Source organism: Vigna umbellata, chromosome 10, assembly GCF_029865625.1.
Source record: "Vigna umbellata cultivar VRB3 chromosome 10, Vumbellata_1.0, whole genome shotgun sequence".
Classification (NCBI taxonomy): domain Eukaryota; kingdom Viridiplantae; phylum Streptophyta; class Magnoliopsida; order Fabales; family Fabaceae; genus Vigna; species Vigna umbellata.
The window spans coordinates 5,300,071-5,372,159 of NC_142174.1; the positions used below are offsets into that span (position 1 = coordinate 5,300,071).

Consider the following 72,089-nt stretch of genomic DNA (forward strand, 5'->3'; position numbering starts at 1 on the left):
CTTTTGGGAAATGGGTGGAGCATGTGGATTAAAATATGATAGATGTTGGAAATGCACCGTGATGGAAGAAAGAGCACTTCAATTATTTTAAATTTCTTTGCATGCAACACATGAAGTGTCACGGCCAAAGAGGAACACATTTCAGTTGTTTTAATTTTCTTTGAAGGGAACACATGGAAGTGTCACGGCTAAAGAGTATTTTAGAAGCATTTACAATTTTAATTTCTTTTGGTAGATGAATGGGTCACAGTAGAGAAGTTTTATTTTCTTTTATTTCTTTTGCCTTAAAATACTTTATATTATATATTGAAATGATTTTCTTCTTTTTGGTGGTGAATGTGTAGGATAGATGACAATATTGTGCATTTAATGTTTTAGGGTAACCGTTGCATTTTTACAGCTTGAATTGTGTTTGGATATTTATCTGTTGTAGTTTCCATTTTAATGCTTTTATTTATATTCGGTTGTGTTTAATTTTCATTTTTTTTAGTTCAATTGCATTCACAAAAATCATTTTCAAAAGCCCCCCTCTAATGTGTTCGACCTATTACCTGATCCGCAATTGGTCCTTGAGAGACGACCTAAGAGTCACTTCCTAGTTTATACTGCATTCTTTTATGCAATCAACTTTTGTGTGAGGTGCAACCCTCTCAACAAGAACCCACTTAAATTTTGAATGAATGACTCACCTTCTCTAATAAGCTCTTTTATAAGTTCTAAGTTTCTTTCAATTTCTCGCGGCACAAATTTTTTTCTCATACAAGCTTTCAATTCATTCCAATCATGAATGGGATTTTTCTACCTATCTTGACATGATATTGCCTATCATCCCACCACTTTCTTGCATGCTTTTCAAAACTAGAAGTGTAGAGACTAAGAATATAAGATTCATTATCTCTAGAATAGAAGGATTCAAATTTACTTTTTCTAACCATGAATGAATGCATGTCATCAATTTCCTTTTCCCAAGCTAGGTATGTTAATGCACCCATATCATCACCAAAGAATGGAATATTTTCACTAGCTTGTTTATACAAATCATCTTCAATCCTATCAAATTCATAAAATGAACAAGACTTCCTTCTAGTTTTATCATGTTCTCTTTTGATGTCTTTGTAACTAAATTGCTTATCAAAATTGAAATTCCTAGAAGAACTATAATGAAGAACAAGACATCTTAGTTTTTATAAAAGTTTTTCTAGTGTAAAAGATATACAAGATTCACACTTAGACAAGTCCCAGGTAAGAGAGGTGAGTCATGAAGACTGCTTAAGTACCAAGTCTTGCCTTGCCAGAAATGTCTTAGGTTACTACTAGTTACCCTTTAAACTAAAATCACTTTTAAAATCAAAGGACACAACTCACAAACCATCACAACAATTAAACACTAAAAGACGACTCTTCGGACTCTAATGTGACAAGGCTTAGAGTTTAATCCCTTTTAGCCTAAATCACCCCTAAACGTAAGACACAAAAAATTTAAACACAAACAAGAAAAGTTTTGCCAAGAGTTGAAAGAGCACCAAGGAGTCTTCCAAGACACTTGGACTTTGAATGGCCTTTTACAATGAAATTAAAAGAAAGCTAACACAAAAAACCTATTACACATAAAAATGAAGAAAACAATTACAAAAGATTCAAACAGCTGCCACGGTATGGTCCAAACAGTTCATTACTGCATGTCTTTTCTTCAAAGCCTTTATACGCACTTAGACTTATTGCTTCTGGACAACTTTGGGGTCTTCTAGTTCTTGGGTTCAACTCTTTCTTGGGCTTATACACTTGATGCAAAGAAAGGTTTCTATTGACTGCCCATTACAATGTGTTGCACACAGAAAACCTGCACATATATTCATACCAACATCAACAATTCACACATTACAAGTAATTAAAATCCATGACAAGAACAATTTAATCAAAGCAGAAGCCATTTAAGGTAAAAGAAACTCCCTTCAGTTCAAAGCTTCCACATGAAGTGCTTAGGTTGTTGTTTTCTCAATAAACATCTTCTCAAACTAAACTCTCAAACATCAGCTCTACACACATAAATCTCAACAAAATCCAGCAAGTGCAAATGGACATTGAATTAAATTCAGATTGGATGTAATTCAATGCAGAAACTAACCACTTAATTAATTCAACCGCCAAGTTAAAACTAGAAATTAGGTGCTTTAATCACTTCCTAAAACTGGAGGATGCATTGGCAATTAAAAACAAATTGATGCACAATTGATTATGACAAGAACAACCTTTTTAGAAAAAATCAATGAATTACACTGGGCAGAAACAATGGACCAAACTAGTCAAGAACAATGTCCTAAACTAATTCAGAAATCAGTGGACCATGCTAATCAAATAAATGGACAAAGAGTAATGTGAGGCAAATCAGAAATTGGCAGTTTTAAATCAATGTTGTTGCACTTCCAGAAATGCTCATAAAACAATCAGCACATTATTTGCAAATCCTATGCATCTACCAAGTTCCCATAGGTTTTATCAAATCAGAATCAGCATTCAACATGCCCAATTAAACCATGAAATCAACAATTCACTTTCAAAACAATGATTATATCAATGAATTCAGTAAGCAATGTTTTAACTAAAATGAATGCAATGATAGTTTAAAGATTCACAAGCACAAATAGCATCACCAGGAAATCAATAATCAATTAAAACAACAGTGATTGCAGTTGTAGTTGAAACAAATCACAGCTGCTCCAATCTAATTACTCCAATTTCTTTTCTTGCACAATGAACACAATCAACAAAAATGGTTAATTGAAACTGAACTCTCTTGCAAATGCCAAGGAATTTAGGCTAAATTAGCCTTACTAAGCTCACAACACTGAGGTTTCTCTTTAAAAATTTAAAGCACTCAAATGAAAGGTTAAAAAGAGAAATTTTAAGTTTAGGTCAGAGAATCCTATGGATCACCACCACCTAATATACTACCACGCACACTTACCTTCTTTCAAATCCCAAAAACTAGAATGGAATCAGATTTCTCAATTCAGAAAAATGGTTAGGCTAAGACAAAGTGATGGATAAACAGGACAACCACTCAAACAGCAGAGCAGACTCTAACCAAGGAAACTCTAGACCAGATGAAATAAGCAATTAAAAGCTTCAATTAAAGATTGGCAGAATAGATTTCACATGCATTGCAGACAAAACTAGATAACCAACAAAGACAAGCAAGAAACAAAGCTATCAAGAAGGGAAGCACTCAAAAATGAACCTAAGAATTGCTCTAAAGGGAATTAAGAAAGCAAGAAAAACAAGCAAGTTAGAGCAGAAACAGTTAAGAGACTCTAGTATTGAATTGTACAAAAGCGTTTGATAAAATGCCCCAACAAAAATTAGTTCGTAACTGATAATGTTTTCAGTTTCTGATTTGGAGCTTGTCTTAGTTGGATTGCACAAGGTCTGAACGCTTTTTAAACTTGTATAGATATTCTTTTTCACTTGTTTTGATTTCATTCAACAGACCCTAGCACTTACTACAATCCAACTGAATCATAAATGCACAATCAAAATGTCAGTACTGCACTATACTTGCTTCATAAAAAAATTGACTTAAAATGGTGGTTTCAAAAGGTGAAAAACGCACAAAGGCTGATATAACTCAAATTAAACTATCTCAACATGTTTAAAACATCAAAACAAACTTGTTTTGCATTAAAATTGGATGCAGAACATAGTAATTCGAAAATTGAACTTGCAATAGCCAATTATGCAATCAAACAGCTCAACCACACCACCAGTTTTAAGTTTTATTGAGTCAATTGACAAATTATTGATGAAAAAGACTTTAAAACAACAATTTGAAGCTTAAACACGACACGAGGAAGTTAATGCAAGATTTTCAGCAAGATCTATATGCCAGAACATATTTTAAAACAAAAACTAGACTCAAACAAGACAATGCAGATCGGTCAACTGCAACTTTGATATTGTTGGAGTTTTCACAAGATGTCACCAAGCTATTTGCTTCAACAATTGATGGCTTAAGTGGTGTGCACCTAATACAAACTCATTCATGCCTTTTATCATTGAAATAATATGTATTGGCCATGACAATAAACGCAAATCAGAATACACACAACACATTAAATCTGAGATTACGGTCACTTTTGCATGCACCCGAGCTCACAATGACTGTATCATAGCTCATATGGTGTACAACTACTGATCATATAATCCAGAATCTCAGAAAAAAAATCAAATACAGCTTTGAACATAGAATTTATGACATTTTAAGCAATTAAACATAACTGTAAACATGATAGAATATGATTCATCAATGAAAATGACTCAAAGGAACAAATGGACTGATTAAAATGAGGAAAAGACTCAAAGTAAAGCTGGCATACACAAATTGACTCAACCAGAACCTACTGTAAGCAGCAACTGATGTACAGAAACCAAACAATAAACAAGACAAAGTAAAATACTCAAGACATTGCACGAATGATAATCAACAACACGAAAAATTTGAAAACAACCAAACGCACAGAATGAATCTCAACAATAGAGAACAGATCGAGACCGAAAATTTGAGAATCGACGAAGAGTAAAACTCAGATAAGAGAGAAACGAGATACTTAGCTCAAGCAGACGCGCCTAACGTAGGCTCTGAATACCACATGATAGTTGAAGGCTTGAGCTGAATCAAGAGGCGACGTGAAATCTGGACTTGATCGAGCTGAAGAACCAGGAAGCAGCGGAAGAAATAGATTTCCTCAAGAACACTAGGTTTTGGAGTCGAAGAGGAACAGTAATGAACAATCCATAGATTCGAGGATTGTTCGGTTGAAAACATAAGGTTTGATGCGGAAGCGGATTTGAACGATGGAGAGGTGATTTTAATCGGCGAGAAAGGTGAGGTTCTACGATGACAATGTGGCTCGTGGTGTAAGAGCTTTCTCTCGAGAGTGAAGTAGATGAAGACTTCACGAAATGAAAATGTAGTGTTGTACTGAGGGAAACTCGCGAGGAATAAGCTCATGTGGCAGCGATGGCGTAAGCAATCCACGGGGCTGAGGCAGAGTGGAGAACCAAATGGTTACGTGGAGGTAGGAGAGTTTTGAAGTGTAAATGGAAAATGAAAGATGAAGCGTGAATGGAAGATGGCTAGAGGAGATCCTTTGGGATTCTCTAACCTTGACTTTCAAGGGAATTAAATTCTGGAGTTCTCTCTACAGAAAGTTTAATTCATTATTCTCAAAAGTGTCTTATAAGAGGTGATGACATGTCTATATATAGGACTAAAAGTCCCTCCTTTCTAGCACATGCCTAACACCTTTTACACATGTTTTAATAAAAGTAAAAGAAATACTACACTAAACTAATTGGACTTGGACCCCGTCTATCAAAACCATTGCACACACTATCCATTTAACCAAGTACATAACTCACTAAAATCAAAATAAAATAAACAAAGTTCAACATGCATAAAAATAAAGACAAAGACACATCCTGATCGAGCGACATCCATCAGTAAATGCTGGTGTCTCATCATCCTCTGCTATCATCTTCATCCTCATCATCTTCATCTACATCATCCTCATCTGCATTTGTATCCTCATCATCCTCATCCTCATCCATAACTGTAGCTCCGGAAGTGCCACCTTCTCCACTAGCTTGGGCCTTGTCCCCACTCAAAGTTTCACATTTTACATTTGACTTTCAAAATTTTATGCATCATACCACAAACATTCACCCCAACCCAGAACATACCATTGCATACTAGATCACGTTAGACACATCAAAAACAAAACAATAACAAAAATTAAAAAGAAGGGTTTAGAAAACTGGGTTGCCTCCCAGCAAGCGCTTCTTTAAAGTCATTAGCTTGACACCATCATGCTCAATTTGGATTCACTAGTGCAGAAAGAGCTTTAGACGTCCGTTCTTTTGGCCTTTTGACGTCCGACCTTCCCCCGACGTCTTTGTGGGTGACGTTACTCAGACGTCGGGGGGTCTACATCAGACGTGTATATAGACATCTGATGTGTCAGGCCCGACGGCTATCCAGACGTCCGGTGTACACCTTCGGACGTCCATATAGACGTCCCCACGTGGCTGTTTGACGTCCCCAGAGACGTCCGTCTCCTCCCTCCCCCGACGTCTACACAGACGTCCGAGATTTATCCCCTAACGACCACCTGCCTGAATTGTTTTGTGGTAGGGCTGGGGTTGGACGTCCATTTGTGCACTGGCAGACGTCTATAGACATGCATACCTTACAGTCAAAAACATGCATACACAAAAACCAATAACATGCATAAAAAAAACCTTTATCAACGAACAAGCTAACCTGAAAAGTAGATTCCAAATGAAAGGGAGGGAAATCGAGGAGGGCACGACCTAAAACGTAGGCCAAAAACAGTTAAAAAAGCTGTCCAAGAGCACACAACAAACTACATCAAAACGCACCAAAAACGATTTTTAATCGGTTCAAATCAAAGATATTTCATCATAGAGCAATGTAATCGGATTGAAAGTAAATTTAAACGGTCCAAAAGAGAGAAAACGCACCTGGAAATGCAATGCCGCAGAGAGAGTTCGCGGGGAAGATGATGAACAGTGAGCATAACTGCTCGCGGGTTCACGTTTTAGTATAAATACTATTAGACGTCCAGTACTATTGGGCCCCGACGTTTATAATTGGGGATTTAAAATTGATATTCGTGGGGGATTTTAGACGTCCATGGGAGGGGCCCAGATGTCTATAATATTATAGACGTCCGTCCCCTCCCACAACGGACGTCTAAGAGACTGAACAAATAAATGCTTCAACTTCCTTGTGAGCTGATGACAAATTTATGAACACCGAAAAACGGCGCCACAAACTTGTTTTACAATCGGCAAGTGTGACCAAATCGTTTCAAGTAATAAAACTCGGTAAGACCAAGTATCGTTCTCCCAAAGGACTCACGGCCTAGTTTAGTTATGTGATTTGTTGATTATTTAAGACTTAAGAACAAATTGATTCGAGTTTAATATGCAAAAGACAGTAAATAAACATGTATGCATGAATTTGATCAATGGCGAAAACAGAATACAAATACTTCAATGAAATAGATGGATGAGTATGTTGTTGGGGTTATCAATTTCATCTTATCCACTCTCATATACTTTAGGAATTCAACATTCTTTTCATCAGTTGTTAATGCCACTCTCTAAATCACCTTGCAAGAAGGCCTATCCTTAATTACGAGTTCATACAATTCCTATCATTCCTAGTAATTAGTTCTTAAGTGCAGGAGCTTAACGGCAACCAATATACTATTGGGAGAAATTCCCCGGATCTAGATTTCCCCGTACGTTCCCGTATCGACAAAATCAATAATCATGGCAATGAATGAGTTAAACAAAGCAAGCATTAAGCAAAGAGGAAAAACCCTAACTAATGATGAAAGAAAGCATAAGTCTTAAAAGTATGATGTTAAAACAAATTCCATATATGAGAGTTTCACAAGACTACATTGATTCCCAAACAACAATACAAGGTTTAGTTCACTATATTCATCGTGAAACTAGATGAATAATAATGGAAGAATGAAAGATAAAACCCTAAAAAGTGAAGAGGTAGCCTAAGCATCTAAGATCCTCCTTCAAAGGGGTGGAAAAGAGAGTATTTGCTTAGTCTCTGCCAAAAATACAAACCCTAGGATGTCCTAAAGCTTATATACTATTCTAAAAATACAGAAAAATTAGGCCCAAGCCCATAAAAGTGCCGCTCAACGGTAAACTGCCGCTCAGCGGTAAGTGCGTGAGTTGGTTTCTTCCCCCAACGGCCATTTTGCCCCTCAGCGGATCAAACGTGACCTCATGAGTGCCGCTCAGCGGTAAACTGCCGCTGAGCGGTACTTGCGGCTTCTCTTTTTGCACTTTTTGATGTCTTTTCTGATTCCATTTCTCTCCTTCTTCACTTCTTTCACCAAATTCACCTTCAAACCTGCACAAAAACACTGAAATCAAGCATAAACCTGTCCAGCTCTCTTATTTCTGAAAACATGACCAAAAGCATGATTTCAAGCTAGTTTCTAAGTGTTAAAGGTTGCTTTTAGTATCAATTTTAAGCATGAAAATAACAGTTTTTCAACTATTATCATCAACCCCCTTACACGTCCATTGTGGGGAGGGGGGGGGACGGACGTCTATAATATTATAGACATCTGGGCCCTTCAGAAAGACTCCCACGCATGGGTGTGACGAATTAGAAGTAGTCCTAATCTTCCTTGGAGGTCTTGTTTCACAATCCAAGATTATGCTTGATGCCTCAGCTGGAGGAAATATCAAATGGAAAACTCCAGAGGAAGCTACATAAATAATTGAAATTATGGCTACTAATGATAATGAGCTGAACAATGAAAGAGGAGCTCTTATTCAACTAAAAGGAGTTCTACAGTTGCAATCCAATGATGCCTTGCTAGCTTAGAACAAGATACTAACTCAACAATTGGAGAATCTCACAAAGGCACTTGCACAACTGCCAAAAGAGTTAAAGACTGTTGCACAAGTTCAATCTCAGATGTGTGAATTATTTGGTGTGACCATATCAATGGTCAATGGGCCTTTCCAATGGAAGTTTTAGAGGATGCTAATTTCATGGCCAATCAATTTCCATACCGCCAGGGGAACTTCAACCAAGAGTGGAAACCACACCCAAGTATTGGTTAAGGACAAAATGGGCAAGCTGGACAATCATGGCAATTTCACAAGCGACAACACCAACCAACCTTATGGCAACAAATAGCTACAATTAATGAAAGATTAATAAGGACGGAAGAAACTCTTCAACAATTCATACAGGCAACTGCATCCACTCAAAAGAGCACTGAAGCTGTTATTACGAACTTGGAGATGCAAATGGGTCAAATTACTAAGCTGTTGGAAGAAAGGCCTGAAAGAAATTTTGGGGCTAATACTGAGGTTAACCCCAGGGAAGAATGTAAAGTGCTAGTGAATGTAAATGTTGAAAAAGTTGAGTTGGAAAAAGAAGAGAAAAAAGAGAGAGAAGAGAAAGAAGAAGAGAAAATTTGTCTGAAGATTGAGAAAGTGAGTAAAAAAAGAAAAGAAAAAAAGAAAGTGAGAAAAAAGAGAAAGAGGACGAGAGGAAGAGAGAGAGAATCATATGAAAAACCCTTTCGTCATCCAAAGAAGTATCATAGGAAGGAAAAGAAATTTAAGTGCTTAATGGAAATCTTCAAGAAATTGGAGATTAAAGTTCCTATGATTGAGACATTGCAACAGGTTCCTGGTTTGATCAAATTTCTGAAGAAGTTCAGTAGAAAGAAAAAAGAAGAAGATGGAACATGAGCTTTATTGGGTCAAGCAAGTGACGTTAAAAGAGCGCTTGCTGGGAGGCAATGATGAAGTTGCTCCAGCAAGAGTGACAGATTGGATGCAACGGGAAGGAGAATCCAGAGATGGCAGCGGAGATGCAGAGTGAAAAAAGGAAGTAGCGTAAGTGATGGTTGAGGACCTGTTTGGAAGGTGGAGAACTAGCTCAGGTGGCCTTCCACTAGAAGGAAGCTAGATGGAGAAGGGAAGCTCATTGGGATGACTTTTGGGCAGAGTTTTAGGTGCTGGAAAATGCATCAGCAGAATCAAAACTCATTAATCATCAAAAGTGTTTTTACAAAGTTGGCTGCCATTATTTTATAGGCTAATCATGGAGCTGCAGCAAGGAAGTAATGTACAGAGAATGATGGATCAGCTGCCATGTGGTGACCCATGTGTAAAATATGAAGGCCTTCTAGAAAGGCTTATTAAAAATGTGTTAAAAACCAAATCAGCACGTGGTCTATGGGTGTTGATGTTGCTATGGTCTGCTTAGCAAAGCGTGGTGGTGCAGCTAGCAACTTGGACATTCATATGGACAGATTTGCCCCTTCTCTTGGTATCTCCCAAATTCCACTTAAAATGAAGGAAGAGAACTTGCCCTGTTGTATCCATATCTTCAAGCTCTTCTTGGATTCTTCTAGCCATACTTCTAGTAATGGGTCCCTGCCTTAAGTCATCAGGCAACCCAGTTATTTAAGAACTTTTAATTTTTGGTTTGGTGATGTAATTTTGAACTTTTGGGTATTTTTGTTTTTGTTATAAGTTTGTTACAGGGTTTACATCTACTGATGGATGTTAGGCGGAAGAGTATCTACTGAAGGATACTATGTTTGTATACACCTACTGATGGGTATTGGTAAGAAAGATTTGCATCTACTGAAGGGTGCTGGAGGATTTTGGGTCAGGCTCATGACGTTAAACAAGCACTACCTGGGAGGCAACCTAGTTGATTGATTATATTTTTGTTTGTTCTGCTTTAGTTGCATGATAGGAATTTGCATGAGTGATCTGAGAATTTAATTGCAGGGAACAAGTGAGGGGCATGAGTAGGAGGCACCTAGGTTAAGCTAGGAAGAAGACCACTTCCCGAAAGTGCCGCTGAGCGGTAGTGTCGCAGAATGGACATAGATTGCCCCTTAGCGGAACCCGAGCCCATTGGGGTATTTGTATACCCTAAGTCGCGCTTTGGCTTCTATTTTCAGATTCTTCTTTGCACACACACTCCTAAACAATTTTCTAAAGGTTCTCTACATTTTTCCTTTGATTCCTCTTTAGAAAATCTCTCTTCCACTCACTTTCTCATTAGTGGCTAACCTGAAAAGTAGCTAACCTGAAAAGTAGATAACCTGAAAAGTAGATTTTTAACGAATGTCTCAAAGCCCTGTGAATATCAATTTTAAATTCCTAAAGACGTCATATTAGTGATGGGCCGTACGTCTATAATATTATAGACGTCGGGCCCAAGCGTACCGGACGTCTAATAGTATTAAAATGGGGAACGCGAACCCGCGAGCAGTTACGCTCACTGTTCATCGTCTTCCCCGCGAACGCTGCTGCTGCGCCATTGATTTTCGAGGTTCATTTTCTCTGTTTTGGACCGTTTAAATTTACTTTTAATCCGCTTACATTGCACTGTGATGAAATATCTTTGATTTGAACCGATTAAAAATCGTTTTCGGTCCGTTTTTGTGTAGTGTCTTGCGTGTTCTTGGACGGTGATGAGTCGTTATTTCTTGAATTATATTTAGTTTATTGCACTTAAATAAACCAGGGAATTGTGTTTAATTGTTTGTTATTTCCCCGTTTTCCGAATTCTGCTTAATTTGGTCGGAAATTTGTAATTGTGCTAATTTGGATTTTCTGAGCTGATTAAGTGCATTTTTGAAGTGCAGGAAAATTTCGGAAATACATTTTGGGACATCAGGAAGAATGCCAAATAAATTCAAGACTCTCCACACAGAAATTTTAGAATTAATTAAATTGTAATTCAGTAGTTTAGAATTTCTGTATCAACTCTTATATTTTGGGTCAATTTTTGGTAAATTAGAGTAGACCCAAAAATTAGAAGTTAGTGACTTGGACCTAGGGTTTTATTGTGTGGACCCCATCCCTATTAAAGGGAGGACACACGTCCGTAGAGGGTGCCAGCCGCCACACATTTTGGAAATGTTTATTTCTCTCGGGTTTTGGTTTTGGGGAAATTTTTCTTTGGCTGAAAACACTGTTGCGAAGGAAGCTTTTATGAAATTTAATTTTCTTGCTTTGACTTGTGCATGAGTTTCGTTTTCAGTTTGCCATTTAATTTCATTTTGGCTCATGAACTAGAGTGAAGTTTAGGTCCAGTAGTGCTTCATTATTAAACTGTATGGTGGGCTTTATTTTGGAAGAGGATACGCTGATTCCAGGACTTGTGAAGTGCATTCGGTGAATCATTTTCATCTTGGCTGGTGAGTAGAATTCTACTTTCTTTGTGCGAGAGTTGCTGTACGGTTTGGTTGGTGGAAGAAGCACACTATTGCCACGGCTGCAAGCAGGGTTGAGAGTTAAATGATGTCACTGCTGGAAGCAAACGGTGCTAGAGGTGCTAGGAGCCAGCCGCAGGGGAGTGCACGGGGATGAGTAGCTGAACGTGAAGCACGAGATTCAAAGAATGGCATGGTGTGTGTAGAACGCTGGAACGCGTGTTGAGCTGTGCACGGGGATTGGATGCAAGAAGAATGAAATGGAGGTGTGTTGTGCTAGAAGAGCAGCACGGTGATGCAAGTAGGAGCTGGCACTGGTTGGTGTAGGCGTGTTGCGCTAGAAGAAGAGCAGAAGCTCATTTCTTTTCTAACTGGGAGAGAATGGTGTGTACGAGAATGGTAGAGTACAATTAAAAGCCTTTTCATTTAGTAAAGAGGATTTGTCCAGCCGTGACTTTGGTTTTTCTTTGAGCATTTTTATTAAATGAAAAAGAAGGAAACACATGGAAAAGGGGCCTGCTTACGTGCAATGGGAATTTTAAATTGATGTTTGGTTGATGAAGCTCTAGGAGGTCACGGTTTGATGAAGAGGTGATGGGAGTAGGTAGGAGCTGTTGCTGCCACATTGTAGGGGCCATGCTGGAAGAAAAGAGAATGGCTTTTAATTTATGCAATGAAGAAGTAGATTAGGTAGAAGAGTGATTCACGTGAATGTGGACCATAGTGTGCACGGTGATGGAGTACTTTCAAGAGGCTAGAAAGTTTTATTCTCTATAGTTTAATCATTGAAGGAAGATGGTGCAGAGGTGTGGAATTTTTATTTGGGAAAAGAAGTAGGATACGTTGGAGATGTGGTGACACGGTTAAGGAGGTAGTTCTTTATAAGCATTTGCAATGTTTAATTTCTTTTGGTAGATGAATGGGTCATAAGTTTTATTTTCTTTCATTTCCTTTGCTTTAAAATATTTTATATCATATTTTGAACTCATTTTCTGTATTTTAGATGTTTCGAATTGATTTTACTATTTCCAGTTGCTACAATTTCATTTTAATGTATCAGTTCCGTTTTTACTGTCTTAATATAGTTTTACTATTTTGAATTTTATTTAAAACGCTTTTTTATTTATTCGCAACCAAACCATCAAACCCCCCCTGCGTGTTTGACCTAAGACTTGAACCAAATTTGGTCCTTGAGAGACGACCTAGGAGTCACTTCCTAGCTTATACTGCATTAATTTTATGCACAACTTTTGTGAGAGGTGCGACCCTCTCATCAAAATGGCGCCGTTGCCGGGGACCAACGGTTCAGTTTTAGGTCTTTTGTGTTGATAATGTGTTGTTTGTGTGTTGTGTTTTGTCTTGTATGTTTGAGTGTGTGTGATTTGTTTGTTTAGGTTGTTTTGTGTGTTCAAAATTTTTGTGATATCGTTTCATGATTTTAGGGTGTTGTGACTTAGTGCATGACTAGGGGAAATCCTGGGCCTATACCACCCTTTGATCCTGAGATTGATAGAACTTTTCATAGGTTAGCTAGGCATTCTAGAAATTTATCTTTAGAGTCTATTTTTGAGTCTGTTCCATTGGATACTGTGCATCCCACTGCTGAGTACTTTGTGCATACTGCATCTACTGCATCGGTTGCATCTGCACGTGATTCTGATTCTGATTCTGTTGTTTTTCACACTGAGAACAATATGGCACAACCTCCACCTCGTGAGAGGACTTTTTGGGAGATGGTTGCACCTGATTTCGATATCTAAAGCTTGTGCATCCAATATCTTGATGAGGACGTTCCATTTGTTCTCAAGACTGGACTGATCCATTTGTTGCCCAAGTTTCATGGTCTTGCAGGTGAGAGTCCTCATAAGCATTTGAAGGAATTCCACATTGTCTGTTATAGTATGAAACCACATGATGTTCCTGAAGAGCACATCTTCTTGAAGGCATTCCCTCATTCATTGGAAAATGTTGCTAAGGATTGGTTGTATGGTTTGGCGCCTAGATCCGTCACTAGCTGGGATGATCTGAAGAGGCTGTTCTTAGATAAATTTTTTCCAGCAGCCCGGACCACAGCTATCAGAAAAGACATAACTGGGATTAGGCAGCTTGGTGGAGAGAACTTATATGAGTATTGGGAGAGATTCAAGACACTTTGTGCTAGTTGTCCCCACCATCAGATACCTGAGCATCTCCTTGTCCAGTATTTCTATGAGGGTTTGAACAACATGGACCGTGGTATGATTGATGCTGCCAGTGGTGGAGCTCTTGGAGACACCACACCTGCTGAGGCCAGGCAATTGATTGAGAAGATGGCCTCCAACTCCCAGCAGTTTAGCACCAGGAATGATGCCATTGTGGTGAGGGGCGTACATGATGTTGTTGCCCAGTCTTTATCAGCTGTTGAAAGCAAGTTGGAAGGAAAGATTGACTCTCTTACGAAGTTGGTGACACAGTTGACTACCAACCAGAGATCTGCAGCTCCATCTGCATCTGTTGCACGACTATGTGCTATTTGTCCTTCCAGTGACCACTATACAGATGCTTGTCCTTCTTTGCAGCACTCTGCTGCCTCTGATGCGCCTCAGGCTTATGCTACGAACATCTACAACAACAGGCAACAACAACAGCAAAATCATGACTTATCCAGCAACAGGTACAACCCAGGGTGGAGGAATCACCCCAATCTGAGATGGAACAATGCGCCACAGCATCAACAGCAGGTGATGAGAGGGTCGCACCTCCCACAAAATTTGTGCATAAAAGAATGCAGTATAAACTAGGAAGTGACTCCTAGGTCGTCTCACAAGGACCAATATTGCGGTTCAGTCTCAGATCACACACGGAAAAAAAAAGGGGGGGGTTTGTGATTTTGTTTGCGGATAAAAATTACATACAACTGAATATAATTGAAAGCATTAAAGTGCATGAAAACTTTTAAAGAAAACAATACAATAGATAAATATTCAAACACAATTCACCATCAAGAAGAAGAAAATCAATTCAACATATAACGTAAACCATTCTCAGGCAAAGGAATGAAAGAAATTAAATTTTTTTCCTACCACTAACCGTGACCCATGTGCATCCCTTAAGTCAAAGGTAAATTGGAATTGCATCTACAATGCAATCCGTGCTTCCATGTGGGTGTCACATGTGCATGCTACAATGAAATAAGAATTAAAGAAAGGCATTCTCTTTCTTCCAGTAACCAATACGGTGCTTTCCAAAGCAATCACAAAACTTCATCTATTTTCCTCACACGTTCACGCGCACACCACACAGCTCCTAGAAATGCTTGCTTGAGTGCTTCCAGCTTGTGACACCTCTGCTTCCACCACGTTCCAGCCAAGCCGTGAAGTCTAAAATGAAATAAAGAAATCTCCACTTTCCGTGACCATGCTGCTTTCTTCCAGAAATCCTTGGCACCTTTTCTTATGTTTTTTTTTAACACAAACAAATGATCATTCATGACCACTCCCTGCACCGGACAGCAGTAGCAGTAACTCGGTGGCACCTCTCCATCCAATCTTAATTCATGCAAACTCTCTCTTTGTTTCTACCCCTGCACATCCCACACGTCATGCTTCCAGCTCATCCTAATTTCAGTTTGGGATGTATTCTCCCTTGGTGCAGTAAAGAAAATAAAAAGGGCTCCACTTCCGTGCACACCTACTCTTCACCTCTCAATCTCCATTTCATTCTCCCTGCTTCAGCTCCTTCCGTGCATCAACTTCAACAAAATCAATCCTCTCTTCCAAGATGGAATCCGCTCCTGTCCCGCAAGGAAAATTAATTCCAGCACCGTATGAGCTAGACCAATTCACTTGTGCGCTTCTTTTACTGGACGTGGCAGCACGCATGCTTGCTTCATTCTCCAATTAAAAAAAACAAATTCAAATCAATGTAACAGTAGCTGAATGCACACCAACGCTGGAATCAAACTTAAATTAAAGATTCGATGCCAAAAAGGATGCGAGCCGAAAACGGTGTGCTTCCCATTCAATTCATCCCATACAGTGTTTTCAGTTCCCAGGGAAAATTCAAAACAAAAACCTCCAAAAACTCCAAGACCGAGAGAAGAGAAAACTAAAAACAGTGCCAAAAACAAAGTGCCGAAAAAGTGGTCCCTCTCAAGTGGCGGCTAGGGCTTTTCAAGAGCTGTGGGTCACCTTTAATAAGGGTGGGGTCCACACAAAAGAAAAACCTAGGTCTAAATCACTAACTTCTAATTTTTGGGTCTACTCTAATTTACCAAAAATTGACCCATAATGTAAGAGTTGATACAGAAATTCTAAACTACTGAATTACAATTTAATTAATTCAAAAATGTCTGTGTGGAGAGTCTTGAATTTATTCGGCATTCTTCCTGATGTCCCAAAATGTATTTCCGAAATTTTCCTGCACTTCAAAAATGCACTTAATCAGCTCAGAAAACCCAAATTAGCACAATTACAAATTTCCGACCAAATTGAGCAGAATTCGGAAAACAGGGAAATAACAAACAATTAAACACAATTCCCTGGTTTATTTAAGTGCAATAAACTAAATATAATTCCAGAATTAACGACTCATCAAAATAGACCACACTTAGTCTTTTGCACTCCTGGGCAAAACCAAGACGAAAACCAGGGAACTACTCAAACATCAGGGAGCTGACACAGACTCGAAAGACAGACAACAAAGACTCCAAAATAGAAACACAGTTGCACAATTCTCACAAAATTCTGGACGGTAAAAGGTATAGGCAGAATCCAACACAGAGTCAACAAAAGCACATACTCAAAGAATCATCCAAACAATTCAGTACAAGGAAAGCAGTCAATCAGTTCAAGAGATGAATCAACAGCAACAGAGCCTCACAGATGCACACAATCAGTGTTTCTCTCAAGTGTTTAAGGTAAATCAATGTCACTCAATGCACTCAAGAAAGCAAACAACAACAGACTTGGCAAGCCTCTTGATGGACGAACGCCCGAGAAGCTGACGACCGAAGCTATGCGAGCTCGATGCGGACTCCTCGAAGCTTCTCCGACGAGTGAAGACGCAGCGGAATGGACAAAAACTCGAAGAAGAACAAGAACAGAAGGTTAAACTCGAAGAGAAAACCCTAAAATCATGAACGAACCCTAGAAAAGAGGGAAAACTCAAAATGAACCGATTAATCGGTTCAAACATAAGATTGGAGGAAAACAATCGGTGAAAAGTCTGGATCGAAGGTGAAACAAGGTTTTAATCGGTGGAAATCAAAAGAAATGGTGGAAGAAGATGGAGCTGTGAGGAAAAAGAGGATTACCGTGATGGAAGCAATGGCTCATGAAGAGGAGAGCACTCGAGAGAAAGTGAAATGCTCTGTGATGTGCAAAGGATGTGCGAGGATGAAATGAGATGCACAGTTCTGCGAGAGTGAAGGAACGAGAAAGAGAATGTGGATGTGCGTATCTGATGCGTGAGGGAAAAAGAGGACGCGTGCGCTGATGTGGCTTGGAGTGGACGTGTGCCAGATGTGGCAGTGGAGGAGAGGCAGCACCGTGGAAAATGGAAAATGAAAGATAGAAAGGGTGCTTGGAAGGTGGCTAGAGGAAGTCTTTGGACTCTCTAGCCTATGACTTTCAAGAGAGAATAGTTTCTGATTCAGAAAATTCAATTCTCATTATTCTCAAAAGTGACAATACAATAAAGGAGCTGGGTATTTATAGTAACCCATGCTCCTTAAGAGCTAAACTATAAAAAGTAAAAATACAAAAGGAGGACTACGTCAAGTACGATTCCATCATACCCTCCCTCTTAAAAAAAAGATTTGTCCTCAAATCTGACAATCGCCTTATGAAGAAACTCCACACAATCTTTGGGAGCATGGCCATCTTCGAGTGGCCTTATTCTTTTAGATCTAGTTTTCTTCCTCCTGGATCAAACACGAATCTGCAATACACATCAAATATATCTTCGATTAATATCAATCCAAGAAATAATTTTTCTTTAAGAGAATAAGAACTTCTAATGCTTTGATTAGTAATCTTTGAGAATTTTAGAAGTCCAAATTCTATTTTATCTTGAGTTAATAGTTTTCTTAAAGATAAGAATAACTCAAGATTTGAATTGTCATATTTTGAAAATGTTTCCATGACAATTGGTTTGAAAGAGAAGTCAAAAATTGAAAAATAGGTTTTGCCATAAGGAAAAGAAGTAAAGATTTGGAAACCTTCCCTTTTAAGTTCTATGGTCTTTGGAAGAATAGGTTTTGCCATAAGGAACAATTTCTCCTTTTCCTCCTTCTCTCTTTCTTGCTTTTCTCTCTTTTCTTCTTCTCTTCTTTCTTCTTCTCTTCTTAATTCCTCTCTTCTTCTCTCTTCTCTTTTCTCTATTTCTTCTCTCTCTTTCTTCTCTTCCTTTTCTTTTCTCTCAATCTCTCTTTCTCTTTTCTTATTCTTGATCTCTTTAAGTCTTGCCCTAAATTCTAATTCTCTACGAAGAAACCCATGATCCTTTAAACTCTCAAGAAATGATTTTCCATCTTCAATGCAATCCCTAATTAGTTCTAGGTTTCTTTTAATGCTTGAAGGCACAAACTTTCTTCTCATGCAAGCTTTTAAATCATGCCAATTACGTATGGAAGACTTTCTACCTTTCCTAACATGATATTGTCTTTCATCCCACCACTCACTTGCATGCACTTCTAACTTAGAGAGATATATACTAAGAACATAATATTCACTCTCTTCACAAAACCAAGGATTTATTTTATCAATTTCTTTTTCCCAAACTAGGTATGTTAATGCACCTATGTCTTTACCAAAGGATGGAAGATTCCTAGCTTGTTTAAACATTTCATCAACTTTATCTAACCTAGAAGACCTATATGAACCATAAGAAGACATCTTTGTTTTTAAAAGTTGTTTCTAGTGTAAAGGTATACAAGATTCACACTTAGACAAGTCCCAGGTAAGAGAGGTGAGTCATGAAGACTGCTTAAGTACCAAGTCTTGCCTTGCCAGAAATGTCTTAGGTTACTACTAGTTACCCCTTTAAACTAAAATCACTTTTAAAATCAAAGGACACAACTCACAAACAAACACATACAATTAAGCACAATTAAAAGACTAGACTCTCGGACTCTAATGTGTGAAAAGGCTTAGAGTTTAATCCCTTTTAGCCTAATCACCCTAAACGTGAAACATAAAGCAAATCAATATTTAAATTCTACTCCTATGGTGAAGCTTGTAGCTTTGGCTAACAAGACACATTCACCTGTCTAGCTATGCTAAAAATAAAAGCAAATAAAGTTGCCAAGGGTTTGAAAGAGCACCAAGGACTCTTCCTAAACACTTGGACTTTATAAAAGGCCCTTTTACAAAACAAAAACTAAAGCTAACAGTGGGCAAACACAAACCCAGTACAAATACAAACAAAAATTGAAATCCTATGCTACGGTGCTCTTGGTGCCCACATTCACGTGATCCACTTTGCTTCGTGTCAATCTCAGTCCTGTCCCATTAGAGATGTTGCTGCTGCCACGATCTGACCCAAACACCTTGTTCAAATGAAAATCCACGTGCTCAACTTAGTACTGCTGCTATCAAATCTTCTTGATTTCTATTGATCAAGTTCTACAAACACATATGCACAAACTGATGTGAGGATTCACTTAATTAAAACAAATGGCAGACAAAGATATAGGGTAGTAAACTTCCCTTTCTCTCGGTACAGTTGATCCTGGCAGCTAATAAAATTGTTTTTGCTCTCAAGTGACAAACTGCAATCAAATATTCACACTCAATTCAGCAGAGCAACCATCAATGCTATCAATTTCCAGCTAAGACAGAAACAATTAAGCAATCCAGAGGCAACAAAATTAAACAACTCCCCTAATTAAATGGTTGGTCTATCTTGCTGTAAGCTCTACTGATATTCTGCTGCTGCTTAAAATTCTTGACTCCAAATGTTTATCAACTCTGCACACAACACTCCTAGTCTGCACTTTATCCCTGCACTGATTTAGTTCAAATCTGCACACTGAAATTATATCAATTCCAACAAAATACACCTAAACATGGATATTAAACCAGCTGCAAATGGGTGTAATTCAAGGCTGAAACCAAACTGATTAAACAATAATTCCAAATTAATCAAACCTGATCAAACCAATGGACAAAGAGTGATATGATGTAATGCAGAAAATTCAGCTAACATTAAACAATGAATTTAAACAGAATGGAAATCTGCACAAATAAATCTCAGCTGTTTAAGCTCTCAAATTATTTCATTGAAATTCTGATATGCACACATAGGTCAATGTACTCAATTTTCATCAGATTCAAATATATGAAGTTCAAACCTTAGTCCAACTAATTAGACAACCACCAGACTAATCAAAACAATGGAGAAAGATTAACATGATGCAATACAAAAATTGGCAGTTAAAACAATGTTGATGCACTTCCAGAAACGCTCATAGAACAATTAGCACATTATTTGAAAATCCTATGCCTCTACCAAGTTCCCATAGGTATTATCAAATCAGAATCAACATTCAACATGCCCAATTAAACCATGAAATCACAATTCATTTTCAAAACAGTGAATACATCATGAATTCAGCAAGCAATGTTTTAACTGAAATGAATGCAATGACAGTTTATAAATTCACAAGCACAAATAACAGTTCCAGGAAATCAATAATCAATTAAAACAACAGTGATTGCAGTTCCAGTTGCAACAAATCACAGTTGCTCTAGTTTACTCACTAAACTCCTTTTCCCTGCACAATGAACAATTACAAACAGTTAGATTAACAATGAATTCTCTATTTCAAAGTGCCAAGGAATTAGGCCAAATTAGCCTCACGAAACTCACTACACTCAGGCTTCACTTTGAAAACTTAAAGCACTCAAAATGGAAAGGTTTGGAAGGGAGATTCTCCCTTGGCAGTACACAGCTGGAGAATCTTCCAGACCACCACCACCTAAGATGCTACCAAGCACACAAACCTTCTTTCAAATTCCAGAAACCAAAGTATAAAAGCTTCTCATTTCAGAAAAGGCTAGGCTAAGATCAAAGTAATGGACAGACAGGTAAAACAGAACAGGACAGCCACTAAAGCAAAGGAATTGACAGCACAACAGAGAAACTGACTCAAGATCAACTCTAGACCAGATTACAAAAGCAAACAAAAAAAACTTCAATTAGGAACAGCAGATCAGAATTCACACGTGCACTGAGACAAAACCAGAACATTCAACAATGACAAGCAAGAAACAAAGTAATGAATAAGGTGAGCACACAAACAGAACCTAACAAGGGATCTAGAACAGATTAAGAAAGCAAATAAAAAAAATACAGTAATGAATTGCAGAACTTGTTGGTGAACACAGGTTTCAGATGCAAAATTGAACTTGTCCCATATCCTATTTTTAGCAATTTCAATTCTGGACACAATTGCACACTGAAATCCATTCGAACAAGTTTAAGGATGCTTGTTTTGATCATTCAAGGCCAGTTTACACAATTTCATAGGCTTTTACTCAAATTCACATGTTCAGTTCCTTGTTTTTCTTTTCAGAATTTGCCTCTTTTGAACTGATTTATTCAACTCATGCCTTTATTTCATTTTGGAACAAAACAGTGATTAACAAGCATTGAAACAACTTAGTTCTGCAGTTTAGAAAGTTTAAAAACGGTTTGCAAAGACTCTAGGATTAAATATACAGAATTCCAGCAATGATCTACTACTGAAATGAACAAAAACAAAGCAAAAGACTCAAGCAATGAAATATGCAGTTCGGCCTACTGCTTGCAAGTAATTTCTGCTGTGACTTTCACACTAACAACCAAGCTAATGCTGAGCATATCACGGCTTTTCTGGTTGACACTTTGTTACTAGTCATCTCAGCATTCCAACTCAATTTTAAAAGTGCAGAATAGCTTCAATATTCAAATTCAACAGCTTATTAAAACAAGAAGTTCACAACAGCAAATTCAAATCAGATCTGCTGCTCATTTCATGCATCCGAGCTCTCAGTATTGAATGTCATAGCTCATACGGTATGCACATTGAACATATAATCAGATCACCACAAACACAACTCAAATAAGAAATACAACTTGAAGTTATGAACAAGAAAAACCAACTAACATGACTATGACAAAACAGAATTCGATTTAGAAATTAAAAGACTCAAACAAATTGGATTCACCGAATAAAATGATAAAAACAGTGACTCAAAGCACAGATTAGACTCAACACAAAATTGAAACCTAAACGAATATGAAGAGATTGAATCAAAGCAAGACAGTTAAACGCATGTGTTGAACAACGCGGAAGAAGAAGAAAATTCAACATAGACGCGAAACAGTGAGAACAAAATCGAAACAACACAAACAATGAATAAAATAGGGAGGCGAAACAAACTTAACTCAGAAATTGAAGGAAACTCAGAACAGAAACAATGAACGAAACATAAACGCTAAAATGAAAGAAGTTAAACGCACAGCGTTAAACCAGAACACAAAGACAAACACAGATTACAACAAATCAACACAAAATACTCAGAATCAAGACAAAGCGAAAAGACGCAAGGAAAGTGATACTTATCTTCGAAGCGTGTTCGACCTTGCTCTGAATACCACTTGATGGACGAACGCCCGAGAAGCTGACGACCGAAGCTATGCGAGCTCGATGCGGACTCCTCGAAGCTTCTCCGACGAGTGAAGACGCAGCGGAATGGACAAAAACTCGAAGAAGAACAAGAACAGAAGGTTAAACTCGAAGAGAAAACCCTAAAATCATGAACGAACCCTAGAAAAGAGGGAAAACTCAAAATGAACCGATTAATCGGTTCAAACATAAGATTGGAGGAAAACAATCGGTGAAAAGTCTGGATCGAAGGTGAAACAAGGTTTTAATCGGTGGAAATCAAAAGAAATGGTGGAAGAAGATGGAGCTGTGAGGAAAAAGAGGATTACCGTGATGGAAGCAATGGCTCATGAAGAGGAGAGCACTCGAGAGAAAGTGAAATGCTCTGTGATGTGCAAAGGATGTGCGAGGATGAAATGAGATGCACAGTTCTGCGAGAGTGAAGGAACGAGAAAGAGAATGTGGATGTGCGTATCTGATGCGTGAGGGAAAAAGAGGACGCGTGCGCTGATGTGGCTTGGAGTGGACGTGTGCCAGATGTGGCAGTGGAGGAGAGGCAGCACCGTGGAAAATGGAAAATGAAAGATAGAAAGGGTGCTTGGAAGGTGGCTAGAGGAAGTCTTTGGACTCTCTAGCCTATGACTTTCAAGAGAGAATAGTTTCTGATTCAGAAAATTCAATTCTCATTATTCTCAAAAGTGACAATACAATAAAGGAGCTGGGTATTTATAGTAACCCATGCTCCTTAAGAGCTAAACTATAAAAAGTAAAAATACAAAAGGAGGACTACGTCAAGTACGATTCCATCACCTCTAATATCAACACTCGAACACATATGCATGTTCAAATCAAAAGGTCTTTTCATGGTTGTAATGGGGCCAAGGACAAGGGAGGATATATCTGGATAAGAAGCTACAAACCATAAGGAACAGAGGAGCAATGGGGAACAAGTGTAAACACATTCAAACACACCCACAACCTCTAATTCCATCCTCTTCTTGACTCCATTATTCACAATTATTCACATTTTTTTTTATATTTTTCTGCTCTCTTTTTTTTCATCCTGTCTCTTTTCTTTTCTCTATTCAGCACACAATTTCAAGAGACAAGATACACCACATATTTACAAAAACAAAACAAGAAGAGGAACTAACTAGCCAACTCATCAGAATCCCCAAGGAGACCACACTTGTTCCCAAAACACTTCCAAAGCTCCAAAATTCCCTAAGGTTAAGGTAATCATGGTTTTTCACTTAGGGCTAGTGTATGAGCATTCAAAACAAAGAAATGGGGGAAAGTATAGGCTCAAAAAGGGTTTTCAAAGGATTAGAACAAGGTAAGCTTATTTGGCTAGAGAGGCTCAAAAACAAAGCTGCCTTTATCACTTCCAAACATGCATATCAATCAAGAGTTATCAACAAGAGTCAAACCAAGGCATATGTGCAAGCAATCAAGAGACATATCACACACAAGAAAGAACATCAAGTGGCTCAAATTCTCACACAGGGCATTTGTGTCACAATCAATTCAACTCTCAAACATCATGATCATCTTCCAAGCAAAGAAAAGCAAGGAATCCAAAATCTCAGAGTATCAATGAAGTGAAGGAAAACTGACAACCTAACCACAATCCAGAATTTACGAAAAGTATGCAAAACTGTACACAAGACACAACAAACTACATAAAAACCGAAACATGAACAAAGAAACAACCTCCCCGAATAGACCACACTTAAACGACACAATGTCCTCAGTGTGTCACAATCAGTAGATCGAACAATCAGAACAATCATCAGATATCGACAAAGTGCACTAAAAGTGAGGAGGGAAGGAGAAAAGAAACTCCCTGAGTCAGAAGGGAGGATAGGTGGGGTGGACCAAAGACGTCTCCTCCACCACTACATCCACTAAAGAAGGGTTGCTGAGGAAAGGCTTCAGTCTATGCCCGTTCACCTTGAAGCTTTTAGCTGTAGATGGACCTTGGATCTCTACTGCACCATAAGGGTAAACATTAGTCACAACAAAAGGTCCAGTCCATTTTGATCTCAACTTACCACCCATGAGGCCGAGTCTAGAGTTATACAACAAAACCTGCTGGCCAACCTCGAAGTCCTTTCTAACAATAGAACTATCATGGAACTTCTTTGTCCTTTCCTTGTAGAACTTCGAGTTCTCATAAGCCTCCAATCGGATCTCATCCAATTCATTTAGTTGCAACTTTCTTTCCTCTCCAGCTTGGTCCATGGAGAAGTTGCAAATCTTCACAGCCCAATATGCCCGATGCTCAATCTCGACCGGTAGGTGACATGCTTTTCCGAAGACAACCCGGTAGGGAGACATCCCTATCGGTGCTTTGTAAGCTGTCCTGTGAGCCCAAAGAGCATCGTCCAATCTATTGCTCCAATCTTTCCTGTTGGGCTGGACAATCTTCTCCAAAATCCTCTTAATCTCCCTGTTGGAGATCTCAGCCTGCCCATTTGTTTGGGGGTGGTATGGTGTAGAAACTCTGTGCGTCACCCCATATTTCTTGAGCAAAGCTTGCATGGATCTGTTGCAAAAATGGGTTCCTTGATCACTAACAATTGCTCTAGGCACTCCAAACCTGCAAAAGAGGTGAGATCTAACAAAATCTACAACAACCCGAGCATCATTAGTCCTGGTGGCTCTAGCTTCCACCCATTTTGAAACATAATCCACAGCAAGGAGAATATAACATAAACCAAAAGAAACAGGAAAAGGACCCATGAAATCTATACCCCATACATCAAACACCTCACAGAACAACATAGGTTGTTGAGGCATCTCTTGTCTCTGTGAAATTGATCCTCCTGCTCTCTGACAAGGCTCACAAGTGCTGCAGATCTTCTCCGCATCTTTGAAGATGGAAGGCCAATAAAAACCACAGTCCAGCACCCTGCGAGCTGTTCTCTGTATCCCCAGATGACCACCAGGTGAGGAGGCATGACAAAACTGCAGGACCGAGTCAATCTCATGGTCCGGAATGCATCTCCTAGTAACCTGGTCACTACACAACTTCCACAGATATGGGTCATCCCAAACATAATACTTAGCATCACTCTTAATTTTATCAATCTGAGCACGTGATGCTAAGGGAGGAAAAACAGAAGCAACCAAATAATTTACAATGTGTGCAAACCAAGGAGTGGGGTGAGAGTAAGAAATCATCAACAAACTCTCGTCAGGAAAGGTATCCTGTATGGGCAACACATCAGCTTCATCATCAGCTTTTTCAATCCGGCTTAGGTGGTCTGCAACCAAATTTCGTGCTCCACTCCGGTCTTCAATTTGCAAGTCAAACTCTTGGAGCAGTAGCATCCACCTGATCAATCTAGGCTTTGACTCCGCCTTTTTCAACAGAAACTTTAGAGCTGCATGGTCAGTATACACAATAACAGGTGATCCAAGCAAATATGACCTAAACTTATCAAGGGCAAAAACAATTGCCAACAACTCTTTTTCAGTGGTGGTATAATTTGCCTGGGCAACATCCAAAGTGCGTGAAGCATAGTAGATCACTCTCGGCAGCTTGTCAATTTTCTGTGTCAAGACAGCTCCTAATGCATAATTAGACGCATCGCACATGAGCTCAAATGGGGCTGTCCAATCTGGTGCCTGAATGATAGGGGCGGTGGTCAAAGCTTCCTTCAGGCAATCAAACGCCTGCTTGCATCTGTCATCAAAAGAGAAGTCAATATCTTTCTGCAGCAGTCTGGACAAAGGAAGCGCCTTCTTGCTGAAATCTTTGATGAAGCGCCTGTAGAAACCTGCATGTCCAAGAAAAGATCGCACCTCTCGCACGCAAGAGGGGTAAGGCAACTGCGAAATCACAGATATCTTAGCGGGGTCTACCTCTATTCCTTTTTCAGAAATGATATGCCCTAGAACCAAACCTTGTCCAACCATGAAGTGACATTTCTCAAAATTGAGAACAAGGTTTGTTTCTATGCATCTTTTCAAAACTTTTTCCAGACTGACTAAACATGCATCAAAGGAGGATCCATACACAGTAAAATCATCCATAAACACCTCTATGCAATTCTCAAGAAAGTCGCTAAAAATGCTAAGCATGCACCGCTGGAAGGTACCAGGGGCGTTGCATAGACCAAAGGGCATCCTCCTATAGGCAAAAGTGCCAAAAGGGCAGGTGAATGTGGTTTTTTCTTGATCCTCAGGAGCAATATTTATTTGAAAGTAACCAGAAAAACCATCAAGAAAACAATAATGAGATTTACCTGCCAGGCGCTCCAGCATCTGATCAATGAATGGCAGGGGGAAATGATCTTTCCTGGTTGCTTGGTTGAGCCTCCTATAGTCAATGCAGACTCTCCAACTGTTCTGCACTCTAGTTGGGATAAGCTCATCCCTCTCATTCTTCACCACAGTGAGGCCAGTTTTCTTGGGCACAACATGGATGGGGCTAACCCATTGACTGTCTGAAATAGGGTAGATGATCCCAGCTTGCAAAAGCTTGGTCACCTCCTTCTTGATTACGTCCATGATCACGGGGTTTTGCCTTCTTTGTGGCTGTCTCACTGGCCTTGCCCCATCTTCCAAAAGAATTCTATGCATGCATGTGGATGGGCTAATACCAGGTATGTCAGCCAAACTCCAACCAATGGCCTTCTTGTGCTTCCTCAGCACACCAAGCAACTTCTCCTCTTGAACAGAATCAAGGGAAGTGGAAATGATCACCGGTTTCTTCTCATCATCCTCCAAGTACACGTACTTGAGGTTATCTGGGAGCTGTTTCAACTCAAGAGTAGGTGCCTGCAAGTCAGATTCATTTGTACTTCCTACAAGGTGGTTAGTGCATTCTGACTCCAAAGAATTCACAGGTAAAGGCGTAACACCTATCTCATCACGCTCCAAATCCATATCCATGACAATTACATTATCAACATCATCCATATCAAAAACATCATCAACATCATGGATATCAAAATTCTCTTCAAAATCAACCTCATTCTCAAATTCAGATTCAATGCATGTATGTAGAGAAGATAGAAAAGAATGCTCTTTCTTATGCAAAGAATCAAAATCATCAACAACATATCTATCAATAATGTCATCCAACGCATCGATTCTAAACAGAGAATGGTCCTCAGCTGGAAATTTCATTGCATCAAGGATATTAAAATGAACAACAATATCAGCAAATTCCATAGACAAAGTTCCAGCATACACATCAATCTTAGTTCGGGCAGTTTTCAAGAATGGCCTGCCTAAGATAATGGGAGCGGATCCATGAGAGAATCCCTCCTCCATTTCCAAAACATAAAAGTCAGCAGGAAAAATCAATTCACCAACCCTAACCAAGACATCCTCTATGAAACCTGCTGGGTGGGTAACACTCCTATTAGCCAACTGAATGACCACACCCGTGGTTTGCAAAGGACCCAGAGACAAAGATGCATATATAGATAAAGGCATGACATTAACAGAAGCACCCAAATCAAGCATGGCATTTTCAAATTTATTGTTTCCAATCACACAAGGAATGCAAAATATACTTGGGTCCTTGCACTTTTCAGGGATGTGCGGGACCGACTTACCAATAAGCGCAGATACAATCCTTCCCATGCTAATTCTCTCATTTCCCTTCATCTTCCTCTTGTGTGTGCACAGCTCCTTCAAGAATTTGGCATACTTCGGTATCTGCTTGATGGCATCAAGTAGAGGTATGTTCACCTCTACCTTCCTGAAGGTCTCCAGAATTTCCTTATCCACATCTTCCATCTTTTTGCTAGGAAGTGCCCGTGAAGGGAATGGTAGAGGGATAGGTCGGTCAACCAATGGAGAAGGTGCGGCAGCGGTGGTGGTGGAAGAGGGAGAAGATCCACCTGAAGAAGAACCACCGGCTGGAGAAGAAGATTCACCCACCTCAAATGCCTTGCTCGGACCGTCATGGTCGTTCTTTCTAGGACAAGTAGCAGGCACGGGTGTAGGTGTAGAAGCGGGCTCTGAAGGCACAACAATCTGCTTCCCTGATCTGAGGGTTATGACACTCACATTCCTTGGGTTCTGCACAGTCTGGGATGGTAACTTATCCGAATTCTGAGACTGCGCCTGGTTTATCTGAGTAGCCATCTGACCCATCTGGTTAGTGAGACTCTGTATGGAAGCTCTAGTCTCTTGCTGAAACTGCAGGTTTTGCATAGTCATCTGTCTCACTAACTCTTCCAATGAAGGTTCAGACGAAGTGGAAGGTTGGGCAATTGGCTGGGTAGGTGCCTCTTGTTGCTGCTGTTGTTGTTGCCTCTGGTGTTGTTGCATTGGTGGAGGCACATATCTGTTAGGTGCTCCAGCATTCTGGAAAGGTGGTGCCTGCTGTTGATGTTGTGGCGCATTGTTCCATCTCAGATTGGGGTGATTCCTCCACCCTGGGTTGTACCTGTTGCTGGATAAGTCATGATTTTGCTGTTGTTGCTGCCTATTGTTGTAGATGTTCGTAGCATAAGCCTGAGGCACATCAGAGGCAGCAGATTGCTGCAAAGAAGGACAAGCATCTGTATAGTGGTCACTAGAAGGACAAATAGCACACAGCCGTGCAACAGATGCAGATGGAGCTGCAGATCTCTGGTTGGTAGTCAACTGTGTCACCAACTTCGTGAGAGAGTCAATCTTTCCTTCCAACTTGCTTTCAACAGCTGATAAAGACTGGGCAACAACATCATGTACGCCCCTCACCACAATGGTATCATTCCTGGTGCTAAACTGCTAGGAGTTGGAGGCAATCTTCTCAATCAATTGCCTGGCCTCAGCAGGTGTGGTGTCTCCAATAGCTCCACCACTGGCGGCATCAATCATACCACGGTCCATGTTGTTCAAACCCTCATAGAAATACTGGACAAGGAGATGCTCAGGTATCTGATGGTGGGGACAACTAGCACAAAGTGTCTTGAATCTCTCCCAATACTCATATAAGTTCTCTCCACCAAGCTGCCTAATCCCAGTTATGTCTTTTCTGATAGCTGTGGTCCGGGCTGCTGGAAAAAATTTATCTAAGAACAGCCTCTTCAGATCATCCCAGCTAGTGACGGATCTAGGCGCCAAACCATACAACCAATCCTTAGCAACATTTTCCAATGAATGAGGGAATGCCTTCAAGAAGAGGTGCTCTTCAGGAACATCATGTGGTTTCATACTAGAACAGACAATGTGGAATTCCTTCAAATGCTTATGAGGACTCTCACCTGCAAGACCGTGAAACTTGGGCAACAAATGGATCAGTCCAGTCTTGAGAACAAATGGAACGTCCTCATCAGGATATTGGATGCACAAGCTTTCGATATCGAAATCAGGTGCAGCCATCTCCCTAAAGGTCCTCCCACGAGGTGGAGGTTGTGCCATATTGTTCTCAGTGTGAAAAACAACAGAATCAGAATCAGAATCACGTGCAGATGCAACAGATGCAGTAGATGCAGTATGCACAAAGTACTCAGCAGTGGGATGCACAGTATCCAATGGAACAGACTCAAAAACAGACTCTAAAGATAAATTTCTAGAATGCCTAGCTAACCTATGAAAAGTTCTATCAATCTCAGGATCAAAGGGTGGTATAGGCCCAGGATTTCCCCTAGTCATGCACTAAGTCACAACACCCTAAAATCATGAAACGATATCACAAAAATTTTGAACACACAAAACAACCTAAACAAACAAATCACACACACTCAAACATACAAGACAAAACACAACACACAAACAACACATTATCAACACAAAAGACCTAAAACTGAACCGTTGGTCCCCGGCAGCGGCGCCATTTTGATGAGAGGGTCGCACCTCCCACAAAATTTGTGCATAAAAGAATGCAGTATAAACTAGGAAGTGACTCCTAGGTCGTCTCACAAGGACCAATATTGCGGTTCAGTCTCAGATCACACACGGAAAAAAAAAGGGGGGGGTTTGTGATTTTGTTTGCGGATAAAAATTACATACAACTGAATATAATTGAAAGCATTAAAGTGCATGAAAACTTTTAAAGAAAACAATACAATAGATAAATATTCAAACACAATTCACCATCAAGAAGAAGAAAATCAATTCAACATATAACGTAAACCATTCTCAGGCAAAGGAATGAAAGAAATTAAATTTTTTTCCTACCACTAACCGTGACCCATGTGCATCCCTTAAGTCAAAGGTAAATTGGAATTGCATCTACAATGCAATCCGTGCTTCCATGTGGGTGTCACATGTGCATGCTACAATGAAATAAGAATTAAAGAAAGGCATTCTCTTTCTTCCAGTAACCAATACGGTGCTTTCCAAAGCAATCACAAAACTTCATCTATTTTCCTCACACGTTCACGCACACACCACACAGCTCCTAGAAATGCTTGCTTGAGTGCTTCCAGCTTGTGACACCTCTGCTTCCACCACGTTCCAGCCAAGCCGTGAAGTCTAAAATGAAATAAAGAAATCTCCACTTTCCGTGACCATGCTGCTTTCTTCCAGAAATCCTTGGCACCTTTTCTTATGTTTTTTTTTAACACAAACAAATGATCATTCATGACCACTCCCTGCACCGGACAGCAGTAGCAGTAACTCGGTGGCACCTCTCCATCCAATCTTAATTCATGCAAACTCTCTCTTTGTTTCTACCCCTGCACATCCCACACGTCATGCTTCCAGCTCATCCTAATTTCAGTTTGGGATGTATTCTCCCTTGGTGCAGTAAAGAAAATAAAAAGGGCTCCACTTCCGTGCACACCTACTCTTCACCTCTCAATCTCCATTTCATTCTCCCTGCTTCAGCTCCTTCCGTGCATCAACTTCAACAAAATCAATCCTCTCTTCCAAGATGGAATCCGCTCCTGTCCCGCAAGGAAATTTAATTCCAGCACCGTATGAGCTAGACCAATTCACTTGTGCGCTTCTTTTACTGGACGTGGCAGCACGCATGCTTGCTTCATTCTCCAATTAAAAAAAACAAATTCAAATCAATGTAACAGTAGCTGAATGCACACCAACGCTGGAATCAAACTTAAATTAAAGATTCGATGCCAAAAAGGATGCGAGCCGAAAACGGTGTGCTTCTGATAACAGTTGAAAAACTGTTATTTTCATGCTTAAAAGTGATACTAAAAGCAACCTTTAGACTTAGAAACTAGCTTGAAATCATGCATTTTGTTTATATTTTCAGAAATAAGAGAGCTGGACAGGTTTATGCTTGATTTGAGTGTTTTTGTGCAGGTTTTGAGGTGAATTTGGTGAAAGAAGTGAAGAATGAGAGAGAGGACATTAGAAAAGACAAGAAAGAGTGCAAAAAGAGAAGTCGAAGGCACCGCTCAGCGGCAAACTACCGCTGAGCGGCACTCAAGAGGTGGCGTTGGAACCGCTGAGGGGCAAATGGCCGCTGAGGGGAAGAAAGAAGACGCGTAACCACCGCTGAGCGGTAAATGGCGCTGAGCGGCACTTTTTGGGCTTGGGCTTTTGTAATCTTTTGTAACTCTAGATTAGTATATAAGGGCTTGCACGTCCTTTAGTTAGAGATCTTTGGCAGAAACGAGGCAAACACTCTCTCTTCCACCCCTTTGAAGGAGGATCTTGGATGCTCAGGCTACCTCTTCACCTTTATTGGGTTTATTCTTTCATACTTTCATTGTTATTCATCTAGGTTCACCATGAATATGGTGAACTAAACCTTGTATGTTTGTTGGGGAATCAATGTAATCTCTTGAAGCTCTCATATATGGATTTGTTGAATACATCTTTGAATTAAGACATATGCTTTCTTTTCATCATTAGTTAGGGTTTTTCCTCTTTGCTCAATGCTTGCATTGTTTAACTCATTCTAATGCATGATTATTGGTTTTGTTGATACGGACACGTACGGGGAAATCTAGATCCGGGGAATTTCTCCCAATATTTTACTGACAATATTATATTGGTTGCCTTAAGCTCCTGAGGTAATGAACTAATCATTAGGAATGCTAGGAATTGTATGAACTATTTGATTAGGGAGAAGCCATCTAGAATGGTACATTAGTGAGTGGCATTAACAATGATGATTTGAATGTTGAATTCCTAAAATGTATGAGAGTGGATGAGATGAAATTGACCCCCAACAACATATTCATTCATATATTCCATTGAAAGTGTTTATCTTATGTCTTTGCCATTGATCAATTCATGCATACATGTTTATTTTCGTCTTGCATATTAAAATTTCAATCATTGTTTTCTTAAGTCTTAGCTAATCAAGAAATCACATAACTAAACTAGGCCGTGAGTCCTTTGGGAAGAACGATACTTGGTCTTACCAAGTTTTATTACTTGAACGATTCGGTCATACTTGCCGATTGTGAAACAAGTTTGTGACATCATATTTTGGTGCTTACAAATTTGTCCATCAAGTTTTTGGCGCCGTTGCCGGGGACTCGTGGTTTAACTGGTTAATTTGTGTGATTATTGATTACCTTTGACTTTAATTTTGAATTTCTGTTTTTATTTTTTTCTGTTTTTATTTTTTATCTTTTTAAATTTGATTTTTATCTTTTAGGTTAGATTTTATTTTTATCTTTTTAGATTAGATTTTATTTTATTTTATTTTCGAATTTTCATTTTATTTTTCTGTTTTCTGTTTTTCTGTTTTCTGTTTTTTTATTTTTAGGTTAGATTTTATTAGATTTTATTTTTATCTTTTAGGTTAGATTTTATTTTTATCTTTTTAGGTTAGATTTTATTTTATTCTTATTCTATCTTTTAGGTTAGGTTAGATTTTATTTTATTTTATCTTTTAGATTAGATTTTATTTTTTAGATTAGGTTTTATTTTATTTGATTCTATCTTCTAAATCTTTTATCTTCTTATATCTTTTCAATCTTTATTTTCTTCTATATCTTTTTGTGCTAACAAATCTTTTCTAGGGTTTTGTTTTCTTGTGCATGTAGAAGGCAATTCGAACTAGAAGTAAGAAAACAACAGAACCACTACTTGAAGGACTAGACGAGAGTAGAAGGAGGAGAAGAATCAGAACGTCCAGAGAACTTTTCCCTTCTCCTGAAACTCTCCTACAATCATCACCACAAGGTTCTGTTCACAGCACAGGGAGTATGGAGAACAATAATAATGCTAGAAGAACTCTTGCAGATTACACTAATCTTGCTGGACCTCAGCACTTCAATAGCATAGCTCGGCCTAGAGTCAATGCAGCCAACATGGAGGTCAAACCAGCATTAATTCAACTGGTAAAGAGTAATCAATTTAATGGGTTATCACATGAAAGCCCATATGAGCACCTTACAACATTTAATGAGATCTGCAACACGGTCAAGATCAATGGCGTGCCAGACGAAGCTATCAAACTTAGCTTGTTTCCTTTCTCATTGGGAGGCAATGCTAAGCTTTGGTTGAACTCTTTTCCAGAAGAAAGTTTCACGGAGTGGGAAGCAGTGGTTACAAAGTTTCTAAGCAAATACTTCCCACAATCTAAAGTGACTAAAGGAAAGCAAGAGATATCTTCATTCAAGCAGGGCATGGAGGAATCACTGGGACATGCATGGGACAGGTATAAAAGCTTGTTACGTAAAACTCCCACGCATGGCTTTGAAGATCAAGAAGTAGTCCTAACTTTCCTTGGAGGGCTTGGTTCACAAACCAAGATGATGTTGGATGCCTCAGCTGGAGGCAATATCAAATGGAAGACTCCAGAGGAAGCAACTGAAATTATTGAAAATATGGCTACAAGTGATAATGAGCTTCACAATGAAAGAGGCGCCCCTATGCAACAGAAAGGGGTTCTTCAATTACAAACCCATGATGCTCTGCTAGCACAGAATAAGATTCTAACTCAACAGCTGGAAACTCTGACCAAAACTCTTGCTTCACTACCTAAAGAGTTAAAATCTGCTGCACAGGTACAAACCCAGTTGTGCGAACTATGTGGAGGTGATCACATCAATGGCCAGTGTGCTTTTCCAGTAGAGGCCTTGGAGGATGTTAACTTCATGGCTAATCAGTTTCCATACCGTCAAGGGAATTATAATCAGGGTTGGAAACCACATCCAAGCATTGGCCAAGGACAAACTGGGCAGGCTAATCAGTTTAATAAGCAGCAGCAGCAACCAACTTTGTGGCAACAATTATCTATGCTTAATGACAGATCAACAAAGTTGGAAGAAACTCTTCAGCAATTCATCCAAAAAACTGAATCTTCTCAAAAGAGCACTGAAGCTGCTATAAAGAATCTGGAGATTCAGATGGGTCAGATCACCAAGCAATTGGAAGAAAGACCCAACAGAAACTTTGGGGCTAATACTGAGGTTAACCCCAGAGAAGAGTGCAAAGTGGTCAAGAGTGTAAATGAAGAGATCATTGAGTTGGAAGAAGAAGAAGAAACAGAAGAAAGAAGAGAAATAGAGAGTGAAAGTAATTTTCCTTTTCCAATAAATCAGGAGAAACAAATGGATTTCACAGAATTATTTAATATGTTGGATAATGAAGCACCTTGGGAGCAGATTCTACAGAAAATCACAGTTTACACAAAATCTGATGAGAACATCTCTATAAAGAAAAGACGTAGAGATGAGGAAGCAAAGAAGTGTATAGCTGTTAAAAAAGAGCCATTCCCTCCTAAAGCATCTGATCCAGGCAGCTTTTCTATCCCTTGTTCTATAGGGAAGAAAAAGGTAAAGAAAGCTCTCCTTGATTTAGGTTCAAGTGTTAACTTGATGCCTTATTCTTTACTGGAGCAAATTGGCAAGGTTAAAATGAAACCTGCAAAGGTTAGAATAGTAATGGCCGATGGATCTTCAAAGGAGTCAAGTGGAATTGTAGAGGACATTATAGTTTGTGTTGGCAAACTTCAGTTCTTGGCAGACTTTGTGGTGATGAAGATGGAGACCGAGAAGATACCTATCATACTTGGAAGACCGTTTATGAAAACGGCCAGGGCTATCATTGATGTGAATGAAGGTATAGTGGTTCTCCAAGACAGAGAGGAGAGAGTGGTGGTGGATGTGTTCAAAGATGAGATACAAGCAAAGGAGGAAGAAGCCAGTTATAAAGCTGCATTTCGAGATGCACCCATAACGAGAGGTAAAAATAAAAAATCTTAAGGTTTCTGATAACCATTGTTTGTATTTTCAGGCACCCAAGGTAGAAGAGATTGGAAAAGGAGAAGAAGTTCCTAGAGACTGGAAAAAATTAAGACTCCAACTTGGCACACCTGTAAGACTCAAGAACAAGTTGTGGGTTATTAAAGGCTTTAAAGAGAAGGAGATGATAGAGATAGAGTCTCCATATTCTAGAGAGTTCAAAACAGTCCAAAGGAAGCAGTTGAAAGGTTGGTGGAAGGACTACATCAATTATAAAGAAGATGGAATGTGAGCTTTAACAGGGTCAAGCTAGTGACGTTAAAGAAGCGCTTGCTGGGAGGCAACCCAGTGGATTTACAAACTTTTGATTTGGTTTTGTAATTTATAATTTGTGAATATTATTCTGTAATTATTTTTTTTGTTTGATCTAGCATCTACTGAAGGATGCTAGGTGGTTAAGTATCTACTGAAGGATACTAAGTTTGTAAAACCTACTGATGGGTGTTGGTGAGAAGATTTTGCACCTACTGATGGGTGCTGGTAAGTTTGAAACACCTACTGATGGGTGTTGGTGGATTTTGGGTCAGGCTCGTGACGTTAAACAAGCGCTACCTGGGAGGCAACCCAGTTGATTGATTGTTTTTGTTTGTTTATTTTTAGTTAGGATTTGCATAAGCATTTTTAACATTGAATTGCAGGGAACCTATGAGAGACATGTAGGGAAGGCACGTAGGTCAAGAAAAGAAGGAGGGGAGCACTTCACGAAAGTGCCGCTGAGCGGCAATTACCGCTGAGCGGTACTATCGCAGAGGGGCTTAAGTTCCCCTTAGCGGGACCCGAGCCCATTAGGGTATTTTTATACCCCAAGCTGCGTTTTAGGGTTTATTTCCAGACTTCTCTCTGCACAAACACTTCCACACACCTTCTCCTAGGTTTTCCACATCTTTTCACTCTTCCCTCTTAAGAAAATCTCTTCTATTCACTTTTTCACTAGTGTGCCATCAAAGTTTGGGGTTGGAAGAGAGCATTCTAGTTTGAAGGCATTCTCATTGCATCTAGTATCTCCACCCAAGTAAGTAAAATGCATTTTGTTCATTCTAGGGTTCTTGAATTTGAATGTGATTGTCAAAGCATGAATATTTAGGGGTTTTGATTTCTATGCATGATTTGATGATATATTTGATGTTTGAACCGATTAAACTGCATGATTATGAACTGGAAAACTGAAAATTGCATTTGGGTGGAGTTAGGGAAGCTTTAAAACTGATTTTTCAAAAATCTGCAGAGTTACCGCTGAGGGGTAAATTACCGCTGAGCGGCACTCTGCCAGATTTGGTTTTTTCTGATTTTTGCGTGTTGGAATGTGGCGCTGGTGGCGCTGAGGGGAAATTCTGGCCCTCAGCGGTGGTTTAGCTTCAAAAGGAGTTTTGTTTTGTGTTTACTAATGATTAACATCATGTTCTGTGGTTTTGGATTTATGTTTGAATGCAGGAATGGCATCCTCTTCAGGAAAGAGATTGAAAACCATGGCAACCAAGAGAAAGGAAAAGGAACCAGAGCAGGCCCATAATGGCAGGTTCCTCTCTAGGAAACATGAGAAGCACTTTAGGGTGGTTCAGGACAGGAGACTTCTAATGGAGAGAAAGGTTGGAATGATACCTAACTTTGCTCCTCAATTTGGAGAGCAAGTGTTAGGGAATGATTGGGGGAAGCTAGCCACTTATCCATCACCTGCCAACATAGCTGTGGTGAAAGAATTCTATACCAATGCAAAGAAGATTGGTGATTATCCAGCTGAGAATTATTTGGGCTATGTTAGAGGCCATGCTATCAGGTATGATCCTGACTCCATAAATAACTTTCTGGATACTGTGTGGGCTGGTGAGCAATGCCAGTTTGCTCTTAGCATGGAGGAAGGTGCTGATTATGAGGATGTGGAGAGAGTATTGTGTATACCTGGAGGACACTTCCAAAGGAATAGATCTGGCTCAGTGGTTAACATTAGGAGGACAGATTTGACTCCTCTTGCAAAGTATTGGATGGCATTTTCTCATGCCAACATTCAGCCATGTTCACATGTGTCAGATATTACTCTCAGCAGGGCACTCTTCATCTACTGTGTTATCAGAAACTTGAATGTTAATATTGGACAGGTGATAGCTGATGAGATTAGTGTGTGTGCTAACACCTCAAACAACAAAGCACCACTGGGACATCCTTCTTTGATCACTCACCTTTGCAAGCTAGCTGGGGTGGACACTTCTGTTCCACCATTTGAGAGGCCAAGAAAAGCTATAGATGAGGCCTATTACAGACAGTACTGTGGAGGAGAGGAGGCAGCCCAGCCAGTTCCACCACGCCAGGCTCGTAGAGAGAGAAGGCCAGCACAGGGCAGGACTTCTGCTGATACTCATGAGGCAGAACCATTCCAGATGAGGGACATGTATATGTCTCTTATAGGTGCTCAGTTGCAGTCCATCCACAGAGGGCAGGTGGCCACGGCTGAGATGATAGTGGGGATGTATGATACCCCTCCAGCACACAGGTGGACTATGGATGAATTCCATAATGTGGTAGCTTGGCCAGAAGAACCAGTATATGGAGGAGCTGGAGCAGCTGAAGCTTCAGCCAGAGATATGGATGAAGATGAAGCAGAGGAGGAGGATGCATTTGATGAAGATGATGATGAAGAGGAAGAGGAAGATACAGAGAGCTCGGACTGATGAGGAGCTGAGATAGCATTTACTGATGAATGCTATCATATGATTATGCTTTTATGGTTTAAGTTTTCTGAACTTATTTGTTTTTGTTTTTAGATTAGGGTTTGATGTACTCTATTGAACACCTGGTTTGTTATGATGGTTTGCTATTAACTGTGATTGTGTGATAAGTAATGCTTGATGATGCTTATTGATTGAGTGATGTTGAGATGATGTGCACATTAAAATGCTTATACAGGTGATTCACAAGCTTTGTGAACAAATGCATAATATCATGATTGTGATTGTGAAATTAAGCAGGATGTGCATGTCAAATGTGAATGAGCTTATATGTGAGGTTTTGAGCTCCAGAGTTGTTATTGTTGAATGCTATTACTTTGAAAGCATGAATGACTTTGCCCAGGTTTTCTATGATTGAATAAATTGCTTGTTTTGCATCATATGATCAAAGGCCGTGTTTTTGAAACCCTTTTTATTGGCCAAATTCATAAAGTTAGCCTTCTAAAAGAGAACACGTTGTGTTCTATCCTTTGAACCCTTAGCCTTAAATATACACTGAACACCCTTGATTGAAAATCTTTACCTTGAGTTAAGTAGAAGATCTTGTGTGGTATTGTTAAATGTTCAAGTTTGGGGTTATTGGGGAAACATGAAAAAGGAAAAAAGCATTGAGCTAACAGCTAAAAAGTAAGAATATGCAAAAGAAAAGAAAAGAAAAAGAAGCAAAGCTCAATGCAAATGCAAAAGCAAAGGCAAAAGAAAGTTGGGAATGAATAAGAAGATTGTGTTGTTATGATTCTCTTAACTCAAGGATTTTGTGATCCAGAAAAACCAATTTTCTTGTTAGCCCAGCCACATTATAAGCCATTGAAAAGTCCTTGTGATGATGCATGCTTGTGAATGTATTTGATTGTGGTTAAATGAAAGGCAAAGTTGATTCATGTGACATTGTGATAGTGGAGTGAATGAGTGAAACACTTTACCTCTTATACACTTGTGTGTTGAGTGAAACACTTTACCTAGTGAGGAAAGATTCCATGAGCACATGAACATCCATGCTTAATTGATTGATCATTCATGAAAAATAGCATTTGTTGGAACTTAAATGACTTTGTGAACACTAAAGCATGTGCACATCTTGAATTAACTCGTGGTCATAAGTTTGAGTGAAGTTATTACTTATCTTGAAAAGAGGATTTTGAATGAGTGAACCATCATATGAATTGGTTGGAGATGGAGTTACATTTTGTTTGCTTGAGGACAAGCAAAGTTCTAAGTTTGGGGTTGTGATAACAGTTGAAAAACTGTTATTTTCATGCTTAAAAGTGATACTAAAAGCAACCTTTAGACTTAGAAACTAGCTTGAAATCATGCATTTTGTTTATATTTTCAGAAATAAGAGAGCTGGACAGGTTTATGCTTGATTTGAGTGTTTTTGTGCAGGTTTTGAGGTGAATTTGGTGAAAGAAGTGAAGAATGAGAGAGAGGACATTAGAAAAGACAAGAAAGAGTGCAAAAAGAGAAGTCGAAGGCACCGCTCAGCGGCAAACTACCGCTGAGCGGCACTCAAGAGGTGGCGTTGGAACCGCTGAGGGGCAAATGGCCGCTGAGGGGAAGAAAGAAGACGCGTAACCACCGCTGAGCGGTAAATGGCGCTGAGCGGCACTTTTTGGGCTTGGGCTTTTGTAATCTTTTGTAACTCTAGATTAGTATATAAGGGCTTGCACGTCCTTTAGTTAGAGATCTTTGGCAGAAACGAGGCAAACACTCTCTCTTCCACCCCTTTGAAGGAGGATCTTGGATGCTCAGGCTACCTCTTCACCTTTATTGGGTTTATTCTTTCATACTTTCATTGTTATTCATCTAGGTTCACCATGAATATGGTGAACTAAACCTTGTATGTTTGTTGGGGAATCAATGTAATCTCTTGAAGCTCTCATATATGGATTTGTTGAATACATCTTTGAATTAAGACATATGCTTTCTTTTCATCATTAGTTAGGGTTTTTCCTCTTTGCTCAATGCTTGCATTGTTTAACTCATTCTAATGCATGATTATTGGTTTTGTTGATACGGACACGTACGGGGAAATCTAGATCCGGGGAATTTCTCCCAATATTTTACTGACAATATTATATTGGTTGCCTTAAGCTCCTGAGGTAATGAACTAATCATTAGGAATGCTAGGAATTGTATGAACTATTTGATTAGGGAGAAGCCATCTAGAATGGTACATTAGTGAGTGGCATTAACAATGATGATTTGAATGTTGAATTCCTAAAATGTATGAGAGTGGATGAGATGAAATTGACCCCCAACAACATATTCATTCATATATTCCATTGAAAGTGTTTATCTTATGTCTTTGCCATTGATCAATTCATGCATACATGTTTATTTTCGTCTTGCATATTAAAATTTCAATCATTGTTTTCTTAAGTCTTAGCTAATCAAGAAATCACATAACTAAACTAGGCCGTGAGTCCTTTGGGAAGAACGATACTTGGTCTTACCAAGTTTTATTACTTGAACGATTCGGTCATACTTGCCGATTGTGAAACAAGTTTGTGACATCATATTTTGGTGCTTACAAATTTGTCCATCAGCTTCCCATTCAATTCATCCCATACAGTGTTTTCAGTTCCCAGGGAAAATTCAAAACAAAAACCTCCAAAAACTCCAAGACCGAGAGAAGAGAAAACTAAAAACAGTGCCAAAAACAAAGTGCCGAAAAAGTGGTCCCTCTCAAGTGGCGGCTAGGGCTTTTCAAGAGCTGTGGGTCACCTTTAATAAGGGTGGGGTCCACACAAAAGAAAAACCTAGGTCTAAATCACTAACTTCTAATTTTTGGGTCTACTCTAATTTACCAAAAATTGACCCATAATGTAAGAGTTGATACAGAAATTCTAAACTATTGAATTACAATTTAATTAATTCAAAAATGTCTGTGTGGAGAGTCTTGAATTTATTCGGCATTCTTCCTGATGTCCCAAAATGTATTTCCGAAATTTTCCTGCACTTCAAAAATGCACTTAATCAGCTCAGAAAACCCAAATTAGCACAATTACAAATTTCCGACCAAATTGAGCAGAATTCGGAAAACAGGGAAATAACAAACAATTAAACACAATTCCCTGGTTTATTTAAGTGCAATAAACTAAATATAATTCCAGAATTAACGACTCATCAGCAGGCACCACCTTTCCAGAATGCTGGAGCACCTAACAGATATGTGCCTCCACCTATGCAACAACACCAGAGGCAACAACAACAGCAGCAACAAGAGGCACCTGCCCAACCAGTTGCCCAACCTTCCACTTCGTCTGAACCTTCATTGGAAGAGTTAGTGAGACAGATGACTATGCAAAACCTGCAGTTTCAGCAGGAGACTAGAGCTTCCATACAGAGTCTCACTAACCAGATGGGTCAGATGGCTACTCAGATAAACCAGGCGCAGTCTCAGAATTCGGATAAGTTACCATCCCAGACTGTGCAGAACCCAAGGAATGTGAGTGTCATAACCCTTAGATCAGGGAAGCAGATTTTTGTGCCTTCAGAGCCCGCTTCTACACCTACACCCATGCCTGCTACTTGTCCTAGAAAGAATGACCATGACGGTCCGAGCAAGGCATTTGAGGTGGGTGAATCTTCTTCTCCAGCCGGTGGTTCTTCTTCAAGTGGATCTTCTCCCTCTTCCACCACCACCGCTGCCGCACCTTCTCCATTGGTTGACCGGCCTATCCCTCTACCATTCCCTTCACGGGCACTTCCTAGCAAAAAGATGGAAGATGTGGATAGGGAAATTCTGGAGACCTTCAGGAAGGTAGAGGTGAACATACCTCTACTTGATGCCATCAAGCAGATACCGAAGTATGCCAAATTCTTGAAGGAGCTGTGCACACACAAGAGGAAGATGAAGGGAAATGAGAGGATTAGCATGGGAAGGAATGTATCTGCGCTGATTGGTAAGTCGGTCCCGCACATCCCTGAAAAGTGCAAGGACCCAGGTATATTTTGCATTCCTTGTGTGATTGGAAACAATAAATTTGAAAATGCCATGCTTGATTTGGGTGCTTCTGTTAATGTCATGCCTTTGTCTATATATGCATCTTTGTCTCTTAGTCCTTTGCAAACCACGGGTGTGGTCATTCAGTTGGCCAATAGGAGTGTTACCCACCCAGCAGGTTTCATAGAGGATGTCTTGGTTAGGGTTGGTGAATTGATTTTTCCTGCTGACTTTTATGTTTTGGAAATGGAGGAGGGATTCTCTCATGGATCCGCTCCCATTATCTTAGGCAGGCCATTCTTGAAAACTGCCCGAACTAAGATTGATGTGTATGCTGGAACTTTGTGATGAGTCGTTATTTCTTGAATTATATTTAGTTTATTGCACTTAAATAAACCAGGGAATTGTGTTTAATTGTTTGTTATTTCCCCGTTTTCCGAATTCTGCTTAATTTGGTCGGAAATTTGTAATTGTGCTAATTTGGGTTTTCTGAGCTGATTAAGTGCATTTTTGAAGTGCAGGAAAATTTCGGAAATACATTTTAAAACATCAGGAAGAATGCCAAATAAATTCAAGACTCTCCACACAAACATTTTTGAATTAATTAAATTGTAATTCAGTAGTTTAGAATTTTTGTATCAACTTTTATATTTTGGGTCAATTTTTGGTAAATTAGATTAGACCCAAAATTAAAAGTTAATGACTTGGCACCCTAGGGTTTTATTGTGTGGACCCTACCCTAAAACAAAGTGACACACGGCCTTAAAGAAATTGAGTGCAGCCGCCACACAGGCCAAACCCACACACTCTCGGTCTCGGTTCTCTTTGGGGGCTCTCGGTTTGACATTTTTTTTAGCGTTGGTGTGCAAGCGTTTTTCAGCTACTGTTACTTGGAGTTTAATTTTTCAATTGGAGAGGATGCTTCCTTTTAGTTACAACACTTTTGATTGAATGTTATTTTCTTCTTTTGATCCCTACACGTTGATGGCTTGATGATGATATGATGGGAGAAGCACTTTCGTTTTCTGAGAAAAAGAGCAAGATAATTTTCTTTCTTTATACATAAGCGGTGATTACTTGGAGGTGTCACGGTTGATTCCAGGAGCTGGCATGGCTTGGAAGGTGCTGCGCGGAGAGAAGAGAGCTGGATGTGTTGAAACAGCCACTTATTTGGAGTTGAAGAAGTGCAGCACGGTGAGCTGGAAGCATAGAAGCAGCTCACGGGATGGCTGGAAGGAGAGGTAAAGTGCATTTAATTTGGTTTTGGAAGCAGCAACGATGATGGATTTCGATTTGAATGAGAGATCCAAAGGCAACACGTCCCGCGGAGAGCACCTTGCAGTTTTTTTATTTAGTATTAGGGTGGTTGATTTCATTTGCAACGCTGCACCAATATCCTTTGAGAATGAAGAGGTGATGGGAGTATAGTGTGCACGGAAGTGGAGCAGAGGCAGGACACGGTGATTCAATATTAGAAAACGTGTGACGCTTTGGATGAGGCACGGGTCCCGTTGATGAAGAAAAGACAAGCATTGAGATGTGGTGATTCATAGTGAAGAGGTGCTGGCACGGTCATAGAGAATGGTTGGACGGGAATGTGGTGCTGGAAAGCATGTCCAGCTTGGAACGGTGTGTATGGATAGTAATTTTATTTAGAAACGCTGACTCATTTTGCTTTGGAGAAAAAGAGAAATGGTGAAGGAGCTGGAAGCAGGGAGCATACGGAATGAAATTTGGAAGCATTGAAGGAGTAGGTGTGTGTCACGGCATGGAGAATGAAATGTTGGTGTGCACGTCATGTCAAGACAAAAGGAGAGCAGCTCGGTCATGGGAGAATAATTAAAAGTGCAGGATTCAAAGAAGGGCAGTAGAGTTACGTATTGGAGTCCAGCACCAGCACGCACAAAGGGATCCGCCAACCTCATGAAAAAAAAGTGAAGTGCTGATTTAATTTTGAGAAGTGGTGATTCTTGGCACATGAGAGGCATTACTTCATTTTCAGGAAAAAGCATGATGATTTACTTTTGGAGGAGGGCACATGGGTGTCACATCCAGAAGGGTACACATGATGTTTTCCAGCCACATTGCATTTTATTCATTAGCTAAAGAGTTGCGTTTTCTTATCCCAGTGCATCGTGATTAAATTGCTGATACATTGTCTTCCAATTATTATCTTGAATGTTGCATTTTTTTAATTCCGCTACAATGATAATTTTTCTAATTTAGCAGTTTCATTTTCATTTAGCGATTTCATGTCTAACTTATGCGATTTATGATTTAGCAATTTCAAGTGGATCACACATTTAGTTTTCACGCCAAATTTAATTATCTCGCTGGTGTGCAATGTTTGGTTTAGGACTGTTCGGTTTACTATTTTCATGCACTTTAATGCTTTCACTTATATTCGGTTGTGTTTAATTTTCATTTTTTAATTTCTTCATTTGCATTCACAAACCTTTCACAAAACCCCCCACAAAGTGTTCGACCTATTACCTGAACCACATTTGGTCCTTGAGAGACGACCTAGGAGTCACTTCCTAGTACTATACTGCATTCTTTTATGCACAACTTTTGTGGGAGGTGCGACCCTCTCATCACTTTGTCTATGGAATTTGCTGATATTGTTGTTCATTTTAATATCCTTGATGCAATGAAATTTCCAACTGAGGACCATTCTCTGTTTAGGATCGATGCATTGGATGACATTATTGATAAATATGTTGTTGATGATTTTGATTCTTTGCATAAGAAAGAGCATTCTTTTCTATCTTCTCTACATACATGCATTGAATCTGAATTTGAGAATGATGTTGATTTTGAAGAGAAGTTTGATATCCATGATGTTGATGATGTTTTTGATATGGATGATGTTGATAATGTAATTGTCATGGATATGGATTTGGAGCTTGATGAGATAGGTGTTCCGCCTTTACCTGTGCATTCTTTGGAGTCAGAATGCACTAACCACTTTGTAGGAAGTACAAATGAATCTGACTTGCAGGCACCTACTCTTGAGTTGAAACAGCTCCCAGATAACCTCAAGTACGTGTACTTGGAGGATGATGAGAAGAAACCGGTGATCATTTCCACCTCCCTTGATTCTATTCAAGAGGAGAAGTTGCTTGGTGTGCTGAGGAAGCACAAGAAGGCCATTGGTTGGAGTTTGGCTGACATACCTGGTATTAGCCCATCCACATGCATGCATAGAATTCTTTTGGAAGATGGGGCAAGGCCAGTGAGACAGCCACAAAGAAGGCAAAACCCCGTGATCATGGACGTCATCAAGAAGGAGGTGACCAAGCTTTTGCAAGCTGGGATCATCTACCCTATTTCAGACAGTCAGTGGGTTAGCCCCATCCATGTTGTGCCCAAGAAAATTGGCCTCACTGTGGTGAAGAATGAGAGGGATGAGCTTATCCCAGCTAGAGTGCAGAACAGTTGGAGAGTCTGCATTGACTATAGGAGGCTCAACCAAGCAACCAGGAAAGATCATTTCCCCCTTCCATTCATTGATCAGATGCTGGAGCGCCTGGCAGGTAAATCTCATTATTGTTTTCTTGATGGTTTTTTTGGTTACTTTCAAATAAATATTGCGCCTGAGGATCAAGAAAAAACCACATTCACCTGCCCCTTTGGCACTTTTGCCTATAGGACGATGCCCTTTGGTCTATGCAACGCCCCTGGTACCTTTCAGCTGTGTATGCTTAGCATTTTTAGCGACTTTCTTGAGAATTGCATAGAGGTGTTTATGGATGATTTTACTGTGTATGGATCCTCCTTTGATGCATGTTTAGACAGTCTGGAAAAAGTTTTGAAAAGATGCATAGAAACAAACCTTGTTCTCAATTTTGAGAAATGTCATTTCATGGTTGGACAAGGTTTGGTTCTAGGGCATTTCATTTCTGAAAAGGGAATAGAGGTAGACCCTGCTAAGATATCTGTGATTTCGCAGTTGCCTTACCCCTCTTGCGTGCGAGAGGTGCGATCTTTTCTTGGACATGCAGGTTTCTACAGGCGCTTCATCAAAGATTTCAGCAAGAAGGCGCTTCCCTTGTCTAGACTGCTGCAAAAAGATATTGACTTTTCTTTTGATGAAAGATGCAAGCAGGCGTTTGATTGCCTGAAGGAAGCTTTGACTACCGCCCCTATCATTCAGGCACCGGATTGGACAGCCCCATTTGAGCTCATGTGTGATGCGTCTAATTATGCATTAGGGGCTGTCTTGACACAGAAAATTGACAAGTGATGGACAATTTTGTAAGCACCAAAATATGATGTCACAAACTTGTTTCACAATCGGCAAGTATGACCGAATCGTTTCAAGTAATAAACTTGGTAAGACCAAGTATCGTTCTCCCAAAGGACTCACGGCCTAGTTTAGTTATGTGATTTGTTGATTAGCTAAGACTTAAGAACACAATAATTGAAGTTTAATATGCAAAGACGAAAATTAAATATGTATGCATGAATTGATCAATGACAAAGACAAAAGATAAACACTTTCAAGGAAATATATGAATGAATATGTTGTTGGGGGTCAATTTCATCTCATCCACTCTCATATATTTTAGGAATTCAACATTCAAATCATCATTGTTAATGCCACTCTCTAATGTACCATTCTAGATGGCTTCTCCCTAATCAAATAGTTCATACAATTCCTAGCATTCCTAATGATTAGTTCATGAGTGCAGGAGCTTAAAGGCAACCAATATAATATTGTCAGTATAATATTGGGAGAAATTCCCCGGATCTAGATTTCCCCGTACGTGTCCGTATCAACAAAACCAATAATCATGCATTAGAATGAGTTAAACAATGCAAGCATTGAGCAAAGAGGAAAAACCCTAACTAATGATGAAAGAAAGCATATGTCTTAATTCAAAGATGTACTCAACAAATCCATATATGAGAGCTTCAAGAGATTACTTTGATTCCCCAACAAACATACAAGGTTTAGTTCACCATATTCATGGTGAACCTAGATGAATTACAATGAAAGTATGAAAGAATAAACCCAATAAAGGTGAAGAGGTAGCCTGAGCATCCAAGATCCTCCTTCAAAGGGGTGAAAGAGAGAGTGTTTGCCTCGTTTCTGCCAAAGATACCTAACTATAGGACGTGCAAGCCCTTATATACTAATCTAGAGTTACAAAAGATTACAAAAGTCCAAGCCCAAAAAGTGCCGCTCAGCGCCATTTACCGCTCAGCGGTGGTTACGCGTCTTCTTTCTTCCCCTCAGCGGCCATTTGCCCCTCAGCGGTTCCAATGCCACCTCTTGAGTGCCGCTCAGCGGTAGTTTGCCGCTGAGCGGTGCCTTCGACTTCTCTTTTTGCACTCTTTCTTGTCTTTTCTAATGTCCTCTCTCTCATTCTTCACTTCTTTCACCAAATTCACCTCAAAACCTGCACAAAAACACTCAAATCAAGCATAAACCTGTCCAGCTCTCTTATTTCTGAAAATATAAACAAAATGCATGATTTCAAGCTAGTTTCTAAGTCTAAAGGTTGCTTTTAGTATCACTTTTAAGCATGAAAATAACAGTTTTTCAACTGTTATCACAACCCCAAACTTAGAACTTTGCTTGTCCTCAAGCAAACAAAATGTAACTCCATCTCCAACCAATTCATATGATGGTTCACTCATTCAAAATCCTCTTTTCAAGATAAGTAATAACTTCACTCAAACTTATGACCAAGAGTTAATTCAAGATGTGCACATGCTTTAGTGTTCACAAAGTCATTTAAATTCCAACAAATGCTATTTTTCATGAATGATCAATCAATTAAGCATGGATGTTCATGTGCTTATGGAATATTTCCTCACTAGGTAAAGTGTTTCACTCAACACACAAGTGTATAAGAGGTAAAGTGTTTCACTCATTCACTCCACTATCACAATGTCACATGAATCAACTTTGCCTTTCATTTAACCACAATCAAATACATTCACAAGCATGCATCATCACAAGGACTTTTCAATGGCTTATAATGTGGCTGGGCTAACAAGAAAATTGGTTTTTCTGGATCACAAAATCCTTGAGTTAAGAGAATCATAACAACACAATCTTCTTATTCATTCCCAACTTTCTTTTGCCTTTGCTTTTGCATTTGCATTGAGCTTTGCTTCTTTTTCTTTTCTTTTCTTTGCATATTCTTACTTTTTAGCTGTTAGCTCAATGCTTTTTCCTTTTTCATGTTTCCCCAATAACCCCAAACTTGAACATTTAACAATACCACACAAGATCTTCTACTTAACTCAAGGTAAAGATTTTCAATCAAGGGTGTTCAGTGTATATTTAAGGCTAAGGGTTCAAAGGATAGAACACAACGTGTTCTCTTTTAGAAGGCTAACTTTATGAATTTGGCCAATAAAAAGGGTTTCAAAAACACGGCCTTTGATCATATGATGCAAAACAAGCAATTGATTCAATCATAGAAAACCTGGGCAAAGTCATTCATGCTTTCAAAGTAATAACATTCACCAATAACCACTCTGGAGCTCAAAACCTCACATATAAGCTCATTCACATTTGACATGCACATCCTGCTTAATTTCACAATCACAATCATGATATTATGCATTTGTTCACAAAGCTTGTGAATCACCTGTATAAGCATTTTAATGTGCACATCATCTCAACATCAATCAATCAATAAGCATCATCAAGCATTACTTATCACACAATCACAGTTAATAGCAGACCATCATAACAAACCAGGTGTTCAATAGAGTACATCAAACCCTAATCTAAAAACAAAAACAAATAAGTTCAGAAAACTTAAACCACAAAAGCATAATCATATGATAGCATTCATCAGTAAATGCTATCTCAGCTCCTCATCAGTCCGAGCTCTCTGTATCTTCCTCTTCCTCTTCATCATCATCTTCATCAAATGCATCCTCCTCCTCAGCTTCATCTTCATCCATGTCTCGGGCTGAAGCTTCAGCTGCTTCAGCTCCTCCATGCCATGGTTCTTCTGGCCAAGCTACCACATTATGGAATTCATCCATAGTCCACCTGTGTGCTGGAGGGGTATCATACATCCCCACTATCATCTCAGCCGTGGCCACCTGCCCTCTGTGGATGGACTGCAACTGAGCACCTATAAGAGACATATACATGTCCCTCATCTGGAATGGTTCTGCCTCATGAGTATCAGCAGAAGTCCTGCTCTGTGCTGGCCTTCTCTCTCTACGAGCCTGGCGTGGTGGCACTGGCTGGGCTGCCTCCTCACCTCCACAGTACTGTCTGTAATAGGCCTCATCTATAGCTTTTCTTGGCCTCTCAAATGGTGGAACAGAAGTGTCCACCCCAGCTAGCTTGCAAAGGTGAGTGATCAAAGAAGGATGTCCCAGTGGTGCTTTGTTGTTTGAGGTGTTAGCACACACACTAATCTCATCAGCTATCACCTGCCCAATATTAACATTCAAGTTTCTGATAGCACAGTAGATGAAGAGTGCCCTGCTGAGAGTAATATCTGACACATGTGAACATGGCTGAATGTTGGCATGAGAAAATGCCATCCAATACTTTGCAAGAGGAGTCAAATCTGTCCTCCTAATATTAACCACTGAGCCAGATCTATTCCTTTGGAAGTGTCCTCCAGGTATGCACAATACTCTCTCAACATCCTCAAAGTCGGCACCTTCCTCCATGCTAAGAGCAAACTGGCATTGCTCACCAGCCCACACAGTATCCAGAAAGTTATTGATGGAGTCAGGATCATACCTGATAGCATGGCCTCTAACATAGCCCAAATAATTCTCAGCTGGATAATCACCAATCTTCTTTGCATTGGTGTAGAATTCTTTCACCACAGCTATGTTGGCAGGTGATGGATAAGTGGCTAGCTTTCCCCAATCATTCCCTAACACTTGCTCTCCAAATTGAGGAGCAAAGTTAGGTATCATTCCAACCTTTCTCTCCATTAGAAGTCTCCTGTCCTGAACCACCCTAAAGTGCTTCTCATGTTTCCTAGAGAGGAACCTGCCATTATGGGGCTGCTCTGGTTCCTTTTCCTTCCTCTTGGTTGCCATGGTTTTCAATCTCTTTCCTGAAGAGGATGCCATTCCTGCATTCAAACACAAATCCAAAACCACAGAACATGATGTTAATCATTAGTAAACACAGAACACAACTCCTTTCGAAGCTAAACCACCGCTGAGGGCCAGAATTTCCCCTCAGCGCCACCAGTGCCACATTCAAACACGCAACAAACCAGAAAAAAAACAAATCTGGCAGAGTGCCGCTCAGCGGTAAATGCCGCTCAGCGGTGATCTGCAGATTTTTGCAAATCTCTTTTTAAAACTGTCCTAACTCCACCCTAATGCAATTTTTAGTTTTCCAGTTCATAATCAAGCAGTTTAATCGGTTCAAACATCAAATATATCATCAAATCATGCATAGAAACTAAAACCCCTAAATATTCATGCTTTGACAATCACATTCAAATTCAAGAACCCTAGAATGAACAAAATGCATTTTACTTACTTGGGTGGAGATGCTAGATGATATGAGAATGCTTCCAAACTAGAATGCTCTCTTCCAACCCCAAACTTTGATAGCACACTAGTGTAAAAGTGAGTGGAAGAGAAATTTTCTAAAGAGGGAAGAGTGAAAAGATATGGAAAACCTAGGAGAAGGTGTGTGGAAGTGTTTGTGCAGAGAGAAGTCTGGAAATAACCCTAAAACGCAGCTTGGGGTATAACAATACCCTAATGGGCTCGGGTCCCGCTAAGGGGAACTAAAGCCCAGTCTGCGAGAGTACCGCTCAGCGGTAAAATACCGCTCAGCGGCACTGTCGTGATGTGCTCCTCTCCTTCTTTTCTTGACCTACGTGCCTTCCCTACATGTCCCTCATAGGTTCCCTGCAATTCAATGTTAAAAATGCTTATGCAAACCCTAACTAAAATAAACAAACAAAAACAATCAATCAACTGGGTTGCCTCCCAGGTAGCGCTTGTTTAACGTCACGAGCCTGACCCAAATTCCACCAGCACCCATCAGTAGATGCAAAATTTTCTTACCAACACCCATCAGCAGGTGTTACAAACCTAGCATCCTTCAGTAGATGCTTAACCACCTAGCATCCTTCAGTAGATGCTAGATCCAACAAAAATAATTACAGAATAATATCCACAATTTAAAAGTTACAAAACCAAATCAAAAGTTTTTAAATCCACTGGGTTGCCTCCCAGCAAGCGCTCTTTTAACGTCATTAGCTTGACCCAGTAAAAGCTCACGTTCCATCTTCTTTATAGTTGACGTAGTCCTTCCACCAACCTTTCAACTGCTTCCTTTGGACTGTCTTAAATTCTCTAGAATATGGAGACTCTATCTCTATCATCTCCTTCGCTTTAAAGCCTTTAATAACCCACAACTTGTTCTTGAGTCTTACAGGTGTGCCAAGTTGGAGTCTTAATTTTTTCCAGTCTCTAGGAACTTCTTCTCCTTTTCCAATCTCTTCTACCTTGGGTGCCTGAAAATACAAACAATGGTTATCAGAAACCTTAAGATTTTTATTTTTACCTCTAGTTATGGGTGCATCTCGAAATGCAGCTTTATAACTGGCTTCTTCCTCCTTTGCTTGTATCTCATCTTTGAACACATCCACCACCACTCTCTCCTCTCTGTCTTGGAGAACCACTATACCTTCATTCACATCAATGATAGCCCTAGCCGTTTTCATAAACGGCCTTCCAAGTATGAAAGGTATTTTCTCAGTTTCCATCTTCATCACCACAAAGTCTGCCAAGAACTGAAGTTTGCCAACACAAACTACAATGTCTTCTGCAATCCCACATGGCTCCTTTGAAGATCCATCAGCCATTACAAGATTAACCTTTACAGGTTTTATTTCAACATGGCCAATTTGCTCCAATAGAGAATAAGGCATCAAGTTAACACTTGAGCCTAAATCAAGGAGAGCTTTCTTTACCTTTTTCTTCCCTATAATGCAAGGGATAGAAAAACTGCCTGGATCTGCTGCTTTTGGTGGGAATGATTCTTTCTTAACAGTTATACACTTTTCTTCCTCATCCTCTCTACGTCTTCTTTTTGTAGAGGTTCCTTCATCTGATTTGGTGTAAACTGCTATTTTCTGTAGAATTTGTTCCCAAGGAGCTTCATTATCAACCATTTTGAATAAATCTGTGAAATCCATTGGTTTCTCCTGATTTGTTAGAAAAGGAAAAGTGTCCTTTCTTTCTTCTTCTCTTCTCTCTTCTGTTTCATCTTCTTCCAACTCAATGATCTCTTCATTTACACTCTTGACCACTTTGCACTCTTCTCTGGGGTTAACCTCAGTATTAGCCCCAAAGTTTCTGTTGGGTCTTTCTTCCAATTGCTTGGTGATCTGACCCATTTGAATCTCCAGATTCTTTATAGCAGCTTCAGTGCTCTTTTGAGAAGATTCAGTTTTCTGGATGAATTGCTGAAGAGTTTCTTCCAACTTTGTTGATCTGTCATTAAGCATAGATAATTGTTGCCACAAGGTTGGTTGCTGCTGCTGCTTATTATACTGATTAGCCTGCCCAGTTTGTCCTTGGCCACTGCTTGGATGTGGTTTCCAACCTTGATTATAATTCCCTTGACGGTATGGAAACTGATTAGCCATGAAGTTAACATCCTCCAAGGCCTCCACTGGAAAAGCACACTGGCCATTTATGTGATCACCTCCACATAGTTCGCACAACTGGGTTTGTATCTGGGCAGCAGACTTCAACTCTTTAGGTAATTGAGCCAAAGTTTTTGTCAGAGTCTCTAGCTGTTGAGTTAGAATTTTATTCTGTGCTAGCAGAGCATCATGCGTTTGTAATTGTAGAACCCCTTTCTGTGGCATAGGAGCTCCTCTTTCATTGTGCAGCTCATTATCACTTGTAGCCATATTTTCAATGATTTCAGTTGCTTCCTCTGGAGTCTTCCATTTGATATTGCCTCCAGCTGAGGCATCTAGCATCATCTTGGTTTGTGAACCAAGCCCTCCAAGGAAAGTTAGGACTACTTCTTGATCTTCAAAGCCATGCGTGGGAGTTTTACGTAACAAGCTTTTATACCTATCCCATGCATGTCCAAGTGATTCTTCCATGCCCTGCTTGAATGAAGATATCTCTTGCTTTCCCTTAGTCACTTTAGATTGTGGGAAGTATTTATTCAAAAACTTTGCAACCACTGCTTCCCATTCCGTGAAACTTTCTTCTGGAAAAGAGTTCAACCAAAGCTCAGCATTGCCTCCCAATGAGAAAGGAAACAAGCTAAGTTTGATAGCTTCGTCTGGCACCCCATTAATCTTGACCGTGTTACAGATCTCATTAAATGTTGTAAGGTGCCCATATGGGCTTTCATGTGATAACCCATTAAATTGATTACTCTTTACCAGTTGAATTAATGCTGGTTTGACCTCCATGTTGGCTGCATTGACTCTAGGCCGAGCTATGCTATTGAAGTGCTGAGGTCCAGCAAGATTAGTGTAATCTGCAAGAGTTCTTCTAGCATTATTATTGTTCTCCATACTCCCTGTGCTATGAACAGAACCTTGTGGTGATGATTGTAGGAGAGTTTCAGGAGAAGGGAAAAGTTCTCTGGACGTTCTGATTCTTCTCCTCCTTCTACTCTCGTCTAGCCCTTCAAGTAGTGGTTCTGTTGTTTTCTTACTTCTAGTTCGAATTGCCTTCTGCATGCACAAGAAAACAAAACCCTAGAACAGATTTGTTAGCACAAAAAGATATAGAAGAAAATAAAGATTGAAAAGATATAAGAAGATAAAAGATTTAGAAGATAGAATCAAATAAAATAGAATAAAACCTAATCTAAAAAATAAAATCTAATCTAAAAGATAAAATAAAATAAAATCTAACCTAACCTAAAAGATAGAATAAGAATAAAATAAAATCTAACCTAAAAAGATAAAAAAAAATAAAATCTAATAAAATAAAATAAAATCTAATCTAAAAAGATAAAATAAAATCAAATAAAAACCGAAAAATAAAAAACAGAAAACAGAAAAACAGAAAACAGAAAAATAAAAATTCGAAATTAAAATAAAATCTAATCTAAAAAGATAAAAATAAAATCTAACCTAAAAGATAAAAATCAAATCTAAAAAGATAAAAAAATAAAAACAGAAAAAATAAAAACAGAAATTCAAAATTAAAGTCAAAGGTAATCAATAATCACACAAATTAACCAGTTAAACCACGAGTCCCCGGCAACGGCGCCAAAAACTTGATGGACAATTTTGTAAGCACCAAAATATGATGTCACAAACTTGTTTCACAATCGGCAAGTATGACCGAATCGTTTCAAGTAATAAACTTGGTAAGACCAAGTATCGTTCTCCCAAAGGACTCACGGCCTAGTTTAGTTATGTGATTTGTTGATTAGCTAAGACTTAAGAACACAATAATTGAAGTTTAATATGCAAAGACGAAAATTAAATATGTATGCATGAATTGATCAATGACAAAGACAAAAGATAAACACTTTCAAGGAAATATATGAATGAATATGTTGTTGGGGGTCAATTTCATCTCATCCACTCTCATATATTTTAGGAATTCAACATTCAAATCATCATTGTTAATGCCACTCTCTAATGTACCATTCTAGATGGCTTCTCCCTAATCAAATAGTTCATACAATTCCTAGCATTCCTAATGATTAGTTCATGAGTGCAGGAGCTTAAAGGCAACCAATATAATATTGTCAGTATAATATTGGGAGAAATTCCCCGGATCTAGATTTCCCCGTACGTGTCCGTATCAACAAAACCAATAATCATGCATTAGAATGAGTTAAACAATGCAAGCATTGAGCAAAGAGGAAAAACCCTAACTAATGATGAAAGAAAGCATATGTCTTAATTCAAAGATGTACTCAACAAATCCATATATGAGAGCTTCAAGAGATTACTTTGATTCCCCAACAAACATACAAGGTTTAGTTCACCATATTCATGGTGAACCTAGATGAATTACAATGAAAGTATGAAAGAATAAACCCAATAAAGGTGAAGAGGTAGCCTGAGCATCCAAGATCCTCCTTCAAAGGGGTGAAAGAGAGAGTGTTTGCCTCGTTTCTGCCAAAGATACCTAACTATAGGACGTGCAAGCCCTTATATACTAATCTAGAGTTACAAAAGATTACAAAAGTCCAAGCCCAAAAAGTGCCGCTCAGCGCCATTTACCGCTCAGCGGTGGTTACGCGTCTTCTTTCTTCCCCTCAGCGGCCATTTGCCCCTCAGCGGTTCCAACGCCACCTCTTGAGTGCCGCTCAGCGGTAGTTTGCCGCTGAGCGGTGCCTTCGACTTCTCTTTTTGCACTCTTTCTTGTCTTTTCTAATGTCCTCTCTCTCATTCTTCACTTCTTTCACCAAATTCACCTCAAAACCTGCACAAAAACACTCAAATCAAGCATAAACCTGTCCAGCTCTCTTATTTCTGAAAATATAAACAAAATGCATGATTTCAAGCTAGTTTCTAAGTCTAAAGGTTGCTTTTAGTATCACTTTTAAGCATGAAAATAACAGTTTTTCAACTGTTATCAACAAGCTGCCGAGAGTGATCTACTATGCTTCACGCACTTTGGATGTTGCCCAGGCAAATTATACCACCACTGAAAAAGAGTTGTTGGCAATTGTTTTTGCCCTTGATAAGTTTAGGTCATATTTGCTTGGATCACCTGTTATTGTGTATACTGACCATGTAGCTCTAAAGTTTCTGTTGAAAAAGGCGGAGTCAAAGCCTAGATTGATCAGGTGGATGCTACTGCTCTAGGAGTTTGACATGCAAATTGAAGACCGGAGTGGAGCACGAAATTTGGTTGCAGACCACCTAAGCCGGATTGAAAAAGCTGGGAATGAAGCTGATGTGTTGCCCATACAGGATACCTTTCCTGACGAGAGTTTGTTGATGATTTCTTACTCTCACCCCACTCCTTGGTTTTCACACATTGTAAATTATTTGGTTGCTTCTGTTTTTCCTCCCTTAGCATCACGTGCTCAGATTGCTAAAATTAAGAGTGATGCTAAGTATTATGTTTGGGATGATCCATATCTGTGGAAGTTGTGCAGTGACCAGGTTACTAGGAGATGCATTCCGGACCATGAGATTTACTCGGTCCTGCAGTTTTGTCATGCCTCCTCACCTGGTGGTCATCTGGGGATACAGAGAACAGCTCGCAGGGTGCTTGACTGTGGTTTCTATTGGCCTTCCATCTTCAAAGATGCGGAGAAGATTTGCAGCACTTGTGAACCTTGTCAAAGAGCAGGAGGATCAATTTCACAGAGACAAGAGATGCCTCAACAACCTATGTTGTTCTGTGAGGTGTTTGATGTATGGGGTATAGATTTCATGGGTCCTTTTCCTGTTTCTTTTGGTTTCTGTTATATTCTCCTTGCTGTGGATTATGTTTCAAAATGGGTGGAAGCTAGAGCCACCAGGACTAATGATGCTCGAGTTGTTGTAGATTTTGTTAGATCTCACCTCTTTTGCAGGTTTGGAGTGCCTAGAGCAATTGTTAGTGATCAAGGAACCCATTTTTGCAACAGATCCATGCAAGCTTTGCTCAAGAAATATGGGGTGACGCACAGAGTTTCTACACCTTACCACCCCCAAACAAATGGGCAGGCTGAGATCTCCAACAGGGAGATTAAGAGGATTTTGGAGAAGATTGTCCAGCCCAACAGGAAAGATTGGAGCAATAGGTTGGACGATACTCTTTGGGCTCACAGGACAGCTTACAAAGCACCGATAGGGATGTCCCCCTACCGGGTTGTCTTCGGAAAAGCATGTCACCTACCGGTCGAGATTGAGCATCGGGCATATTGGGCTGTGAAGATTTGCAACTTCTCCATGGACCAAGCTAGAGAGGAAAGAAAGTTGCAATTGAATGAATTGGATGAGATCCGATTGGAGGCATATGAGAACTCGAAGTTCTACAAGGAAAGGACAAGGAAGTTCCATGATAGTTCTATTGTTAGAAAGGACTTCGAGGTTGGCCAACAGGTTTTGTTGTATAACTCTAGACTCGGCCTCATGGGTGGTAAGTTGAGATCAAAATGGACTGGACCTTTTGTTGTGACTAATGTTTATCCTTATGGTGCATTAGAGATCCAAGGTCCATCTACAGCTAAAAGCTTCAAGGTGAACGGGCATAGACTGAAGCCTTTCCTCAGCAACCCTTCTTTAATGGATGTAGTGGTGGAGGAGACGTCTTTGGTCCACCCCACCTATCCTCCCATCTGACTCAGGGAGTTTCTTTTCTCCTTCCCTCCTCACTTTTATTGCACTTTGTCGATATCTGATGATTGTTCTGATTGTTTGATCTACTGATTGTGACACACTGAGGACATTGTGTCGTTTAAGTGTGGTCTATTAGGGGAGGTTGTTTCTTTGTTCATGTTTCAGTTTTTATGTAGTTTGTTGTGTCTTGTGTACAATTTTGCATGCTTTTCATAAATTCTGGATTGTGGTTAGGTTGTCAGTTTTCCTTCACTTCATTGATACTTTGAGATGTGGATTCCTTGCTTTTCTTTGCTTGGAAGATGATCATGATGTTTGAGAGTTGAATTGATTGTGACACAAATGCTCTGTGTGAGAATTTGAGCCACTTTATGTTCTTTCTTGTGTGTGATATGTCTCTTGATTGCTTGCACATATGCCTTGGCTTGACTCTTGTTGATAGTTCTTGATTGATATGCATGTTTGGAAGTGATAAAGGCAATTTTGTTCTTGAGCCTCTCTAGCCAAATAAGCTTACCTTGTTTTAATTCTTTGATAACCCATTTTGAGCCTATACTTTCCACCATTTCCTTGTTTTGAAGCTCATACACTAGCCCTCAGTGAAAAACAATGATTACCTTAACCTTAGGGAATTTTGGAGCTTTGGAAGTGTTTTGGGAACAAGTGTGGTCTCTTGGGGGTTTCTGATGGGTTGGCTAGTTGGTTCCTCTCTTGTTTTGTTTTGGTAAATATATGTGTATCTTGTCTTTTACAATTTTTTTTTGAAAAGAGAGAAAAGAAAAGAGACAGGATGGAAAAAAAAAAGAGAGCAGAAAAATAGTGAAGAAAAAAAAATGTGAATAATTGTGAATAATGGAGTCAAGAAGAGGATGGAATTAGAGGTTGTGGGTGTGTTTGAATGTGTTTACACTTGTTCCCCATTGCTCCTCTGTTCCTTATGGTTTGTAGCTTCTTATCCAGATATATCCTCCCTTGTCCTTGGCCCCATTACAACCATGAAAAGACCTTTTGATTTGAACATGCGTATGTGTTTAAGTGTTGATATTAGAGGCTTGCCAAGTCTATTTGTGATTGCTTTCTTGAGTGCATTGAGTGACATTGATTTACCTTAAACACTTGAGAGAAACACTGATTGTGTGCATCTGTGAGGCTCTGTTGCTTTTGATTCATCTCTTGAACTGAGTGAATGTTTTCCTTGTACTGAACTGTTTGGATGATTCTTTGAGTATTTGCTTTCATTGACTCTGTGTGGGATTCTGCCTATACCTTTTACCGTCCAGATTTTGTGAGAATTGTGCAACTGTGTTTCTGTTTTGGAGTCTTTGTTGTCTGTATGTTGAGTCTGTATCAGCTCCTTGATGTTTGAGTGTTCCCTGGTTTTCGTTTTGGTTTTGCCCAGGAGTGCAAAAGACTAAGTGTGGTCTATTTTGATGAGTCGTTATTTCTTGAATTATATTTAGTTTATTGCACTTAAATAAACCAGGGAATTGTGTTTAATTGTTTGTTATTTCCCCGTTTTCCGAATTCTGCTTAATTTGGTCGGAAATTTGTAATTGTGCTAATTTGGATTTTCTGAGCTGATTAAGTGCATTTTTGAAGTGCAGGAAAATTTCGGAAATACATTTTGGGACATCAGGAAGAATGCCAAATAAATTCAAGACTCTCCACACAGACATTTTAGAATTAATTAAATTGTAATTCAGTAGTTTAGAATTTCTGTATCAACTCTTATATTTTGGGTCAATTTTTGGTAAATTAGAGTAGACCCAAAAATTAGAAGTTAGTGACTTGGACCTAGGGTTTTATTGTGTGGACTCCATCCCTATTAAAGGGAGGACACACGTCCGTAGAGGGTGCCAGCCGCCACACATTTTGGAAATTTTTATTTCTCTCGGGTTTTGGTTTTGGGGGAATTTTTCTTTGGCTGAAAACACTGTTGCGAAGAAAGCTTTTATGAAATTTAATTTTCTTGCTTTGACTTGTGCATGAGTTTCGTTTTCAGTTTGCCATTTAATTTCATTTTGGCTCATGAACTGGAGTGAAGTTTAGGTCCAGTAGTGCTTCATTATTAAACTGTATGGTGGGCTTTATTTTGGAAGAGGATGCGCTGATTCCAGGACTTGTGAAGTGCATTCGGTGAATCATTTTCATCTTGGCTGGTGAGTAGAATTCTACTTTCTTTGTGCGAGAGTTGCTGTACGGTTTGGTTGGTGGATGAAGCACACTACTGCCACGGCTGCAAGCAGCGTTGAGAGTTAAATGATGTCACTGCTGGAAGCAAACGGTGCTAGAGGTGCTAGGAGCCAGCCGTAGGGGAGTGCACGGGGATGAGTAGCTGAGCGTGAAGCACGAGATTCAAAGAATGGCATGGTGTGTGTAGAACGCTGGAACGCGTGTTGAGCTGTGCATGGGGATTGGATGCAAGAAGAATGAAATGGAGGTGTGTTGTGCTAGAAGAGTAGCACGGTGATGCAAGTAGGAGCTGGCACGGGTTGGTGTAGGCGTGTTGCGCTGGAAGAAGAGCAGAAGCTCATTTCTTTTCTAACTGGGAGAGAATGGTGTGTACGAGAATGGTAGAGCACAATTAAAAGCCTTTTCATTTAGTAAGGAGGATTTGTCCAGCCGTGACTTTGGTTTTTCTTTGAGCATTTTTATTAAATGAAAAAGAAGGAAACACATGGAAAAGGGGGCTGCTTACGTGCAATGGGAATTTTAAATTGATGTTTGGTTGATGAAGCTCCAGGAGGTCACGGTTTGATGAAGAGGTGATGGGAGTAGGTAGGAGCTGTTGCTGCCACATTGTAGGGGCCATGCTGGAAGAAAAGAGAATGGCTTTTAATTTATGCAATGAAGAAGTAGATTAGGTAGAAGAGTGATTCACGTGAATGTGGACCATAGTGTGCACGGTGATGGAGTACTTTCAAGAGGCTAGAAAGTTTTATTCTCTTTAGTTAATCATTGAAGGAAGATGGTGCAGAGGTGTGGAATTTTTATTTGGGAAAAGAAGTAGGATACGTTGGAGATGTGGTGACACGGTTAAGGAGGTAGTTCTTTATAAGCATTTGCAATGTTTAATTTCTTTTGGTAGATGAATGGGTCATAAGTTTTATTTTCTTTCATTTCCTTTGCTTTAAAATATTTTATATCATATTTTGAACTCATTTTCTGTATTTTAGATGTTTCGGATTGATTTTACTATTTCAAGTTGCTACAATTTCATTTTAATGTATCAGTTTCGTTTTTACTGTCTTAATCTAGTTTTACTATTTTGAATTTTATTTAAAACGCTTTTTTATTTATTCGCAACCAAACCATCAAACCCCCCCTGCGTGTTTGACCTGAGACTTGAACCAAATTTGGTCCTTGAGAGACGACCTAGGAGTCACTTCCTAGCTTATACTGCATTAATTTTATGCACAACTTTTGTGAGAGGTGCGACCCTCTCATCAGACGGCTACTTTTGACTGTTTTGGGCTATGTTTTAGGCCATTCCCTCCTCGATTTCCCTCCCTTTCATTTCGAATCTACTTTTCAGGTTAGCTTGTTGGTTGATAAATTTTTGTATGCATGTAATTGGGTTTTGTGTATGCATGTTTTTTACTCTAAAGTGTGCATGTGTTATTGGCTTTTGAATATGCATGTATTAGTTGTGTTATTAGAAGTATCAAATCATTGAGTGACCCTTAGTTCCCGTTTGAAATTTAACACAAACGATTAATCTTTTAATCGTTTGTGTTAAATTTTGAATTGTCCGATTGGACAGTTTGAGAAAATTAATTTTCATAATTTGCAATAACATGTGAATCGGAGTTTATGGATAAGATTGATAAATTTTCGGTTCAATATTTGTGTTGTTCTCCGAATGCATAATTGATTGTGGTCATCGTTGACTACTCTCATTTCGTGTATTTCGGAGACCAATGCGAAATGCTGCCGAAATCTTATCAATTTTATGATGTAGACTTCAATGCACGTGTCTGAGAAAATTATGAAAATTAATTTTTTTGAATGGGTAGGGCCTAAGCTTGTGAGAGTTAAAAAACTTGAACTGATGATTTTACGAACATAGTATGGATCGAAGCTGGATGAACGAACGTCGCATCAGTGAAGAATATGATAAGGGTGTTTCGAAGTTCTTGCAATACGTTGAATAAAATGCTAAGTCTGTCAACGGGACATATTTTTGTCCTTGTGTTCGTTGTCTTAATCAAATGCGGCAAGACTTAGGCAATCTGCGTGACCATCTATTCATGTATGGCATAACGAGGACTTATACCGTTTGGACTTGGCATGGAGAAGTACTAGACCAGCCTACCACGTCACGAGGAACGGATTATGTGGAAGAATGGATGAGTGACCATTTAGAGGACATGATACGTGATGTCGATGAAGATAATTTTGGAAGGGCTAATTTGTATGATTCTCTTATTAATGATTCAGAGCAACCGTTGTTCCCAGGATGCTCGAACTTTACACGTCTGTCTTCAACTTTAAAGTTGTTTAGTTTAAAAGCGAGGAATGGATGGACCGATAAAAGTTTCACCGAGTTGTTGGAGTTGTTGAAGGAGATGCTTCCAGAAAATAATACTCTACCTATTCGTAATTACGAGGCCAAAAATTTTTTATGTCCAATGGGTCTTGAATATCAAAAGATACATGTTTGTCCTAATCATTATGTTTTGTACACAAAGGAGTTTGCTTCGTTAAAGTATTGTCCAACATGTGGTTTATCCCGTTTTAAAAAGAAATATGATAGAGTCACTAGTAATGAAGGTAATGATGGTGCACCTGCTAAGGTGATGTGGTATTTGCCTATAATACCTAGGTTCAAACGTATGTTCTCTCTTAAAGAAGATGCAAAAAACCTTAAATGGCACTCTGACGAAAGAAAATGCGATTATCTTCTTCGACACCCTACTGATTCTCCACAATGGAAAAAGATTGATGACAAATTCCCTGAATTTGGTGCAGATCCAAGAAACTTAAGGCTTGCACTTGCAACTGATGGTATGAATCCTTATGGAAACTTAAGTAGCAAACACAGTTCGTGGCCAGTTATGTTGATGATTTACAATCTTTCTCCTTTGTTGTGCATGAAGAGAAAATATGTGATGTTGTCCATGATGATATCGGGTCCTAGACAACCTGGAAATGACATTGATGTTTACTTTGCACCTTTAATTGATGATTTGGAATTGTGGGAAGAAGGGGTCGACGTGTTTGATTCACATGTTCAGGAACAGTTCCGTTTGTGTGCAATGTTGTTTTGCACTATAAATGATTTCCCAACATATGGAAACTTGAGCGGTTATAGTGTTAAAGATCATTTTGCATGTCCCATATGTGAAGAAAACACTAGTTACCTTCAGTTGAAGCATGGCCAGAAGACGACATATACAAGACATCGAAAATTTCTTCCTCGTAATCATCCTTATCGTAGATTGAAAAAAGCATTTAATGGAAGTGTTGAGGATGAGGTTGTGTGCAGACCCCGAAATGGTGAAGAGGTGTACAATGAAGTCAAAAACATTGACATTGGTTTGGAAAACATCATAAAAGTACCTCTGCAAAGAACATTTGGAAGAAACAATCGATATTTTTTAAGCTTCCATATTGGTGTGAACTTGATGTTAGACGTTGTATTGATGTGATGCACGTTGAAAAAAATGTTTGTGATAGTGTCATTGGAATTTTATTAAACGTCAAAGGGAAGACCAAAGACGGAATAAAAGCAAGACAAGATTTGGCTGACATGGGAATCCAATCTGAGTTACATCCACAGATAATAGGAAGACGCACCTATCTGCCCCCAGCCTGTCACACACTTTCCAAAAAAGAAAAACAAAGTTTTTGTAACTGTTTAAGAAGTGTGAAGGTTCTGCAAGGTTATTCTTCAAATATTAGTAACCTTGTGTCTATGCAAGACTTAAAGCTAGTTGGTTTAAAGTCTCACGATTGTCATGTATTGATGCAACAATTGTTACCTATTGTTATTCAAGGCATATTACCTCATTCTGTTAGGGGTATTCTGACACGTTTGAGTTTTTTCTTTAATGCCATTTACAAGAAAGTCGTTGACCCTCGAGGTTTAGATGAATTGGAAAATGAGGGAATAAGACTACTATGTCAATTGGAGATGTATTTTCCACCTTCCTTTTTTGACATCATGGTACATTTGATTGTTCATCTGGTCAGAGAAATTCGACTATGTGGGCCGGTCTTCTTAAGGTGGATGTACCCAGTTGAAAGATACATGAAGATCTTAAAGGGATATGTCAAGAATCAGTATAGACCAGAAGCTTCAATCATAGAGCGATACGTTGCAGAAGAAGCCATTGAATTTTCTTCAAGTTATATGCCATCTTGTGAACCCGTCGGTCTTCCCAATATTAGACATGAAGGAAAATGTGAAGGTAAGGGTGTTCGAGGTGTGAGAATTCAAAGTGTTAGCAGAAAAGAACTTGACCAAGCTCATTTGTACGTCTTAAACAACACTGTTGATGTGATTCCTTACATTTCTGACCACGTTAATGAAATAAAGGCAGCAAACCCAAAAATGAGTGAAAAATGGCATCTTAATGAACATGTGAAAACCTTCTTGATGTGGTTTAAGAAAAAGATTTATGCAACTCCACATGTTTTTGAAACTTTATTGAGGTTATCTCGTGGGCCGAACACAGATGTGATTACATATGGTGGGTACTATATAAACAATATTTCTTTTCAGACAAAGGTAGAAGATGACAAAAGCAGAGTTCAAAATAGTGGCGTCACACTACAAGCTGAGGCTGTGCACTTTGCTAGTTCTAAAGATTAAAATCCAATCACAGCATCCATCAATTATTTTGGAATAATACAAGAAATATGGGAAGTTGATTACGTCACTTTTAGAGTCCCAGTTTTCAAGTGTAAATGGGTTGATATAAATTCTAGTGTCATGACAGATGACCTTGGTTTCACATTGGTAGACTTGAACAAGATGAATTACACTGATGAACCATTTATCATGGCTAGTTAAGCAAGACAAATATTCTACGTAAATGATCCATCGAATAACAAATGGTCAGTGGTTTTAGAAGGAAAAAAATGCATGGACATGATGATGATGATTCTCTTGATATACTTGAGACAACATCTGTTGCATGTAGACCCACTGAAGACCCAGTTGATGACGTTGTCGATGTCATGCTGGCAATTCGTAGTGATCACAACAAAGGCATTTGGGAAAAAACGATTAATTAATAGGTTGATATTTTCACTTTTATTGACTTTATATGTATGTTTATCATAATTGAATTATTACTAACGTTGTTTAATTTTACAGGTATGTCGGCCTCAGACTCAGGATCGGGAAAGAGCAGACGTGGACGAGGCATCACTCCAGTGGCAGATGTGATGTCCGGACGCGTGGATGGTCAGAGGAGGCATGTTGACATCGACCCCAGATCAGGTCATCCATTAGGGCCAAATGGTGATAGGTTTAGGAGTTATCTGGGTAAGTTAGCAAAAAGTCATGTCTCTATCCTTCATGCATGTTGGGATGACATCCTAGAGGTTGACAAGAACCTCTTATGGCAAGATATTCAGGTATGTTTATACTTCATGCAATTTGTGACATACTTATCTTTTATGTTTTATTTTGGAATAACAAGTTTTTTGTTTTAAACAGCAACATTTTGACATTCCAAACACAATGCAAATTAGAAAGAAAGTGTTATCGCATATAGCGATAAGATGGAGGGATTTCAAGACAAGGATGACACGACTGTATGTCTTTGGAGACAGGCAACATGAAAATCCCTGTCAGCAATATACATTCACAGAGGAGGATTGGATGCAGTTCCGTGCATCTAGAGAGTCTGAGGAATGGAAGGTATGTTTCTTAACATCGTCTTTCATTGAGTTTTTATGATTTTACACTTATTGATATACATGGTTTCACAGGATAAAAGGTTAGCCGCCCAAGAAAGACAAAGGCTAAACGATGCACCCCACCTATTATCACGAGGTGGATATGCAAAATTGGAGAAGAAACTGAGAAAGTCTAGAGCGGATGCCTTGGGACTTGAGTCGTCGGACCTAGCACCTGCACCTGCTAGGTTCGAGCTGTGGAAGGCTGCTCGGACTAAATCTGATGGGAACATGACATCTTCCTCAGCTGCCTTGATCTCACAAAGAATTCTAAGTTCAAAATATAAGTAGTTCTGTGATTGTGTATCTATAACAGCATGTCTTCTAAGTAACTTGGTTTTTTTATATGCATGATGAGTTGGTTGAGCAGCAGACTCAGGTCACATTTGTTGGCCAAGGTAGGGACGACCTTCTAACAACAACCATTGGAAGGCCCGAGCACCCAGGACGTGTACGTGGAGTTCCCGGGGCGATTGGTCTTCGTGACTACTTTGGCCCTACACAGAAAACCCCCCAATCAATGAGTCAGGAGACACTGAGGCAGATGGATCTTTAGTGGGAGGAAAGACTCAACCAAAGCATGAGATCAATGGAGCAACGATTCATGGAGTAGCTACAAGAACAAAAAGAAATACAAAGAGCGCTTGAAGAAAAGCTGCATTCCATGACGCAAGGCAACATGGGGGCCGATGAAACTCCCACACCACCTCGTGTAAGCACTAGAGGATCATGCTCAGCTGTAGACCCCACTCAGTATAGCGGTCAGTATGAGCTGTTGGTTGATGGGGATCCCCCACGCATTGTGGCTGTCGGACAAGTGCTTGAGGGAGGGCAGACTATTCATGGTGTTCCCATATTACCCCAGCACGTGCGTGTGACCGTTGACGAGGTTCGGGATCCCTAGGCTTAGGTGCCTGTACCCACTCCAGAAATTAACTTTGTGGGGGAGGCCATAGGATCATTTATTGCATGGCCCAGAGCATTGATCATGTCCCACATCGCTACTCCACATGTATAATGTCTTTTTCCTTAGTATTTCTATGTTTATTCTTCAAATAATTGTTGATAACGCTTTGACGTAAATTCTTATCTTCAGTTCACACGTCCTCAGAAGCAACTAATTGATGATACAGTCATACATGAAGATGATGAGATGGCTGAAGCGGAGGATGATCCTCTATCAAAGCTAATGACAAAATTACCTAGATTGAAGAAAGCATCATTACAACTATACTGGGATTTCAAAGTATTTGGTCTTCCCCCACATGTGCCAGTTTATATCACATTCTCTGATGCATTGGAGGTGATTGGGGGAGACAGGATGTTGAATATTTCCATCATTCAGCTGTGATGCATGTAAGATAGTCAATTTGGTCTTTCATATTACTTTTATTTACATTGTTATAGTTTCTAACAACTTAACTTTGTTGTTTTAGGTACATGGACACAATCGTTGTAGACCAAGGTCGGTCTTCCATGTACGAATTTGTTGAACCTCAGACCATTCAACCGTCTGGTAACACACTTCAAAACAGACAACATTATTTGCAAACATGGATGGATGAGTCAAAAAGAGACGTATACCTTGTGCCATACATTGAGGGGTAGGTGTTGTTATATGTGGTCAGTTCATTATTATAGTTTCCTTAATTAGTTGAATAACTATTTGTCCTTCGTGATAGGTCGCACTGGCAGCTGATGGTCATCATTTCCAAACAATGTAAAATTATATGGTTTTGTTCGTTGCACAGGAAGATGAAAAATGACTTGAGAACCATGCTTCAAGGGTAAGTGTTTCTCCAAAAATGACTTTGAATTTGATGTTCACCTTCAACTTTTATGATAAATATAGTCATATTAATTATACTTTGTGTTTTCAATCTGTACAGAGTTATTGGTAAATCTCGTGGTCAACTGGTTCAAATTTTGTATCCAAAGGTTGTAAGTCATTTATAGTTTCTAATTCATTTTCTGTGTTATTGAATGATCAAAATTCTTAACTATTTAGTTTGTGATTTTAGTGTAACCAGCAGCTAGATTCATGGGAATGTGGCTTCTATGTCATGTGTTGCATTAAGACCATCATTCGAGTTGTCATTACAGATGACTGGAATGAGGTAATGATGTATACCTTCAATACATTATAAATAAAATTCATCTTCAACATATATGAAACCATAATGAATCTTTCTTGAATTTTGCAGCTCTTCAAGAGTACATCGCCTATTTCAGAGGACACAATTAAACAGATAAGGCAGGAGTTGACCGCTTATCTTCTGCAAAGATGGAGTTAGGAATAGTTTTATTTCTTGTTGAACATTACTTAGTTTTAGTTTAAATTTCATGTTGATAGTTTTGTTAGTGGATTCAACTCCACATTAAGTAGAACTTTGTTCATATGAAACATATATTTATATTATTGAAAAATTGTTCTGGGACAATTTTCTGCTTTTTAGGTGTGGTTTTAATGCAAAAATAAAATAATTTAAAAAAAAAAACGCCCAGTAGACGTCGGTTGGTGCACCCGGCAGTGCACTAACCGACGTCTCCGGACGTCTGGCAATGCACACACGGACATCCAACCCCCAGCCCCTACCACAGACAATTCAGGCAACTGGACGTCCGGGGGGAGGGAACGGACGTCTATATAGACGTCCGGTGTTTCAGGGCGGACGTTTATATAGACGTCCGTACTGGCACACGGGACGTCTATACGGACGTCCGAGGGTGTACACCGGACGTCTATATAGACGTCGGCCTGACACAATGGACGTTTATATAGATGTCCAGTTTGAAGCCCCCGACGTCTGAGTAACGTCACCCGCATAGACGTCGGGGGAAGATCAGACGTCAAAAGGGCAAAAGAACGGACGTCTATAGCCTTTTCTGCACTAGTGGGTATCCAGGTTTTTATGGCATGAACGAAAAATAAATTTGTAGTAGTTAGACGATCACGTAAACATCTTCCAGGTAGTATTAGCCAAGAAGAAAACGTTGAATATCCCTAAAATTTGACATCTTTTTCTAACTCTTTGTCTTCTAGCTAACAATTAGTACGTCGATGCCCTCTATAATTCGACGTCTCCTTTGTATTGATGGAAGACCATCTAAGACGTACATTGGACCTCTTACTAGAGCCATGGCAAAGAGGATTCAAGAGGAAGAAGGATCACCTACCATTTTGCTTTTATGGAAGGTAATTTACATTGATTCTTTTTCCCATAATTAAAAGCACATTTTTCCTTGCTTTGTAGGATTAATAAAAAGCAGCTACCAACATAAAGACTTGGGGGAAAAGCTTCCTGCCCAAGCTATCAAACAAAGGTGTTTTACATGTGTGCTGCTGGCCAAAACCACCAAAATAGAATTTGGCGCTTTCCAACTTGCTGCCCAAGATTTCACATGAGCTATGTGAGCTGCTGCCCAAACCAAAATTGGCGCCATTCATTTCAATTTAATTGTCATTTCATTTTGAATTTCATTTCAGATCTGAGGTTCTTATTTCCCTATAAATAAGAGACCTCTTTCACCATGTAAAGGACTTTTGAGCTTAATGATATGCTGCAGAATTTGTTTTCCAACTTTTGTGCCCTTAAGTCACCTCTGATTTACTACTTCTTCTCCCTTCCTCAAGCTTCCTTATTCTGTAGGAAGGCCCTTTGAGCTGTGAGGCTTCACCCATACACCTCTCCTCCATTAAAACATTTCAAACATTTCACTGTTTTCATCATTCCGCTGCACCTTCTTGCACTGCTGATTTCTTTTGGTCTGGAGCTTTTGCCTGCATGATTCCAGCTGGGATTAGTCTCCATCATGTATTTTTTAAGCTGAGAAGTTATGAAGTTAAGAAGTCAAGATTGTGAAAGACATTCCTAGAATTCTATTCAGAAATGGCTTCTCCATCGTCATCATCAAGAGGATCTGTTGTTCCCTAATTCATAAATCACCAACTTCATCTAATTTTTAATAATTTTTTCTTTTTAATTTTTAATCATTCAATAGCACGTCCGACTCTGTGGAGTAGTGGGACATTAATGGTGTGTTGTTTCCAATGATGTTTTTCACGTCTTTTGTTGAGGGCTCGACATCAATTAGTTCTTATCTGAATCAAAAGAGATGTATTTCTTTCCACTTAATGATGTTTAAACGTAAACTGCGACTGGGCTGTGATGTGGCTACAGATGATGGATTGTGGCAGTTACTAAGCATTATTCGTGATATATAGTGCGTCTGTTTCTTAGACAGTCTGACGTCATCATTTCATCCTTTGTGTTTTCTTTTCCTTAGATTTCGAAGCATTTCTGTTCCCCAAATTGCAATTTGCTCACTTGAATTTCAAAGTGTCGCGTTCAGGTCTCAGTTCATATGAAGGTGGCCTTTGAAATTCAAGTCAACAAAATGCTTTTTATAGTACATAAATGATTAAGTTATCTTACTGAAAGGGAAGCACTTAGGAAAAAGAAAAATGGTTCACAATACGTTTATTGCTGAAACAATTTTATGATTTAAAATAATTATATAAAGAAGATGTTCAACTTCAACATTCAACAATGTATGAATCGTTTTTTAAATTTTCTTGGAGTTGTCTTCTACCATTAGATTTCAGAGCTATTTGATTTCTTATGGTGGAAACAACTCCAAGACAAGTTAAATTTATAAAGTTCACGTCGAATATTGAGTCAATTCGACGAAAAGGCCTGGTGATTGACGTCTTCTTTTTGGGATCACTAACGTCTTATATCTTAGAGGATTTCAAAAAGATCCTTTTACAAAACACAACATCTAAAATGAAGACCAAAGATGATGGAAGACATCATAACCAAAACCAGGAAGTAATGTAGGATAGGTTTTGAAAGGGTCTACTTGAAATTCATAAGTGTTAACTTTTTCCTTCCTATGCCTTTATGGTTAACAAAGAAATGTCTTTGTTTAGTAAAGGAAAAGAAGGAAAACACAAGATAAAAGTTAACATGAATTTGATTACTGAATACACAATACGTTTTTTTCGTCAGAAGCACCAGAGATATTTTTACTTTTTCACTGAATGATGTTTGAACATCGAATTCGGCCGGGATTCGACGTTCACACACTAAGCATAATTACACGATCTAATGTACGTCATCGGATTTCTTATGGTGGAAACAACTTCAAGAGAATTTAAATTTCAAATCTAGTTACAAGGTTGACATAATATTTGAAACGAAGAGATCCACGTCCGTTATTGATACCATTTAACGTGTAACGAATGAATTTATTTACAACAATGCCATGATAATAAGATAAAAAGATAGAAATTAAAGATAAAATCTAATCGGTTAAGAATCACACAAATAGAATAGTTTAAACCACGAGTCCCCAACAACAACGCCAAAAACTTGTTAAGATGTTGGTAAGTGTACCGAATCGTATAAAGTAATAATAAAATGGTAAGACCAAGTATCATTTCCCAAACGACTCACGACACTAAACAATTATGTTATACTCAACTAATTAAGATTTTTGAAGAACAATTTAAGAGTTTTGAATGCAAATCCAATAAAAATAAACATGAATGCAATTTGATCAATTGAGGCCAAACACAAAGATGAATGGATGATATTGAAAATATGAGATGACCATGTTGTTGGGGGTTTATATTTCACCAAGTTTCCTCTCATGAATGTATGAATTCATCTTCTTTGTGAATGTTAATATCACTTTCTAAATTACTTAAAACCTGATGTCTCGGCGAAGACAACCTATCTTTAGTTACTAGTTTACAATGTCTTGTTTCCCTTGCAATTAAGTATGCATTACATACGTACAGAAGCTTAAGATAACCAAAACTCATATCCCTATGTCTAGGCAGTACTGCTTTTGGGAGCAATTCTCCAAATCTAGGTTTCCCCGTATGTGTCCATATCACGAAAACCAATAATCATGCCATGAATGAGTTAAACATAACAATGCATAGAGCGAAGAAGAATAACCCTAACAATTATTGAAAGAAGCATAAATAAATCAGAATCAATTCAAAATACATGAGAGTTTAAAAGGTTACTTCTTTCCCAACAACAAATAAGGTTTAGTTCTACAGTATCATGGAGAAACTAGATGAACAATGGAATGAAAGTTTGGAAGAGATAGAAAAACCCTAGAAAGAGAAAAGGAAAGTTGTCACATCCCCAAATCTACCCTCAAGAAAGAGAAGAGGAGAGTTGTCACATCCCTAAATCTACCCCCAAAGTGGTAAAAAGTGTGTTTCTGTGCTGAAGCCATCAAAAGATACAATCCCTAGGACGTCCAAGTCCTTAAATAAAACATAAAAATAACAAAAAACGGGTCCAAGCTGTTGAGGGATTGGCAAGTGTACCAAATCGCACAAGTAATATAAAATGGTAAGACGAAGAATCGTATCCCACAAGACTCTCGACACTAGATAGTTGTGAGATAACTTGATCAATTAAGAATTAAATAAAAGGAGATTGTTGGTTTCAAATGCAAAGGCATAAAATTAAATATGAATGCAAGTTAATCAATAGTAAAAGAGCACAATGATAACGGAAGTTGTTTAATATGATATGAGTATGTTGTTGGGGTTAGATTTCACCAAGTTCCTTCTTATGTATGCAAGAATTCTTCTTTATGCATTAATGTCGACGTCACTCACTAAATCAGTTAAACTCGATCCCTCAGCAAAGAAGTCTGTCCTTAATCACCA

General features: G+C 39.2%; 1 pseudogene; it reads right to left on the reverse strand.

The window, feature by feature from the left end:
* Window positions 1-5,517: 5,517 nt before the first annotated feature.
* On the reverse strand, window positions 5,518-30,215 carry LOC148191729 (uncharacterized; annotated as a pseudogene).
* Window positions 30,216-72,089: the final 41,874 nt, after the last annotated feature.